At 35.3% G+C, this 70068-nt stretch overlaps 8 protein-coding genes across 14 annotated transcripts; 6 read left to right on the forward strand and 2 right to left on the reverse strand.

Moving 5' to 3' along the window:
- Nucleotides 12580-13804, forward strand: LOC109707000 (homeobox-leucine zipper protein HOX24-like). Its single transcript, XM_020228030.1, has 2 exons — nt 12580-13127; nt 13312-13804. The coding sequence occupies exons 1-2, from the start codon at nt 12753-12755 to the stop codon at nt 13672-13674; spliced, it is 738 nt and encodes a 245-aa protein (XP_020083619.1). The 5' UTR covers nt 12580-12752; the 3' UTR covers nt 13675-13804.
- On the forward strand, nt 17435-20419 carry LOC109707551 (uncharacterized membrane protein At1g16860-like). 3 transcript variants are annotated; one of them, XM_020228893.1, is made up of 5 exons: nt 17435-17969; nt 18465-18620; nt 19043-19254; nt 19358-19571; nt 20102-20419. In XM_020228893.1, exons 1-4 carry the CDS (start codon nt 17664-17666, stop codon nt 19557-19559), a joined length of 876 nt encoding a protein of 291 aa, XP_020084482.1. In that variant the 5' UTR covers nt 17435-17663; the 3' UTR covers nt 19560-19571; nt 20102-20419. The 3 variants fall into 3 exon arrangements, with proteins under 3 accessions (XP_020084482.1, XP_020084483.1, XP_020084484.1); XM_020228894.1 differs by lacking the exon at nt 20102-20419 and adding an exon at nt 19659-20095; XM_020228895.1 differs by lacking the exon at nt 18465-18620.
- On the reverse strand, nt 20725-27130 carry LOC109707549 (heat shock 70 kDa protein, mitochondrial). 2 transcript variants are annotated; one of them, XM_020228888.1, is made up of 6 exons: nt 27043-27130; nt 24358-24434; nt 23679-23757; nt 23022-23591; nt 22061-22681; nt 20725-21566 (listed from the first exon to the last, which is right to left on the reverse strand). In XM_020228888.1, exons 3-6 carry the CDS (start codon nt 23688-23690, stop codon nt 20961-20963), a joined length of 1809 nt encoding a protein of 602 aa, XP_020084477.1. In that variant the 5' UTR covers nt 23691-23757; nt 24358-24434; nt 27043-27130; the 3' UTR covers nt 20725-20960. The 2 variants fall into 2 exon arrangements, with proteins under 2 accessions (XP_020084477.1, XP_020084476.1); XM_020228887.1 differs by lacking the exon at nt 27043-27130 and adding an exon at nt 25344-25576.
- On the reverse strand, nt 26089-30824 carry LOC109707550 (embryogenesis-associated protein EMB8). Of its 3 annotated transcripts, none has more exons than XM_020228891.1 (10): nt 30354-30824; nt 29822-29950; nt 29128-29259; nt 28445-28587; nt 28248-28345; nt 28070-28164; nt 27855-27908; nt 27263-27581; nt 27043-27136; nt 26089-26554 (listed from the first exon to the last, which is right to left on the reverse strand). In XM_020228891.1, exons 1-8 carry the CDS (start codon nt 30744-30746, stop codon nt 27357-27359), a joined length of 1269 nt encoding a protein of 422 aa, XP_020084480.1. In that variant the 5' UTR covers nt 30747-30824; the 3' UTR covers nt 26089-26554; nt 27043-27136; nt 27263-27356. The 3 variants fall into 3 exon arrangements, with proteins under 3 accessions (XP_020084480.1, XP_020084481.1, XP_020084479.1); XM_020228892.1 differs by having other exon boundaries at nt 26089-26596; XM_020228890.1 differs by lacking the exon at nt 26089-26554 and having other exon boundaries at nt 26820-27136.
- Nucleotides 36615-43999, forward strand: LOC109707531 (ATP-dependent zinc metalloprotease FTSH 7, chloroplastic-like). Its single transcript, XM_020228852.1, has 13 exons — nt 36615-37834; nt 39140-39205; nt 39303-39437; nt 39548-39613; nt 39694-39879; nt 39982-40068; nt 40150-40263; nt 40374-40498; nt 40585-40693; nt 41680-41805; nt 41894-42217; nt 42293-42416; nt 43539-43999. The coding sequence occupies exons 1-13, from the start codon at nt 36890-36892 to the stop codon at nt 43658-43660; spliced, it is 2529 nt and encodes an 842-aa protein (XP_020084441.1). The 5' UTR covers nt 36615-36889; the 3' UTR covers nt 43661-43999.
- On the forward strand, nt 45583-53558 carry LOC109707901. Its single transcript, XM_020229431.1, is given in 20 exon segments — nt 45583-46125; nt 46635-46757; nt 47183-47252; nt 47907-48017; nt 48973-49056; nt 49810-49860; nt 50624-50653; nt 50745-50807; nt 50949-51014; nt 51174-51302; nt 52034-52069; nt 52418-52436; nt 52439-52483; nt 52486-52531; nt 52714-52823; nt 52826-52873; nt 52876-52895; nt 53144-53189; nt 53192-53215; nt 53218-53558. Coding segments are annotated over 20 exon segments (1533 nt in total). The 5' UTR covers nt 45583-45748; the 3' UTR covers nt 53253-53558.
- LOC109707242 (kinesin-like protein KIN-14E) lies at nt 54399-60734 on the forward strand. Of its 2 annotated transcripts, none has more exons than XM_020228384.1 (20): nt 54399-54797; nt 55328-55626; nt 55707-55878; nt 55964-56034; nt 56125-56305; nt 56393-56502; nt 56591-56690; nt 56767-56853; nt 56940-57116; nt 57275-57548; nt 58038-58199; nt 58287-58502; nt 58714-58751; nt 58828-58991; nt 59089-59214; nt 59296-59421; nt 59525-59596; nt 59691-59753; nt 59859-59921; nt 60009-60734. In XM_020228384.1, exons 1-20 carry the CDS (start codon nt 54569-54571, stop codon nt 60519-60521), a joined length of 3243 nt encoding a protein of 1080 aa, XP_020083973.1. In that variant the 5' UTR covers nt 54399-54568; the 3' UTR covers nt 60522-60734. The 2 variants fall into 2 exon arrangements, with proteins under 2 accessions (XP_020083973.1, XP_020083974.1); XM_020228385.1 differs by having other exon boundaries at nt 56393-56490.
- LOC109707827 lies at nt 64565-65240 on the forward strand. Its single transcript, XM_020229355.1, has 2 exons — nt 64565-64891; nt 64983-65240. The coding sequence occupies exons 1-2, from the start codon at nt 64565-64567 to the stop codon at nt 65238-65240; spliced, it is 585 nt and encodes a 194-aa protein (XP_020084944.1).

A 70068-nucleotide genomic window follows, 5' to 3' on the forward strand; every position in this document is an offset into this window, starting at 1 on the left:
AACTATCTAATCAAATAATTAATTTTCAAATTTTATTATAAAGTATGTTAGTATATTGTATTTATAAATTATTACATATTTTGAATAATTTGATTTGATGTGTCGGAATAAACAATTGTACAATAAAAAATAAATAAATTTAATAATTGCATGAAATTTAAAATAATAATTTTATTATTTTAAATTTACGCTAATTAAAAATTACTTTAACATAATTTTTGAAAATTTCATGAAGGAACGGAACAGAGACAGGGCGAGAAGGGCCCCCGCCCCGTTGTGAACTATTGTGTGTAAACAGGGACGAAACTAGGATTCAAACTTGAGAGGGGCCAAAATATATTTAAATAAAAACTTTAGTAATAAATAATAAACAAAATTTTTCCTAATTAAAAATTTTTTATTAAAAAATTATTAATTAAATAAATAATCTAAAAGTATTAACTTTATTTTTTTTTATTTTCATATGTTTAATTTCTAATTATTTTATTTATATTATTACATTAAAATAACTTAGAAATTTTACTAAATCTAACAGTAATTTCTATTTAGAATATTAGTACAATTCTTAATTTAGTCAAATAAAAGAGCTCACCTAAGATAAATAAAAATTTAAAAAATTATTAAATAAAATTTTTAAAGTAGAGAAATATATTACAAAAGACTCTCTAAACAGAAGCTTTTAATATATTTTCACCCATAAAAGAGTTACCGATTAAGAGAAAGAGAGAGCGAGTTATGTTGGCACCATACTATTAAGAAAATATTGAAAACTAGGAAGGCCAAAGCAATCCATGGTCCACAAAATAAAAAAAAACAATTGAGGACCATTAAGTAAATATTGAAAAGTTAAGGGAGGCCATGGCCACCTTGGGCCTCCACGTAGCTTCGTCCCTGTATAAATAAATAGAAAATTGTGCACGAGATATGGTGTGTGTGTTTTTTTTTTATTTTTTATTTTGCGTGCTTTTTTAAAACTTAGTCACAGCTCAGCAAACGGGAATAAAAAAAAACTGTTTGATGTGGAGAGGCGACGAACGATTGGAATAATTAAAGAGAAATAAAGGTAGTGCAGTCGATTTCAGTGGCTCATCAAAACTGCCCTTTGTTTTTTTTTTTTTTTTTTTTTTTTTTTTTTTTTTTTTTTTTTTTTTTTTTTTTTTTTTTTTTTGAGAGAGAGAGAGAGAGAGAGATAGGTAGCACGCATGCTACCCGCTTCGTTTATTTCATTTCAAAATAAACTTAGCTGGAAATATAAATCAACTAGGATTTGAACTCGGGTCTCGAATACCAATCACCAAACCCTTTGCCACTTACTTTATGAACGGTCGGTGGCTCATCAACTGTTGATGGAGAACCTTGGTGGCATCTATTGCTCCCAATTCTAGGGTTCATATTCCTATACATTTCCAGAATTAAACAAACTACTATTTCTTTAATCAGCATTTTTAACTGTTATTAGCATGTGACTGTCGCGTATCCTCTAGATTAAGAATAGTATGTATCACCGACCGTCCTTAGAGCAAATAACAAGGGGCTTGGTGGTTAATACCCGAAGTCCCAAGTTCGAATCCTAATTAATTCACATTTCCAGCTAAATTTATTTCTAAAGGAAATAAACGAAGCGGGTAGCGTGCTACCTTTTTCTCTCTTTCAAAAAAGAAGAAGAATAGTATGTATCTATTCTTAACTTATATGACAATCACGTACTATTGAAAGTTAGAAAATACAGAAAAGTTAGGGATTGATTGAAACAAGACGATTATAATGCAACTTTTGAATTGCTGATGATTGATAAATTACAATCAGGTCAAAATTCAAGCGGACGGTAATTTGCCTAAAACCATTTAGCTTATGCAAGTTATTTCGAATAGGATTATTCAAAGAAGTATTAACTGTTTTCTAATTAAAAACTACTTAAGTAGCTTCTCGCCTCAAAACAATTAAAAATATCAAATTTAAACTTCGGGTTAATTTCATATAGGTTCCTACAAATATAGTGGATGTTAGAAAAATTTAGTTAACCATAGATTAAAAATTAACGCTGGTTAATTTTTGATATTTTTATCCCTTTTATATTATACTATTATGATTTTTTGAGGGATATATTTATGATGATAAAATTGAAAATATAAAACGGTTCTTTAACAGTAACAAATCAGAAGAATATATTTGAAAATATCTGGGCTTTTGCAAGAATAATATATGAAAGTTGAATTTTATAAAAATATATTTATTATTTACTATATTTATAGGAATTTGTATTAAATTAACTCTTAAAACTTTTATGATTGAAGCCCATTAGGCAGTTCTGTAGTTTTTTCTACACTAAAAATGTTAAATACTTTTCGTACACAAACGTGACATAATGTTTATGAATGTTGACCTGCTGTATGCTCCTTTAATTTCTACTGTTCTTTTTGGCACGTTAAGATTAAATCTTACTGACAAATAAAAAGCATGTTTATTCGCGTGTAATTGAATTTTTAAGTCTAAAAATAACTTTCAGTTTGAAGTAAAGATTACATGAAAATTATTCTTTTGTCACTACTTTGTTTGATGAAAAGTTAATGACTTTAGAACTGTTTTTATTCCACATTCTATATTTGTTTTACGATAAATTTTTGACTTTAGAACCAAAGTTGTTCCACTTTCTAATGTTTGGTTGGGGAACAATGAGAGGATTAAGTCCTTGTTCCCCCACTTTATTCCCAAACGATATATTTGGTATCCGAGAACAGTAACTCTCGAGTTTCTAAAATAAGCTGGTATAAGGCTGAAACTCTTATTCCATCTTTTTTCTGAAACAAGCATGTTCCTGAGTGGGAACAAGATTAATTAAAATCTAAATTTAATTTTAATTACGGTATTAAATCATTAATTCATCTAATTAATATATTTAAATTATTATTTATTACTTAAATAATAAAAATAATTTACTAACTAATTAAAAAGTTAAATTATTTTTTTATATTTATTTAATTAATTAATATATTTTTATTATCTCATACAATATTCATAACTAATAAATTACTTATATTTTAATTATCTCATACAATATTGTGCTGGGACACAAAAAGTTAGGGACACAAAAAGTATTTTGACTTTTGATATTTTCAAATATACCCCTCTACCGTTACCAATATTTCTTATTTGCAGTTAAGTTAAGGGCAAAATTGGCATTTTAATTTTTTTAACTGTGTTAGATATTTAATTCACGTTTAACCCAAGTTAACTTAACAGGTGGTAACTGTAGAGCTATTTTGAAATAACGGAGGAAACATATGAAGGGTATATTGGAAAGAAAAAAAAAGGCAGAGGTAATGAGATATTTCCGAAGTTTTGAGTGATATATAGGCAATTATCCCTTTTACTTTATTCTTAGGAACAACCTAATTTTCATTCAAACATAAAATTTGTCTAATTTTTACCTATATCTGAACTTGCACCTATCTCTAGAATAAGCAGTTTTTACTTATACCCGAAACGCACACTATGGTATTGTTTGGTTTGGGGATAAGCAAAAAGTGGCTATTATAGGAATAGGTATAAATTGAGATATAAGCGGGGATTAGATAAATTTTCAATTGGATGAATATTGGCTTATTTCTGTGAATAAAAAAAATAGCGTTTAATTAGGTAAAATGGAATAAGGAAGATAGTAGGTTTTATAAATAAAAAATAATGATATTATCTTCTTATTATATTTAAATTTAAATTTTTTAAATTTAAATTTAAATTTTTAAATTTAAAATTTTAACTTTTAAATTTAAGATCAAATTTAAATTTAAAAATATCAAAATTTAAATTTCAAAAGTTTAATTTTCAAAAATTTAAAATATCCAAATTTAAATTTTAAAATTATAAACTTTAATTTTGAGATTACAAATTATAAATTTTAAAAATTTAAATTTAAATTTTTAAATTTTTAAAATAAGAATAACGATCGGAACAATTAATAAAAATAATTTATTATAATAAATTTATAAATTTTATTAAAATTCTACTTGAACTTAAATTTAATAAAAATAATTTATTATAATATTTAAATATAATTTATTATAAATTTCTTGTAATATTTAAATATAAATAATATGTATTAATATAGTACAATTAATAATTTTGTAATAAAAATAATGTATTATAATATATAACATATTATATTTATATAATTTAGTTTTAATTCAATTTATAATTTTAAGTATGTTTGAAATTAAGTATTGAAATAATACTATTCCATCAAAATTGTGGAATAGCAAATCTCTTGCTATTCCGAAATAACCGGTAATAGCAAGGTTTAACCGTAATAAAATATTCCGGTAAAATATCTTTCCGTTTGGTGGAACAGCATGAATAACTTTCGTTATCTCCGCTTGCCCCCGAACCAAACGGGGCTTATGCGTTTTGCAAAAAACGTGTCTTTAAAATACAAGATAATTAAAAAAACTGCAACAATTAATTGTTTGTTTTTTCTCTCTTTTTCTTCTGTAATTGACTTCGTCACGCATCAAGGCAGAATAAACTGTAGTGCCCTGAAAAAAATGAGTTAGGATCTAAGATAAGTTACAACAAACTAAAACATAAATAGAAATAGAAAAAAAAATATCGAGACCTATTAAATTTTAGCACTTTTGCAAATGCACGCCGAACTTTCAAGTTGGGCAAACAAATATAAATTTTATTGAATTGTTCAATAGGCACCTCTACTCTAGTGAACTTACTGATTGCACATAATTTTATAAGAGTTAAAAATAAATTTATTTTTAATTTTGATAATATAACATGAGGAAAATAAGTTTGAGAATCAATTCTTAAATTTTTTCCCACTTTTTTATATGTTAGGATGCGAAAAATAACTTCTTTTGTATTTTAAAACTTTGTAAAATTATATATAATATATAAGATCAAACCGATTAAATAATTCTATTCCTATAAAATTTTAGACTTAGATTTGCAAATGAGATAAAATTTTAACCATATAAATATTCACGGACGGGCGTTGGGGAGCTTGTTAATGGAGATTAGAGACTGGTGGGATCGTTTATATAGCTGAATTGCGTTGTTTTTCTTTTGTCTTTCCTTCTTTTGTTTATCTATTGGGTCCAGTGCTGGCTTTTTTTCTTTTTTCTTTTTTCTTTTTTTTTTTGTCCTTCGAGGTCCTGGTTGTCTCAATTTGTCGCTAAGTTTACTTTCTAGTTGAATGAAACTATAGTATGTTATTTTTTTCTCAAAAAAAGGAAAATCGCTCCATGCCATTCCACTTTCGGTGAAACTCATTCGCGGGAAATGCCGGACCGATCCGGAAATGGAGACTTGTTTGCATAGGGAGTTTGACAAAACTGGTCGGCCCCGAGGATTCCCTACCGACCACGGCGCACGACCACGACGCCGACGCCAACACGATCCGATCGACCACCTCACGGAGCGCCACGTGTCCCCACTTTGGGAAGGCCACGCGGGGTACAGCAAACAGCGGAGCCACGGCTCCCCACGGACACCCGTCGGCCGCCCATTGGGCCACGTCGACCCGCGATGGCACCATGTCGGACGAAATCAACGCCATTGGGTGGGCTCGTACACGTCACAGCCCCCCATCCTTAGCCCCGGGATAAGATAAAATAATGTGCTTATTTGTCAGCGTCCGTCACTGTTAGAGTCGCCACCCAACCGTGTCACGTGTCGGCCCGTGTCTCATGATGGGTTCCGCTGTACCCTCAGGCCTCTCTCAATCTAATCCATCTCACCACGCACGTTTCGGGCATATTTTTTTCTGTAACTCTTTGCGCAGAAATTTTGTACACCCTATTTTTCTGTACAAAAAATATAGTTGATTAGTTAGATTTATGATTTAAAATTCACTTTGACACCGAATTTAACTACACAGATTTTAAATTTTTTTTAGAGAGAAAAAGACTAAAAGCTATTCCTTTCGTCCATTTATTTGAAAAATAAATTCAGATAAAAATATAAAATAATTAATTAGATTTCGAAACTTTATTTATTAATTATTAAATCCTTAGCCATCTATTCTAAGTTATATTTTTTTGTTTGACTTCTAGCAATATGGAGTACCACTTAAAGATGGAGCACTACTGCAAGCATGTTATTTTATTTATTTATTTATTTGGTATCATCTTAATTATTATTTGCTCGGTTGCTTCGGCTTGTGGACTTGTTTTTTTTAAAAACAATATTTGAGAGGCTACTGGAAGGGAGAGGTAGACGTTTTGCGAAGGATAAAGATCTTAAGCATTTAGTTTATCTGGAACATGATTTTTGCATCTACAAGTTGACAGATCTGATTGGTTAGGAAGTTGTTGAAGTGCTTCAACAAACAATTATATTATAGTTCTAAAAGGAACAAATCCTAACGAGCTCTATTTGTGACAAACATGTCTTGTTATGTGGGCCACATACTAAAAAACACAAAATTTCTAGTTATACGTAGCTGTTTCTCGAGTTATTTTTAGTGCCCTCATATCTTATACTTTGGTCTACACTACACACACACACACACAAAAAAAATGATAGATAATAATTGTAACTTGTTTGTTCTTTTTATAATAAAATAATGTAAAAAATTTTAACTTTACACTAAAAATTCTAATTTGAAGTTTTCATTGGTATAGTTTATATGCCATGAGGAATCCATTGAATTAATCGACGCGCAAAAAGCCAAAATATTTTTCATTCTAATGCTTTGATTTTATACTTCTAATTATACTGCAAAAAGAAAAAAAAAAAAAAAAAAACACTCGCAAAGAAAATTTTAATATAATATTTTCTCTAACAACACAATTTAATTAAATAGTATTTTATCAAACAGTACAGATGCTGAAATTGGCCGCCCCTAATCCAGTTGAATTGCTGCAGTCATCAACTCATTAGTAAGCCAGCCTTAATATTTAGCTCATCTTCTTCTTAACTAAATTACCTGCTTACATAAATAACAAATATTAGTTCCTTTGGTAAGGTAAATTCTCAGCAAAAACTTAATTTTTTTTTGTTTTTGAAGGACAATTAACTTCTATATATTCTGCACATAAATCCCTACAACCCAAACCTCCCCAGACATAAAGCATATATGTATATTAATTTGATGCCGACGACATCTTTCCGAATTTAAACTAACATAGAAACTCAAAGTCTCAACCGCGTAGCTGAGATTCGAAAACCTGACTACTATGTCACTGGTGGTCTAGTAAGACATTTCTGCATTTTCTAAAAGAAAAATCCATAAGCAAATTTCCTTAAATTAATTAAACTGGGTACTTAATTTATAGCCAATATTGTACACTAGCAAAGCCAATAGTATAGTCATGTAAGGGCAGAAGAGATCTAGCAGCACAATTCAGTTAAGGGAATGTCTGCGTCTTGACGTATGTGGAGGTAGATAAGGCCGTTTTTGGCCATACATATTTACCTTTTTTGTGATGCCTTCGGGGTTAAGTAAAAGCTAGTTATTTTAGGGATAGGATTAAGTCCAGGGCTAAGATGGTGTTAGAGTAATTTTGTGTTTTGGTTGAAAATTGAATTTATTTCAGATATAAGCAAAACAATATTTGGTTAGAGTAAGTAGAGTAAAAAGGATAGTGGGTAGTTATAAATAGAAAAATAATGATATTGCCCCAATTATTATATTTGAATTTAAATTTAAAATTTACATAATTAAAAATAATAGTTTAAAATTTAAAATTTAAAATTCAAAATTAAAATATATTTTTTTAAATCTCAAATTTAAAAACTTAAAGTTACAAATATAAAATATTAAATTTAAAATTTAAATAATTAAAAATAATAATTTTAAAATTTGAATTTTTTAAAATAAATATTAATTTTAAAATTTAAAATTATAATTTTTAAATTTAAAATTTAAAAATTAAAATTTATATTTATATTTAAAAATAAAATAGGGGTGGGACTAACTTAATCCCATCCTTATTCCTGGGTTGGGGTGGGGTTAACTAACCCTAACCCCCAAAATTCTTGTTTGGGGTTAAAGGGGGGGGGGTAACCCCCTTATCGTCCCCCCTTTAACCCCGAACCAAACGGGGTGTTAAAAGCATTAGAAAATTCATNTTAAAAATATCAAATTTAAAATTTAAACTTTAAAATTTATAATTTTAAATTATAAATTTTAATTTTGAGATTATAAATTTTAAAAATTTAAATTTTAATTTAAAATAAAAATCTCTCTCTCTCTCTCTCTACCCGGCGGGGTGGGAACAGAACAAGCTTGTTCCCACCCATACCTAGTACAACCCGGTATGGGTGGGAACAAGTTGTTCCCACCCACCCAGATTTTTGTTTGGGTACAAGAGGGGGGATAACCCCCTTATCCCCTCCTTTAATCCCGAACCAAACGGGGTGTTAGGTATCGTTTGGTTCGGGGATAAGTAAAAAGTGGCTATTCCAGGGATAGGTATAAATTGAAATATAAGCAGTGATTAGATCAATTTTGCATTTGAATGAAAATTAGGTTATTCCTGAGAATAAAAAAAATAGCGTTTGGTTAGATTAGATGGAATAAGAAGTGTAGTGAGTTTTAATAAATAAAAAATAATGATATTATATACCTACCTATTATATTTGAATTTAAATTTTTAATTTTTAAATTTATTTTAAATTTTAAAATTTTAACTTTGATATTTCAAATTTTGAAATCTCAAATTTTAAAATCAAAATTTTAAATTTTAAATTTTAAATCTCAAACTTTAAATTTAAGATCAAATTTAAATTTAAAAAATATAAAATATCAAATTTTAAATTTCAAAATTTTAAAATATCAAAATTTAGAATTTAAAATTTAAAATTCTAAACTTTAATTTTGAGATTACAAATTATAAATTTTAAAAATTTAAATTTTAAATTTTTAAATTTTTAAATAAGAATAGGGATGGGAACAATTAATAAAAATAATTTATTATAATAAATTTATAAAGTTTTTTAAAATTCTACTTAAACTTAAATTTAATAAATATAATTTATTATAATATTTAAATATAAATAATATTTATTAATATAGTACAATTAATAAATTTATAATAAAAAAATATATTATAATATATAACATATTATATTTATATAATTTAGTGTTAATTTAATTTATAATTTTAATTAAGTTTGAAATTAAGCATTGGAATAGCAAATTTTTTGCTATTCCGGGATAACTGGGAATAGTAAGGTTTGACCGGAATAAAATATTCCGATAAAAAATCGCCCCGTTTGGCGGAACCCCGCTTATTCTCCTAATCGAACGATGCCTTAATCTCGTAGGCTTGATTACCATTCAAAATACTATAGCTAGGTTAACAGATTAGTGTTATCATTCTTTTTGTGGGTATCACATTCTTTTCTTTTTTAAGCTTTGACGTCCTCAGGCTAAAGCACACTCGCAAGTATCAAACGATATGAAGCTTATTTCGTCAGTCTCAACGGACTATATGGTAAATCTGTGACACATCGAAAATTTTATATTTATATGGATATAAAATTTTAGTTAGAAATACAAAAAATCATAAATTTTAAATTAAATTTAAAATATTTTAAATTAAATAATTTAATTTTAATGAATTATTATTGCTGGCAAATAGAACGGTTAGCAAATGCAGCAAACATAAGGAAAGCAAAGGAAAGGGAGAAGCGACAAGAAAGCCATGGAATGGACACGTAGGGCGTACGATATTCGCTGTGAGACCGCCACAGTGTCCGGGCAACTTAAGGCAACATCCGAGGGGCACGCTAACTGCCCGCACAAAGCGACAGAATCTCCCGCGCCACGTCCGCAGCGGCATGCAATCGAGAGCGAGCCGAGATGATGGTCGCAAACCCGTCCACGATTCCCCCTCCCATTGGTCCAAACGTTCCCATGGCGCACCCCACAATCCAAACCCAAATTTCTTACAACTCACCTACTGCCCAGAGCAAGTGACAAAAAATTTAATAATTAATATTCAAAATTTTAAATTTAAATTCTAATTACTTTATATTTTTAATTAAATTTATTTTTAAATAAAATAATAGAAACGAATAGCATATTATCTATCTCTCAAATAAAAAAAAATTTATATAACTTTGTGCCTAGTGTTTTCCTACGTATGCTTCTTCTGATTTTTGGGTGTGATTAACTTGTAGTAACGCTATTAATTAATTTGGCTAAGAATTAGCTGCGGAATTAATTTAGTATGTGGGCGAATCCTGCCCACGGAATTGTATCCAATTCCCACCCGATTTTAACTCCGCGAACGCACGCATTCTACACACACCTGTCCCTCGCCCATTGGACGCGTTACTTGCTTGCGCCTGGTTCATCGGTAAGCCATGCACCGTAGAATTTTTACCACGTGATTAAGTCAGTCGATCGTTTCTCGCCGCACCTAGTTCGCTGATACATCGTGGACCGTACGATTTATTTTAGGAATAATTTCATACTGTGCCCTTTCCTGTAAATATATCAAACAGCATATATATTCCTACTAAGATTAATTTTTCATATTTATTTTTACAAAAGTCCGGTGATATTCATATTTACCTTTCTGATTTGTTACCATTAGATTACTATTTAATTTTTAACAGAAGATAAGTAAAAATGATATTTTGCTCTCTCAAATATACCCCTCCAAACATCCCAACTATTAGAATTGTACAAAAATATTCTTCCAAAAATTTTCAACGGTCACATTCTTTCTTTATAAGTAAAATGTTATTTTTGTCATCACAAATATAAGAGTGGTAAAGAAAGCAATTTACCTTATTCGATTACTAATCAAGGTAAAGTATTTTATCTATAGTTAATTATATTTTTCTAACGGATCTAAAGACAATGGATATTTGAAAATGTTAGAATTTTTATAGAAATAAATATGAAAAGTTAAACTTTATATATAGAAATATATCTACTATTTGATATGTTTATAGAGAGTTGTATGAAATTATCCCTTTATTTTAAAAGGCCCATTTGGTTCACGATTTATAAAGTTTTGATAAATTTTTATTTTTTTACTAAAAATATTTAAATTACTATCCTTCAATTCAAATTGAGCCGTTGTAAAAAATATTAGTGAAAAAATATAATCATCGTACATTAATTAGATAATAGGAATACTACGTTATCATAAATTAGGAGATATTTTTATCTCCATACTTGATGAAAAGCTATAAATAGTTAATTAATAACAATATTTCAACTCAAGTGGCTTAATAATTAATACCAAGGTTGTCATTCTCAATATAAAATATAAAATATTTTTAAAATTATTACAAATCTGGAATCAAATGACCACTTATTTTAATTTTTATCATCCAATAAGTTAAGCGGCAACCCTTTCTTTTTCTGAAATTAAAATTTGTTTACACTAACTTTATGATAGTTTAACACATACATATGGTTATATTCTGTGATTACCGTTCATTATAATAAAAAAAAAAGAAAAATACTATTTATGCATCAAAAAACTGAGTGTAAGCTTTATACCTTTTAATCCAAAATTTTAACTATTTTTTTAAAAAACTTTTAATAATAAGACAAAAGTATAAGTTTTATGACGATTTTTATAGCATTGCTCAAAAATGGCATGTGAAATGAAAAACAAACTTAACTGAGAAACTAAAAAGCAACTTTTCATTTATGGTGCAACAAAATAGTAATTACAGTGCAACTTAATGTAATAAATAGATTATGTATACTAAATCAACACGCACTAAAGATCCACAAGGGGTGTTAGATAATTAACACAACTTAGTACAATAAATAATATTACATAGTAAGAAACTGAGCATTGATTGAAGAACAACAGGAGGTGTAGCCAAATTTTTTCCCCTTTTTAATCTTTCTTTTAATTTTTGGAGTTGCATCCTCATTGGTTCCTCACCCGAATACCGCTATTTGAGAATCTAGAAATTTGAACATCTAAATTTTGAAACGCACACGTGTGGTTCGATCTTCCCGACCCAAATAATAGTCTACAGTATTTTGACTTTACAATTTAAATTTGTCATTTATTTTTACCATGTTAATTAGTATGCTCCATGTAATTTTCGCAACTGTAAATTTATTATACTAAATAATTAACTTAAAATTTAACGTTAAAGTATTATCGACCGACTTTAATTAAATAAATTAAAATTTTAAATAGTAAAATTAAAATTTTGAACGATTAAATAGTCGACTCAAAATGAATTATAGTACAGATAATTTTTGTACACCTTTACCTTCTTTTATATAATATATTCGCAGATAACCCAAATTGCCCGAAAGCCCCTCTAGACGAGGAGGAATTCTACACTATCACACCTGCAGCACGTCACCAATAACAAGCCAACCACCTTTCTTATTTTCAAACAAAAATACAATAAAAATATTTTTTTATAATCATGATGGGACATATATATCTAAAAGAAGATTTTTAATTAATTTGTTATGCCACGTCACCAATATATCCGTTGTATTCTAAAATTTTTCCTAGACGAGCGTGGATGTATTGAAAATGCAAGAATAGAGAGATATCCGTGCACCGGGTGCGGGCAAAAGTTCGCTGCGCCTACCTGGGCAACTGAAGCTTCTAATACCCTCTGCAGCCGCATTTCATGCTCACACGCCCCCTTCATTTTCTCATACTAACCCCCCCAAATATAAAAGAGGAGAACTAGCTCAATTCTACAAAAGAAGAGGGTGGAGGTAAATTGGGATCCAAAAAAGAAAAAAAAAAAAAGAAAAAAAAGGAAAAGGAGAGAGAAAAGATCCGAAACAATTAATAATGGCTCATAGCGGGGAGTTGTTTCTAGGAGAGGCTGCAGGAGTTGCGGATCCCTTTGCGTCGATGAACGGCTTCGCGGGGAAGCGGGGGAGGCGAGGAGAGTCGACGAAAAAGAGGCGGTTCAGCGAGCAGCAGGTGCGGTCGCTGGAGACGACGTTCGAAGTGCAGGCGAAGCTGGAGCCGAAGAAGAAGGCGCAGCTGGCGCTGGATCTGGGGCTGCAGCCGCGCCAGGTCGCCATCTGGTTCCAGAACAAGCGCGCCCGCTGGAAGTCCAAGCAGCTCGAGCACGAATTCGCCGCATTGCGCGCCGACCACGACGCCCTCTTCGCCGCCGTCGAGGCCCTCCGCAGGGAGAAGCAGATCCTCCTCAGACAGGTAGCGGCCAAGGATCCTTCGACATTTCCTTGATCTCCAACCTCATGTCGAATTTTTAATTTGTTGTAACTTATGCGCTAAAATCTAACTTCCGTTCTAATTATGTCACTAACTTACTAATGATGTATTTACTCGTATTCTACCTCTAATATGTTACGTTTTTTTTCCCCTTTTGTTTGAACAGTTGCAGAAGTTGAAGGAATTGCTCGAGAAGCAAACAGAGGAGAACGAAAAGGATGGCGGATCCAGTAACGGTGGCAATCGAGCCATCGCGGCATCGAGAGAAGGGTCGGCGAACGAAAATGTATTGAACTCAGAGCATGGAGAGATAAAGCTGAGCTGTGTAGCGCAAGAAGAAGATGCAGGATTGTTGTATATGGGAGAGCCTGAGGTTAGTGGGTGCCTCACTTCAATAGGAGAACAACAACAACAACAGTGTGGTTTCAACTGCAGTAGCTCTCCTGAGAATTGTACTACTACTACTACTACTACTACCTCTGAGTGGTGGGAGTTTTGGCCTCTGACTGAATTAAACCCTGTAGCTTGAGAAGGGAGATGAGTTTGATGTTTGTAATTAAGGATGGAGTGTTCTTGCAGAATAGACCTAGTGGGGCTTTTTTATTTTTGAGATGAATCTTCGCGAAATTAAAAAAAAAAAAAAAAAAAAAAAGCAAAAAGGTAGCATAGTATTAAAATTATATGAAATAATCGCCATTCTCCCGTTCGGGTTAATAGAAAACAGGTTAAGAACCTGATAAGATTCGAACTCAGAATCTACTATTTTGATACTGTGGTAAAATTACGTACAAGAATTATTGTTATGCAAAAATTTAAGCTGACAGAAAGTAATATTTTAATGTTATATGTTCAACATGCTAGACTTTGAATTGGTAGCAACTCTCTTTACCTAAATTATGGGTTATTTTGTTTTTGCTATCTAATTTTTTAATTTATTTGATTTAAGTTAGTCAACAGTATTTTGATTTCGAAATTTAAATAAGTTGTTTATTTTCTAGAGATTTAATTAATACACTTCACATAATTCTCGCAACTATAAATTTATTAATGTAAGCAATTTGCTCAAATTTTGAAGTTAAAATATCGTTAACTAATTCAATTCATACAAATTAAAACGTTGGACGGCAAATTAAAATCTTAAAAGTTTGGATAAACAATCCAAAATAGTCCATAGATGAGAAATTCTAGTTGTACAGGGAATGTAAATCTTACATTTTCATCCTAGGGTTTATAAAATTTCAAATAATTTCAATAAAAAAAGAAATTTTGATGTGACAAATAAAAAATTAATAACCCTTGAATGGAGTGGTATAAAATATATACTCTAATTTGGGATGCATCGGTAGCATTGCTTTTTACATAAGTTATGTACATTTTTATCATTAATAAAAACAAAATATAGTTACACCTGATGTGCTAGAAACACAATTGGGCATCGGTGTTTGAACTATTGTTCTATCGAATCAATTCTGGTCGCATAGAGGGTACGAGTAGGTGAATGAAAGCAACACAGTTGTGGATTTATTGCATATTTTTCTCGCATGTTACTTCCAGTGATTAAGACGTAATAAGCTAACAAGCAATTCGCTATCAAGTGTTTGAAATTAAGGGCCAGAATCTTCTAGATTCATAAAATTACTCATTGTATTATAAGTATTGAGTGTAATTGGCCATGTCGCAATAACTATTTTTTATATCTAGACATGAATTCTCATGGTTAAATTCTATGTGGATGTACCCTCTTAATTTGAGAGCGGTGAGACCTTTTTTTTTTTTTTCTAAGTAAAATGTATCTTCTCCCTCACCTCCTTCAATTCATTCAGCTTTACCGACCATCCCAAAAGCAAGTAGCAAAGAATTTGGTGGTTTGCACCCGAGACCTAAGCTCGAATCCTAGTTGATTCACATTTTCAGCTAAGTTTATTTCTAAATGAAATAAAAGAAACAGATAGTGTGCTACCTATCTCCCTCACCTCCTTCAATTCATTCAGCTTTCTCTCTCTCTCTGCTTTTCTTTTTTTCCTCCCATCTAAAATGAGAAGAGAAATATTGTATTTATTAGACCAATTAGGAGATGATGAGGCACATTTATTATATAATTTAAAGAAAGGTTTGTAAAGGTTATGAAAAAAAAGGGAATCAAATTAATTAGATGGTGTGACATTATTGTATAATGCATGCAATTAAGCACGTGGAGATAATTCACTTATGAACATCCTATTTCTAACAATTTCTATGTGAAAATATATGGAACAAAATAAGGCAGCGAATGTTGGGGGTTGTGAGTAAATTAATTCAAGAACATATGCACTTAATTACATTTGCGCCTATAAGATTTATCATACATGCATGTATGTCCCTCTCCCCTCACCTTACTTATGCAACAGTTTTGGTGAAGAAGCGGAGGTTATCCCACAAGAGCGCTCGCCGATTCAAATTCCTTCTTAAAGATAATTTTTTTTAAAATTTTTCGCTCTAATCTTCCCTTTTATTTTGATTGATTGATCCATCTGCATCTCCTACTTTTGTTTCTTTTTTTAACTTGAATTGATTTGGGAGAGATCGATCACGTGATGATGCAATGCATAGCGAGATACTGAAGTTGGTGGAGGGGAAGGAGCCGCAGCAGCTCCCGCAGGGTGAGGACCTTCCAGGAATGGGGCAATTCTATTTCGTCTATTGAAAGAAAGATTTGAAATTAAGATGATTTGATTCGAGAAGTTTTTTAAGTTTTATAAGGTTTAGAAATTAAGATGATTCAATTTGGTGATTGAATTCAAAAAGTTTTGATTTTGATGGGTTTCTTTTCGTGTATCAGCGAACGACGATGCTAAGGAGAGCATTTTCGGTCGAAGCGCCACAAGAAACGGTCAGCTCTCGCTGTTCTTACTGTTTGATATTGACTCAATTGCATCAGCATGTTAAATATTAGTGTGGTTTGATGTTTTTATTGTCGTCATCGTCATCGCCATCACCCATCCTCAAATCTCTCTCTCCCACTAGGGTTTCAATCCTTCCCCATGGCCAACGTCGAAGCCCCCACGGCAGCGCCACCGCCTCTGCTGCCGTTCTTCGTGTTCCGATGGACGAGACCACCACAAAGAAATTTTGAGACATGCTGGATGATTTGTTAAATAGAAATTTTAATTTGTACAAATTTTGAGAGCGTAGCAGTTGGACTTGATGTTAGTTGAATTCCGGTTCGGTTGATATTAAATGAGAGCCTTAGGTTTAAAAGAGTTGGGATAAAAATATATTCTTTCGTCGCAAATTTGTATGTTACTCTACTCAAATGTGGTATAGTAATAAGATATTACTTAGCAAAACTAAAGAAGCACATCTTTAAATTTTAACTTTGTAACCAGCCCATTGGTGGATAGTTAGTAATTATTAGCCTAATAGAATAGGCCCAACATTTTGGCTTTTCGTGGTAGGCATAATTGACCTTTGTCCATGGGCTTAATTAAAGCCGAATTTAATTTTTAAATTAAACCAAGAGTACATGTTCATAGATGAGCTTTTTAGTTTTCTTGAGCAAATTGGATTGAATCTTAATATATGTGCAAGTTGGTTGGATTAATCAATTATATCTACTATAGACTTGTTGTCCAATGTAATCACTTAATTTTTTTTCTTAACTAAAAATAAGGGTTAAAAAAAAAAAATCTATAAAGAACACCTTCTAAAATATCCAGGGACGTAAATAAGTGGAACAAAAGCGAGCTAAGCCAAACTCAAAATCAATTTGTTCAGTGACAAATAAAACTTGCTTATTATTATTATTATTTTTTTAACATGCTATTCTTTGTTAGTTCTTAACTTTTGAATGCACATGCAATATGGTTTTTTAAATACCATGAGGATAAAGGCAAGCGAATTTCTGTATTTTAAATTTATTATTGTTCTCTTCATGAAACTGTAATTAATGTTTAATATTATATTAATGCGTGCTTATTTTCTAATTGCATGTCGGTTACTTAATCCTTCTTGAGCTCAAAAAAGAGTCCGCTCATTGAGTTTCTTTGTAGACACATTATTAATGTGATGTTTCTAGCTAATCAAATTGCTCTTCTATAATTTATCTATTTTATTATAACTATTTTTTAAAAATATTTTTATTTTATTTCTTTAAAAAAATTAATTTATTAAAATAATGCAGTGTAACTGTTACTTAGTATACTTCCTCACTCGCGTTAGCAAACCAACGCAACTTTTTCCTTCTTTTCCTTTTTCAAATATAAAAATAAAAATAATTAAACCTCAAAAAGGCATTTAATGAAGCCCATTCGAAACGTACGCCAAAAAGCAATCCCCGCTCCCCTCTCTCTCTCTCTCTCTCTCTCTCTCTCTCTCTTTTCTTAAACCCCAATCCAAAGCAACGACACCCAAATCCCCACATCCACCGCCCCACTTTTGCCCTAATCCCCTTCTCCACATGCCTCGCGCCTACGGCGGCGGCGGCGGCGGCGGCGCAGGCGCCGTGAACGACCTCTCCGCCTCCGCCGCCCGCGGCGGTGGATGCAGATGCGGCGGCGGCGGCGGCGGCGGCGCGGAGGAGGCGGGGGTGGGGTGCCCGTGGCGGTGCCCTGCGTCCTCGTCCCGCTCCTCCTCGCGGGGCTCGGCGTCGCCGTGTTCATCCTCGCCGTCGTCCACAACGCGCTCTTCCTCGCCGTGCTCCTCCTCGTCTCCGCCCTCGCCTTCGCCTTCTTCCGCTGGAACGCCGCCGCCTCCCGATCCAATCGCGCCCTCGTCCTCTTCCTCGATCGCTTCCCCGCCTCCGATCTCCGATCCGCCGCCGATGGCCAGATCGTTAAGATCACCGGGGTGCGTTCGATTTCTCTGTTCTTCAGCTAATTTCGCAATTTATTGTTCTAACTAGGTTGATTTCTTTTTATATCTCGAATCTTTTCGATTAGAGGTAGAATGGATGATCAACTACTACCGCGCTTGAATCGGGACATGCATTGTTATAATTGAATGTTTTTCATGGTTTTTTCAATGAACTAACAATGCCTTTAACGTGTGTAAGTGGAGCTCAGAGCGCATAACTCATCGTTTGATCTCTATCTCTTGCCCATTGAATTTCAGATATGAAGATCAGTTTGATCTATTGACGCTTCTCTGTAATCAAATTATGGAATTATTGATAAGCGCTTATAATTTTCTCAACTAGCTAGATTGATGAATGATCTGAGCTTGATCTTGGCCTATCTTGCCTATTTTTTCTTTTAAATTTGATTAAAATGTACATAAATGAACAAATCGTAGAAGTTTGCAATCTATTTAAGAACTATCCTCTCTCATCTTCATTAAATGCAGTTTGCTTCGTGTGGTGATGTTCCTCTGGTTTCTTCGTATGAGAAGGTTGGAAGATGTGTGTATACATCCACGCTTTTCTATAAATATAGCGGATGTTTACCGATGCTAGCAAATTCCAAAATCCGATGCCTCCGGTGGGATTTAGCATCTGTAGAGGTAATCAAGCATCTTAACTTTTTGAGAGAATAGAGGCTAAGATATCTAACTGATTGAGCCCGATATATATTGCTCCTAAATGTTTTAGCTTGATTTTTTTGCTTTTTATCATCCAGTTCAACTTATATGTGGAGCAAGTATGCAAACTGTGGTTCTGGTTATTGTACAATGAACATGCATTGCTATGAACACCCCATGTTGATGTATGGATATTGAACTTAATCACACATTCACTCTACTATGAATATATGCATAGTTTTTATGCAAGAACATTGCTCAGTATATGCCGCTCTTTGGAGTTTAACATTGACTTCTGAGTCCATGTTTAAACTTATGTTCTAGTTTCCTCGTGCCTCTCAACTAGAACTATTTTCTTTGCGCTGTTCTGCTTATTCTGTAACCTTTATTTGTACCGTTCGCAGAGGTTAGCTTTGGACTTTTACATAACAGATGCCAAATCAGGTATGAGAGCTTTGGTCAAAGCTGGCCACAACTCGAAAGTGATTCCCCTGATTGATGAAAACGTTCTTGTTAACACTACACATAGAAACAGAGAAGTATCTTCGACATTAAGCAAATGGCTAGAAGAAAGAAACCTTTCTCCTGAAGCTCACATGATTCGTCTTGAGGAAGGGTACTTTTCAACTATTAAGAACTTCTTTGTCAAGCAGTTGTATTACCAACTATTATTGAAGTGTCCAGCATTTGTTGTACTGTTATTTTTATGATACTGATAGGTATATAAAAGAGGGAAGGTCCTTGACCGTGATGGGCATACTGAGTATAAAGAGTGGTGTTCTAATGATCATTCCACCAGCTGAACCTATTTCTACAGGATGCCTATTGAAGAATTTTCTCCTCCCTGTCGATTTTGACGGACTGCTTTTGAAAATTTCTGACCCAAATAACTTCATGCCTGGCCTTGACGCTTCCAATTAGCAGACAATTCAGGTGAGTTATTACTGGACAAAATCTCTACTTGTTTTGATACGTTGATAACATTAACACTTCTAAGTTTATGATTGTTTCTTGGAAAAGCTTTTTATGCAGTTCCTTCCATCAGTTTCGTTCCTAGTTGGCATCCAGAATTGGGGGGGTCTGGGTACCCACCATTCTGATTTTAGAGTATGGCTTGTTTTTTTTTTTGTTTTTTCCCTTCAATAATTGATGGGGTTCACTTGATGAACTGAGTTTCCTCTAAGATGTTGACTAATCATTTGTTCCCACAAAGTGCTGAAGTTATAGGAAATAGCACTTATAAAGGTAGGTCTAAGAAAATATTGAGACATTCAGAAATGATAGCTTATAGTTTACTGTAGAATCCTGATATCCAGATCTCGAAAGAGTGGACTAACTAAGATCCACAGATAGGGACACAAGCCCCAAATTTATGGGCTCGCTCTTGACCTCAATGGTATCTTATCACAGACCACTGGTGCTTTAGCTCTCGGTCCCTGAGATTATATTACTCTATTCTGCAGGTTTAGGGTTCACTAACTTTATTAAAGGGTGGTGCTATTGCAACCTGTGCAGCTACTCCGACGAGTGAACAAAGAATTGAGCTTGTTCGAGGAGGCCAGCGAACACATTTTGAACTTTTTGTACAGTAAGACCTGACATTACATCTTTTTGTCCTTGACATTGCTTCACCTTTGAGGGAAAATTTACAAATTGATCCCCACTAGAGCTTTTCAGCTGTATCTTTTGTTCAGCTGTATTCTTGTTAAGGAGAAACTGAATATCATGTACAGAACCTCTTGTCATTTGCTACAGCTATTCTTCGTTTGAGAACTCTTTCACCGCAACTGTGGTCCTTTTTAACCTCTTGTCATTTGCTACAGCTATTCTTCGTTTGAGAACTCTTTCACCGCAACTGTGGTCCTTTTTTTTGCCGCCTTAGAATGTACAATATAATGTGGTTCCAAGTTGAACTCAAAAACCTGTTGAAATTATTGCTTTTTCCGCATTTGGGTGGCTCCCTTCTAAGATCAAAGCTTCAGCCCAGAATGCAGTTTTCTCAGAATTTAAAAAAATAACCATTCGATAGTGATTTAGCTCTGTAGGATTTATGTTCTATGAAATCAAAAAGAAAATCAAACCAATATTGCCATGTAGAATCACACTCTTCAGAGATTTTGGATACCTTGCAGTCCTATTTACAAATAACACTGTGGACCTCATTCACAGATAAAAACCTCATTCACAGATAAAAGTGCCAATCTAACAGCTTGCTTTGTACCAAATCCAGCTAGCACAAAAGAAAAACCCAGAATACTATATTAAACTTCTTCATCTTACTTTTTAGGAATCAAAATCTATTATTACCCTTCGGTTAACTCTCTACTTCTTGACCTCCTCGTATTCCGCCTCAGGAGTCTCATCACTGCCACTGCCCTTCGAACCACCACCGGTCATATGCTGTCCGATCTTCGAGACCGCCTTATTCGCGGCATCAATCTTCGCTTTAATCTTCTCGACATCATCTCCCGACATCTCTTTGCGCAGATCGGCAATCGCATTCTCGATCTCCGAGACAACGTCAGAAGGAATCTTATCTCTGTATTCGCTCAAACTCTTCTCTATACTGTAAACAGTAGAATCTGCAGTGTTCCTCACATCGATAAGCGCTTTTCTCTCCTGATCTTTCTGGGCATGAAGCTCGGCCTCCTTGACCATCTTCTGAATCTCTTCCTCCGAGAGCCCGCCGGAGGACCGGATTGTAATTTGCTGCTCCTTCCCTGTTGCTTTATCTTTAGCAGATACTGTCACTATGCCGTTGGCATCGATATCAAATGTGACTTCGATCTGCGGCATGCCTCTAGGAGTTGGTGGAATACCCACCAGCTCAAACTCGCCGAGGAGCTTGTTGTCTGCAGCCATTTCGCGCTCGCCTTGTAGAACGCGGATACCAACCTGGGTCTGGTTGTCGGCTGCGGTGGAGAATACCTGAATATGGACGGAAACCAAAACATGAGAGATTCATACAAAGACTTTGAATAGCATAAATCACAATGTAGAACCTCAAACCTTCTAGCATGCAGTCTTGGTTTTATCCTCAAAACTCGTTTTGCCCTCTAGAGAAGGCTAATCTTAAATTGTTACAATTGAATCCATAGTGTCTGCAGTTAATAGCAATCGTATCCTTTCGGTTAAATTCCCTCCATCAATTTGATGAAATATCCACATAATCATTATTATCCAATCTACACGTTAGTGACATTTGGACTTATTATATGCGTTGTAATTAAATTTTACGGTATAATTTAACAAAAAGGCAAGATTGCAAAACCTAATTGTAAAAAAATGAAAGGCAAAGTATCAAACTGAAAACTCCTAAAGATGCTTGGGTCCCCTGATGAAATATATCATTGCGAATAATGCCTTACTGATTTTGAATTCCCAAACATAAATAGAGCCCAAACGAAAGAACATGGATTCACCTGACTTTTCTTAGTTGGGATGGTCGTGTTCCTGTTGATCAGCCGCGTAAAGACACCACCAAGAGTCTCAATGCCGAGCGAAAGTGGAGTGATGTCTAAAAGCAGAAGCTCCTTCACATCTCCACGGAGGATGCCGCCTTGAATTGCCGCGCCCATTGCAACAGCTTCATCTGGATTCACACCTTTGCTCGGTGTCTTCCCGAAAAGCTCTGCGACCACCTCTTGCACCTTCGGAACCCTCGTCATTCCACCTACGAGAAGAACCTCATCTATGTCCTTCGTAGATACGTTTGCATCCTTCAAGCAGTTCTTACACGGCTCTCTCGTTCTCTCGATCAAGTGGTTTATTAAAGACTCAAACTTCGATCTTGTTAGCGCGATATGCATATGCTTCGCGCCTGACGCATCGGCTGTTATGAATGGAAGATTGATCTCTGTCTGGGTTGTCGATGAAAGCTCGATCTTCGCTTTCTCAGCTGCTTCTCTAAGCCTTTGTAGGGCTAGCCTGTCCTTTGAAAGATCGATGCCTTCGGTTCGTTTAAATTCATTCACCAAGTATTCTACGAGAACATTGTCGAAATCTTCTCCACCTAAGAAAGTGTCACCATTTGTTGCTTTGACCTGGGAAATTAACAGATAACAGCTGCCAACTATTAGCTACCCAAATGATACAAAAGATATTCTTAAGAACCTGAATTCTCACATATTACCTTCAAAAGAGCAAGTTTTTGCAGTAACCCGCTTTCTTAATTTACAGAGTCATCCACTTTATGAGAGGGTAAGTTGGTTTTTGTCTTACAAATTCTTTAAGGTGGGCATTTGTAAGTATAAGGGTATAGACATGAGAGATTGAATTTTCATAGGACATAAATAAACATTCATATTTGTCGACAAAATATATGTCGAAATGTCGAGTAGATAAATTTACGGTGTGTATATATACGGAAAAGCAATGACTCACCTCAAACACACCGTTCGAAATTTCCAGGATGGAGATATCGAAGGTTCCTCCTCCAAGATCGAAAACCGCAATTAAACCCTCCTTGTTATTCGTCCCATAAGACAAAGCCGCTGCAGTGGGTTCGTTTATAATCCTCTGAACATCAAGCCCGGCAATCCGGCCCGCATCTTTTGTAGCCTGCCTTTGCGCATCGTTAAAATAAGCCGGAACGGTAATCACTGCTTTCGAAACAGATTTTCCGAGATAGGAGTCCGCAGTTTCTTTCATCTTCGTCAGAACGAATGCACCGACCTGGCTTGGGGAGAACTGCTTCCCATCCGTTGTTTCGACCCACGCATCTCCATTTGGGGCCTTCACAATTTTGTAAGGTACCATCTTCATCTCCTTTTGAACTAAGGGATCATCAAAACGGCGCCCGATTAACCTTTTGGTCCCGAAAAATGTATTTGCGGGGTTGGTGACCGCTTGGCGTTTAGCTGGAGTTCCTACTAGCAGCTCTCCCTTTGGCGTAAAGGCGACCACTGAGGGAGTAGTCCTCGACCCTTCCGAGTTCTCGATGACTTTAGGATTCTAGAAACATAATATCAGCAGCGAACAAATGAATGAGGTTTTCGACAAAAATGTCGAGAGTGATTAAAGCCACGAAGAGAGTTTAACCTTTCCCTCCATAACAGCCACACATGAGTTTGTTGTTCCCAAATCGATTCCGATTATGTCATTTGCAGCAGGTTTTGTGCTGAGTTAAAGAAAACCAAAAAAAAAAAAAAAAAAAAAAAAAAAAAAAAAAAAAAAAAAAAAAAAAAAAAAAAAAAAAAAAAAAAAAAAAAAAAAAAAAAAAAAAAAAAAAAAAAAAAAAAAAAAAAAAAAAAAAAAAAAAAAAAAAAAAAAAAAAAAAAAAAAAAAAAAAAAAAAAAAAAAAAAAAAAAAAAAAAAAAAAAAAAAAAAAAAAAAAAAAAAAAAAAAAAAAAAAAAAAAAAAAAAAAAAAAAAAAAAAAAAAAAAAAAAAAAAAAAAAAAAAAAAAAAAAAAAAAAAAAAAAAAAAAAAAAAAAAAAAAAAAAAAAAAAAAAAAAAAAAAAAAAAAAAAAAAAAAAAAAAAAAAAAAAAAAAAAAAAAAAAAAAAAAAAAAAAAAAAAAAAAAAAAAAAAAAAAAAAAAAAAAAAAAAAAAAAAAAAAAAAAAAAAAAAAAAAAAAAAAAAAAAAAAAAAAAAAAAAAAAAAAAAAAAAAAAAAAAAAAAAAAAAAAAAAAAAAAAAAAAAAAAAAAACCAAATGAAAGGTGGTTAACAATATAACATCTGTAAATGTCCATCACACAGATTTGAGGCAAAAAACGTTACCTGAATGGCCTAGCAAAACTTGCGAATTTATGACCAAGATTCGAAGCAAGCCATGTTGATTTTATGTTGCCAGAGAACTGCACAAGATATATAAGCATAAGAATAAGGTGTTATCTCTTCAATAAATGGTATAATATTTACCAAACATGGACTATAATAAAACCAAACAATACAAATACAATAAATCAAGAAATGCCACAGCCATATGGAAACACTGCAAGAATAATGACCAGTACAGTTCTGGGTAAATCAATTGATCATGTCCAAAAACACATATATTTTCTTTTTTGTCCTCATTTACCAATCAATGTATTACAGAATATATAGATAAAATATTTTACCGACCGTCCCTAGCACAAGTGACCAAACACTTGGTGGTTGGTATTCGAGATTCCTAAATTCCTAACTAAGTTTATTTTTAAAAAGAAAAAATAAAAAATAAACACAGTGAATAATATACTATCTTTTTCTAAAAAAATATTATTAAAACAACTGTTGTTCCTAAGTTCCTAACTAAGTTTTTTTTTTCTCTCAAAAATAAAAAAATAAATAAATTATATATAAAACATTAAAGCTACCGGATAATGATGTCTTTAATTTAATAGTTTCGTTTAGCATTCCCCTTATGATTGGATTCGAAACATTTTGATAGAATTCTCTTTTTAATGCTTACATTCAACATTTTTCTCGTGCCTGAACTCGCGAATGTAAACATGATTTAAATGAGAAAAAATTAGTAGTATTAAAGATCTTGTGATTCGAACTCAGAACTTGTGAAACAAACATTATTCTCTGAAAAAAATTTAAACTTCTACAGGAAACAGAGAGAATTATAAGAAATGGTAACGACAACAAATTAAGAGAGTAAGATGTATGATCAACCACCACTTCCAATAAACCAGAGATATATATAGCCTTACAAAAACTAATTAATCAAAAGGGAAAAGAACGGAGAAAGAAGATGAGAGGGAACGATTAAAGCATACGGATGCGAGAGGGGAGGAGAGCTCTCTCCGCCGCATGGCTCTGAGAACAACCGAGGTGGCCATCTCTTTTTCCCTCCCTCCCTCTCTTAGAATGCGAGAGCTTTCTCTTCTTTTTTTTTCTTCTTTTTTTAAAAAAAATTTTTGGGGTGGTGTTGTGCGTTCGTGTCGTTTTTGCTAGAGCGCGGTGGGGAGGGAAAAAGGCGCCGCTCCAAGGCTTTGGAAGAGCGTGGACTGCTCGCGAGAGCGGGTAGAGAGAGAGAGAGAGAGAGAGAGAGAGAGAGAGAGAGAGAGAGCCACGTGTCAGTTTCGGAGTTTTAGGAATCGGGTCGGGTTCAGATTTAAACTGAACAGGCCCCAAGAGCACTGAGCACCCTGTTTTGCACGTAGTTTAACAAATTACGTCGTGGGCCTCGTGGCTTGGGGCTATGGCTCAGTTTAGATTTAGATGCATGAAAATCGTTTTTTAGACTCTCCTTTTGTAATTTATGACCCTGTATAACTGTATAAATATCTTGATAGGTATATCTCCCAGAGTTATTAAAGAAACTTTAACATTTGACAAATGGATGTAATCAAATATCGTAAAATGAAATACCATATTTAGCCTTTTAAGTTGTTTTTCTCAAATAAAATAATTATCTCGTAGATAAAAAAAAAAAAATCAATAATTTTTAAGGAGCAAAAAATTAAAAACTTTTCTTGCAATCATACTAAAAGAATTTTTATAACGAATAAGTTATCCGACTTTCAAACTAGTAAATTGCACTACAAGTTTTATTTCAATCCATACTTTTGCACTACTAGTCACTGAAATTGCACCCTCCCACCCTTCTGGGATGCCAACTTCTACAAGCACAATGCAAAGGGTAGAAACTTCTGGGGCAAAGTCGAAAAAATGGCACAAAATTGGATGCTTCGCATAAGAAGAGCATAAGGTATTTTTTCAAGATCATCCATAGACCATAGCAATAACATAAGTGCATATGAGAAAATACATTTCCATACCAGGCTTAAGCATGAGCAAGAACCGAAGTAGTCGCTCGCCCAAACCTAATATAAAAAAGAGTGAACGACCAGAACCCCTGAATCAATTGCTCATCGGTAGATGTGAGTATCTTAATTTGAAACTGTTAAAAAGCACTGAGGAGCTTCATTTTCTGAAGTTGACAAGATTTTCCAGAATTTGAACAAAGTCAAAGAGAAGCTGATATCTGCCAAATACGAATAGATCCAACTTGAATCAAATTGAATGTCTGCGCAAGGTACGATTGAAACCTTTTGTAGTGTCATATACGAACCATCAACATCCGAAAACACACTTAACGGAATACGAATAGATCCAACTTATACATGCTGAAAAGTTTAACTGCACATACTTTAAGCTGCTTTGGAACATGTTGTAGCCACCAAAAGTAGGGAGTAGCAAACATGAGGCAAATTAATACTTGAGATGAAATTATAGCTAACATCAGTAGCTCGAGATCAATAAGATGAAAATCTTGCTGATGACAATTTTGTATTGAATCCGAGTAATTAATGATGGTTGTGGAATATCATTTCAAATAATACAACTTCATAGCATATTTTCTAAAGGCCCAGGAAATCAGAGAGTAATAGATTGGCTAACAAATGAGGGCTGACAAAGATAAAAGAAAAGGAAATTGAGAAAGTATGGACAGAAAAAATGGATATTTCTAACCTGACGATCTTTTACTTTAGCATAGCCAGAGGCACTTGAACAACACAAGAAATTCTATTTTCCGACCTCTTCTTTGGACACCCTTGTCAAGAACCTGAGACATCCCAGAAGGGGGCAAAAGAGGAAGAATGAGTTTCGTATTCAACTTCATATTGTTTGCTTCAAATTCCGCAATTAGGAGCAGGGTAATCAAAATGAAAAGGGCCATAAAGTACTTTACCTCTGGAGGTAAATCCTCTTGGCGAGAAAACAGTGTGTTATCACACAACAAAAGTCGATGCAATGGCAAGACTTGCAATAGTTTCATGGAAATCTTAACTTCGTATATGAACAGTGACAGAACTCGATGATTTTCTAGCACCATTTAGCTCATCCCAGTAGCTGTTTTGGGTGCTTGTGGCTCTTTCTTTGTGCAGATACTCCAGAAATTCCATTACCACAGGGTCAGTCCAAGGAGCGCCAAATGGAGCTTCATCACCTGCTACCCACCCAAGATGCCCACCTTGTGGAGTAACTATAAGGAGACAGTTTGGATTCTCCTAGAATAGAAGGGGAGAAGATTAGTTTGTTAATTTCACGCTAAGTTAGATATATGAACACTGTAAATAATTTGTAACAGACATAAATTCATAGTAAAGGAATGATATGACAAAATAAGCAGAAAGGGACAGTAAAAGTTGTATATAAGTAAGCAATTATGAACGGATGTGTGTGACATAAACAAGCTAAAGGCCTTAGCATAGAATCCAGTTTATGTGTACATGAGTTAATAAGTGAGCAGGAAAAATAGTCTCTATACCAAAAGAAAATACCTTGATTTCTTCACGAGGAATTCCCCTTGATGGTGCAATTGGATCAGTAGCAGCCTGAATAGTGTAAGAACAGAAAATATAGCAATCATGCCAAAATTAAGGAACTTCTCCAAATGCGAGTAGTAATGTTTTAAACTTGTAATAGTCTCTATCAATATTTTAATACTTCTCCAAATGTAAGGTAGTGAAGCAGTGTTTGGAGTTTTCAAAATAACCTGTATGCACAATAAAGGTGTTCTAACATGCTCGATGGAACTTGAACTGCTTGAGTTTGAGTAATACTCATCCACCGACCTAAAACCAAATGAAACTGCAGATACGCAAGTTTTCATTAGTGGAAATAACTGGACAAATTAAAATGAAAGAACAAAACAGTAGTGATTTTATATTCACCACGTGTTAACCCTTCGTCAAAATCTCTGACAGATTTGGCACTCGCTGCCATCGGTATATTGTATTCACCTTCAAGACCTTCAAACAGAAGTGCATGTCTGAAGATTCACAGAAATGGAATTTAACTATATATTAACTGCCGGGCTTCTCTAACCATCATTCCAAGATCAAAGAAAAAGAGGCAAAATATGGTTTACTTTTTAAATATATTTCGCAGAGCTCTAGCAAGAGCTCTATCATATATATTATTGAAGCCTTTATGGAAGTCTTCATCTGCAATTACCAAATTGAAGGGGTTACATAAGGACACTGCTCCAGAAAGAGGACAGCTATGAGATTCCTGCAAACAGAGAAATTAGGTGAAACATCTACAAGAAAATAATAGCATAAAAATGAGTCCTTGTAGCAAGAAAGAAGGAAGATAAGATTAAGGGAATATAATATTAGCAGGATATTGCAGAAACACAACTAGCGTGGTTATGACAACCGTGCATCCTTTTACTTTAAATGCCCCAAGCTTCAGCAGAAGGCCTAAAGCTCATGAAGTCAATCTCAATCTCAAGCTCGCCCCATCCATTTACGTGTTAATTTCTCATGGTGCTGATGATGGTCTTGCTTAGTGGTCTAGTTTATATCCATCAATCATACATCTCCCCATATTATTACTTCCTAGCAATTTATTTTCTGATCAGCAGTTAATTAGTCACTTTTTAATTTAGTGTACTAAACGTGATAAGAATGCTCTTTCTTCATAAAGTAGATAAGATAAGAACAATTAAGACAACTGCAGAAACAAGCTTGAAAAGCATATAACAAGACAAAGCAACATATATTTCACACATCATATTCACCACTGAAAACATAAAAGATTAAAACTCACCTGACCAAGGTAGCGAACAAGAATATTTGCTCCAAGGGACCAGCCAACAGCATATATATTTGATTTTGGATAACGCTTTGCTACATGATCAACAATTTGTGAAAGATCTTTCGTGAAAGAAGCTGAATAGAACTGCATATAACCAGAGAAATTCCGATCACAAATTTTAACCCCTTGCCTTTAGGTGACTGACTGTACCCGTAAAGACAGTCTATTCAGCCTAAACAATCGAATATATGTTTCGTGCTTCCAACCAATAGATGAGACCAAAGCTTACAACATTTTTACCAGTGAGTTACTTTCAAGGTGTTAATAACTTGAATGCTGATCTTACATGCAAAGTATAAAATGAATAAATAAAGAACAGGTTCCAAAGTGAGCTTACTTTCAAAGTGTCAATAACTTGAATGCTGATCTTACATGCAAAGTATAAAATGAATAAATAAAGAATAGGCTCCAAAGTGCTCATGTTGATGATCGTGCTTACAGGAACCTTCACCGTGGCAAACAAAATCAGAATTTCGAAACATTTTAAGTCTGACATGGAACGTTTTGCCATGCACACAAGGTATTAGAGAGCATAAAAGTTAAAGGCGTAGAAGAAACACAAGAACACTAGTGCTTTGTCTATTCTTTTTAAAAATTAAGTGCAAAAGCAAAGGTGGTACATTTTTCAAAGTCATATTGCCAATACCTGTGGGGTTGTCACAGGACTATCGGCACAACCGCGGCTGTTGAATACCACGACGCGCCATCCTTTATTTCTAGCTCGTACAAGCATATGCCTCACATATGTATCATCACTCCCTCCTGTTAGACCAGGCTGCAAATAACAACAACAGTTGCCACGATCAGCACAACAAGCGTTATGCGACTGTGCATAGACTACGTAGAATGGCAGAAGAACGAAATTGACATAAGCAGCAAAATTTCAGTGAAAAAGCGCAATACAGGAAGGACGAATGGAATGGAAATGACAGGCAATACTCAATGACTATTGCTCTGATTCATGGTCACCCAAAACATCGATCTAACCGAAAACAGTTAAGAAATAGTCTTAACACTCTGTTCACATGCATAATGAACCGTGGACCTCACAGAACAAAGAGAAATATACTACGGAAACATTCGTAACACTCATCACACAGTACTAGAAGGATCTAGCCGTTGCATCAAATCAAAACTGAGGTGAGAATTTAAAAGAAGGATCAGAAACGGGACCTGACCAGGAGAATGAGCACGGGGGAATCGAAGGGGAGCCGGCGATCGTCGCCGGAGACCCAATCGAGGGCGACGGCGCCGTCGTCGCTCGTCCTGAGGCACTCGCGGCGGAGGGCGACGTCGGGGGCGGAGCGGAAGAACGCGGCGAAGATCGTCTCCACATGGCGATTCCACGCTATGAGGGGGAAGGGTTTGTAGGGCTTCTTCAAGCTCGCGAAGCTGGAGAGGAGGGCGCGGCGCGCGCCCACGATCTCGAGGTTCGAGAGAGAGGGTTCCTGGGGATCGTCTCCATTGTGTTTGGGCGACGAGGAGGAGAAGGAGCGAGCCATGGCGGGGACGAAGGAGCGGAGAGGAGGAAAGGAGCGGGACGGAGAGAAGGAGAAGGGAGAGGCCGCCATTAATGGAGGTGGGAGGATTGGGTGTTGAGCGTGGGGGAGAGAGGATTTGGGACGGAATCGGGCAAGCCAATGGGGTGCGCGGTCGATGCTTTTGGCACGTGAGAGAGGACACGCGAGACTTAGTGGAAGTATTTGGTGGATTCGGTCCACCACGTCATCCGCGGGCCGGCCCAGATTAGTGAAAAATGAAGTGATACACGCGCGGTATTGATCAATGTAATTTGTTCAACTGATTTCACTCATTTTGTTGGATATAGTTATAAATACAGTATAGATTGTATAGTTAATAATATTTACAGTTAAAAATATATTAATTATAATTATATATTATTTATTCGGTTATATATAAGTGTAACTACTATAATTAAATTTGTTCTGTTTGATAATATGAAGTAGGGTTATTTACATACACGTCCCTGCAAACATAGTAAATAGCAGAAATATTCCTGTAAAACAGAAACTCCATAAGTTATTCCTGCAAAAGTCTAAAGTTATGCAGATATGTCCCTGCCGTTAAAGACTGTTAGAAAATTTTCGTTAACCATAGTTAATTATAATGTGAATTTACGGTTCTACCCTTCTTCTTCTTCCTCTTCTTCTTCCCTCTTTTTCGTCGCCGGCGAGGGCGGCGGCGGTAGCGCCGGCGGCGGCGGTAGCGCCGGCGGCGACGATGGCGGTGACGGCGAACCCTCTCTTTTTCTTTTCCGCCTTCTTCCTCTCCCTCTTCCCTTTTCTCCCTTCTTCTTCCTCTCCCTCTTCCTCTTCCCTCTTCTTTATCGCCCGCGAGAGAGAAGATGCGACGGCGGCGGCAAACCCTCTCCCTCTCCCTCTTCTTCTTCCTCTCCCTCTTTCTTTTCCTCTTCCTCTTCCTCTTTCTCTTCCCTCTTCTTCGTCGCCGGCGAGGGAGGAGATGCGACGGCGGCACGCGGCGACGAACCCTTTCCCTCTTCATCTTTCTCTTCCCTCTTCCTCTCCTTCTTCCTCTTTCCTTTTTTTCTTCCTCTCATTCTTTCTCTTCCCTCTTCTTCGTCGTCGGCGAGCTCGACCCGCGTCGTCGCCGCCATCCTCTCCGGCGGCCCGAAGAGGAAGAGGAAGAGGAAGAGAAAGAGAAGGGAAAGATGATACTATTGGAGGGATATATTTGTGAGGGCAAAATGGTTATTTCATAAGAAAATTATTAAAAAATAAATAGTTCTCTAACAGATGTTAATCAGAGGGACATATCTCCATAAATTAGGACTTTTGCAGGGACAACTTATGGAGTTTCCGTTTTGCAGGAATATTTCCGTAATTTACTATGTTTGTAGGAACGTGTATGCAAATAACCCGAAGAAGTAAGTAGTATTCTATCATTTCTAATATAGTGGTAAAATTATTTTTATTGGACATAAAATAACTATTAATTCTGTAAGGTAAAAATGAAAGAAATCTTACAAAGGTACTTTTGGTTCTTAATTTGGAAAATATTTCAAAAAAAAAAAGTTTTTTAAGCTGAATAAGTATTTTTCATATTTCATAAAAAAACATTATTTTATGTTTTGAATTTTTTATTCAAAATAAAAATTATATTTCCATTGAGAACTCTTATTCTGAAAAATAAATTATCACACTTTTTTTAAAAAAACAAAACACCTCCAAGGACATTGTAGAGAAAAGTCTTTTGTATGGATGTTAACCGACGTGGAAGTACGAAATAAGGTTTTTGCGCGTGCACTCCTAACTAGTGTTCTTTTGTAAAGTTCTTTTCTAAATTTCAAATTCTATTAGTAAATTCTAAAATTTTAAAGATATTTTAAAAAATTTTAAAAAATTAATTAGAATATTTTGGCCGATCAGAGATATACGGGATATTTTTAAATTTTGAAGAATTAAAAATTATCCCAAAATATAATTAAATACCATTTTAATAGAAAAATTATAACATTATGTTTGGCCGAATTCTTTATTATTTTGTACGACACAATCCATACAAATATATATTTATATAAATATATAATCTGATGGTTTTTTAGCGCTTACGTGTCGGGCTCTCCTTAATTTCACCCCTCCGTCTCTCTCTTTTCTAACTATATCTTTGTCTTTTCACCTCTTCAAGAAGCTTTTTCACTTTCCAATATGTAATAATTATTCTCACATTTCCAAGAGGTTTTTTCATCTTTCCAAATATAATAATTCATCTCTCATTCCCAATGAGCCTTTTCACTTTCCCAAGAGATTTCTTTATCTTCCCAAGATGTAATAATTCTTATCACTTTCTCAATAGGCCTTTTCACCTTTCTAAAGGTAATATTTCTTCTCACCTTTCCAATAAGGGCCTGTTTGGATACACAGTAAAATATCTTCACGGAATTTATAAACTGTGGTTTCGGTCTAGATAAAATAGAGAATCTTGCAACTCTAAAAAATTCCACGGATTCAATTTTTAAACTGTATTGGTAGATTGTACATTTCACAGAATTTTTCTAAAATTTTAGATTAAAAGATTAAATTTAAAATTTCAAAAATATTTAAATTTAAAATTTCATATGTGAAAGTGTGAATTTTGAATTTGAATTTTTAAAGTTTTAAATGTCAGAATTTGATTACAGTTTATAATTTAAAGATTAAATTAAATTTTTTTAATGTTTTAAATTTTTAAGTTTAATTTTAAAATAAAAATTTAATATTATATTTTGAATTTGAAATTTAGAAATTTTAAATTTAAAATAAATTTAAATTTAAAGTTTAGTTAAAAATAAATTAAAATTTAAAGTTAAATTGAAATTTGAACTATGAGATCTTTGAGATTTGAATTAAATTTTAAAATTTGAAATTTGAATTTAATTTTAAATTTATAATTTAAAGTTAAATTTAAAATTTAAAGTTTTGAAATTTAAAATTAAAATTTAATTAATTAATTTAATTATATTTGAAATTTTTATTTAAATAGAAATTTAAATTTTAAAATTTAAAAAAATTAATTTAAAATTTTAAAGTTAAAATTTGAAATTTGAAATTTAATTTGCAATTTGAAATTGAAATTTAATTTGAATTGAAATTGGAATTTAAATTTGAATATTTGAAATTTGAATTTAATTTGAATTTGAATATTGAATTTAATATTGATTTCGAATTTGAAATTTCAATTTTGAAATTTGAAATTAAATAGTTGAAATTTAATTTGAATTTAGACATTTGAAATTTGAAATTTTGAAATTTGAAATTTGTAAAATTTAAATTTGAATTTAAATTAAATTTAATTTAAAATTTAAATTTAAATTTTAAATTTTAAAATTTAAAATTTAAAATGTGATATTTCAAATTTCAAATTTTAAATTTTAAATTTTAAATCTATGTTGAAATTTAAAATCTATGTTGAAATTTAAAATTTTATGTTAAAATTTAAAAGTTAGAACTTGATGCATTTTTTTGAATAAGGGAGCTCAAGAATGGTAGAATTTTTTTCCTTTGGTTAGAGTGGATTATACTTTTACTCCATTTTTTGGAGTATAGTTTAACTATACTCCAAAAATTATGTTACTTTTTTTCCTCCCAAACGCTTCATAGGATATTTTTCCTACCGCCGTAGCATAGTTTAACTATGCTATGTTTTCAGGAGTATCCAAACGGGGCCTAAGCCTTTTTACCTTCCCAAGAAATAATAATTTTTCTCTTTGTATAACTCTCTCTTATGCAATGACATTCTACATTTTCTTATATGCAATAATTCTATACCACACACAATAATTACTGAGTTTTTAGAGTTTGGAGAAAGCCATTTCAAAAGCTTTGCTGAAGTTCTCCTCCTCATTCTCCTTAAGTTAGTTGCCGTGCTCCTTTAAGTTCCGATCGATTTAAAGTGTTGGTCATGGCTAGCCCAATCTACAACCACAACACTGCGATTCTATCCTACGGTCGATTTATTTTTTAAAAAATTAATATCTTTCCACATATTTCACTTGGTTTTTTTTTTCAGTTCATGACAAAATGTTCAACAAAAATGCTTCAGAATATTATCCATTTTTTTTTTATCTATATTTTTGATTCAAACAATTAATTATTTTTTAGATGTATAAATATCTAATTGTTAGTATATTTATTTTATATTGATTTGTATAAAAAAAGATTTATGGAGGATAAGAGTTGAACTACCTCATACTTACCTTTGCATTTATTATCCAAATGTTGATGAAATGCAAATTTTTATTTAATTTAGAGATCCTTTCCGCTATAATATTTAACTACCATGTAATTGATTATTAATGTGTAGTTTATAAAAAAATTTCAATAAAATATAGTTATTTAATTTTATAGCGATTTTTTTTTTTAGTGTAAACTTTTAATATTGAATTGATAAATGTTATGATATTGAGGAGAAAAATATTAATATTTTTTTTCTAAATGGAACATGCATTAAATTTTTAATTTTTAATTTTTAATTTTTAATTTTTTAATTTTTTAATATTATAATTATTACTTAATTAAAATCTTTATTTTTAATCCGCAAGGAAGGCGCGGTTTCTACTACTTAAAGTAAAATTATTGTGAGACATATTTTTTATATGTCATATAACTGCTATACAAATGTTTTCTTTCTTCATTTAGGTCATTTTAAATATAATTCGAGTTTAATATGTTGGAGATTAAAGTGGCTAATGAATCAAACGCGAAGTAAGTGTGAACGCTAATTTTAAGCTCAGCATGCCGAAGGGTATTAGAGGTTGCGTCATCTTCCCCCGCCTCGAGCTTATGATAAGTTGGAAAAGCATAGCTATGACTTGATTCGCACTTGAATGATTGAAGCGTCACATTCGGAGCTTGTTGATCCCCAGTCAACTTGTGTTTTACTAAAAGCGAAGATCTAGCTTCATTTAATTATCTATAATTTATTTTTGCAAAACTCAGAAAAGTTAAATACATCAAATCTAATTCTAATTTAGTGTTGGTTTAGTAACTTAGGGTTTTGGGTTTAAAAAGTTTTATTATAAATAGAATCCTAAAATTATAACTCCCATTTAAAATTTTTTAATCGTTATAAATTTACAAAAATTTAAATTGCCTTTTTGCATTTTCGTTTTGAACCAAAAAATTCAAAATTGTAGAAATAGATATAATGTGGCAATGTATATAATATTATATATAAATAATATATATATATATATATATAAATTTGTATAAAAATATATAAATATAATAAAGTATATGTGATTTCTGAACTCACTGTTGAGCTCTTAATATCGAATGGATCTTAAACTCTAATTTGTATTTTGGCGTGAAAAAATAGAGAATACCCGAGCTGAAAAATTCTAGAATCAATGTTCTGAACTCTATTTAACGAACGATTTGATTTTGAGCCCATTTTAAGTCGAATATAAATTAATTTGCGAACATTGAGCTAGATTGCCGGCCATAGTTCCAAGCCCAACCTTGAGACCTTTTACCTGAACTAGAACAAGTTTGGGTTACATGCCTTACATAGCTCTGGTCAAGTTGAAAGGCTTGTTAATACATAACTAATTTACATAAATTTATGTAAAAAATATTTTTCACTGCTGTTTACTTGATATGAAGTTAATTTTGAAACTATAGTTATTCTCTTTTTTTAAACTTATTTTATAAAAAAATTTCACATCTGCACGGAAGAAGATGAAAAAGGTTATAGCAGTTAACTTTTTATGCCTCTTTCATAATCAACTTTGTGATCACTAATTGAATATGAAATCAATTATGATAATTTAAAAAAATAAAATTAGATATAAATTTTATTTATATATTTATTATTATGGATATGAATCTAAAACAATTTGGGCCCTCGGCTTCGTGGAAACAAACAATATCTCCGTACCGAAATAAATTAAGAAGCAACGCCAAACACTCACGGCGCTGGGAAGCTGGAAACGTTTCCGCCACTCGTTTAGATCATCGCCGAATCCTGCGTGTCTGAGCAGCGAATACGAGCGCAGGATAACTTCCCACACTCGAACACACCAGAACCCGACCAACGCTGTCAGCACAATTTTTAACTCTCCTACCCTCCCCTCTCTGCCCTGCTGCTCAGCTATCATCTCTCCCCCATCTCTTCTTCCTCTCAGACAGACATATTTCCTTATCCCGACATATCCAAATACACCGAACGGCTATTTAGGGTTTGGTCTAAGCCAAGAATGACCGCGGCGGTGGAATCCCTCCAATCCCTCACCCCGCGCGACATCCCCGCCCACCATTCCCGCTCCCTCTCCGACTCTTCTTCTTCTCCTTCCAAGAAGAAGCAGTCGATCCTCTTCCCCTTCCGCTTCTCCGCGAAGCCGCACTCTTTCTCCTCCTCCTCCTCCTCCTCCTCCTCCTCGCTCCCCTTCCGCCGAAACCCTAGCCGCCCCCGATTCAGTTCGTGGGACGGCCCCATTTTGTTCAATCCGAAGTGGTCTCCTTCCACCGAGATCCGCGCGAAGGGCTCTCGCGAGCAGGGGAGCGAGAGCCCTCCTCCCGGGGATAACCCCACCGACGCCGCGTCGCCGAAGAGCGGCCAAGGGATCAACAAGCCCGCCGCGGCGTCGCCGAAGCCCCCGCCGTCGCCTTCCTCGCCTTCCCCGTCGGCTCCGCCGCGCCGCGATAATCGCCTGAAGGGCGGGTTGTGGCGCCGCGGCGGCGGCGGGGGCGGCGGCGGGCGATGGCAGTGGCACCCGATAATTCCGGCGCAGGAGATGGGCGTCCTTCTTCTGCAGCTCGGGATCGTCATCTTCACCGTGCGGATGCTCCGCCCCGGGGTTCCGCTCCCTGGGTCGGAGCCGAAGCCGCCGACTACGTATATAAGCGTGCCGTTCAGCGATTTCTTGAGCAAGGTTAACAGTGATCAGGTGCAGAAGGTGGAGGTGGACGGGGTGCATATAATGTTTCGGTTGAGGTCGGAGCCCGGAGCTTCGGAGGTGGAGGCGAGACGGCCGGAGCCGGAGGAGGAGGATTTGATTAGGAATGCCGCACCAACGAAGAGAATTGTGTATACTACGACTCGCCCGGCGGATATTAAGACGCCGTACGAGAAGATGATTGATAATCAGGTTGAGTTTGGATCGCCGGACAAGCGCTCCGGCGGTTTCATGAACTCCGCCTTGGTAAGACTTCTTGGTTCATATGTGTTGTTGATTTATGCATTGTGCTCCAAGAATTTTGTGGAAATGGCATCTAGATTGTACATTCGACACACTGTTTTGTTACGTATGCCAAGCGCCGAAATCTATTAGAAAGATTTCTGAGGTTCTATGAAGCTACTAAATGCGGGGAATTTCTTTTGTTATTTTAATTCATGTAACCTTGCATACACGTTTTTTTGAAAAAAAAAAAAAAATCTAGTTTTCAATGTTTGATATGATGTGAAGAGAATAGGAACTTTAATGAATAATACGGGAATTCCTCTTGGCCGAGCAGTTTCAGATTAATGATCTTCTCTAATACTTTCTTTTTGTAGTTGCTTTAAAATTAGGAAAGTAATGTACCTCAACATGTTGGATTTTCTTTTATGTAATGATGAAAACAATGCAGTATGATGCATGTTTATTTGGTATTAGTTTCACTTTTCTGTAGCAAATAATCCTGTGAGAAGTACTATCGACGGCAATAGCAATTACATACGGTAGGATGAATAAATCGCCATGCTAGTCTACTACTCTTGACACTAGTATCCCCCTTAAAACTAGAGTTCGTATGAAGGATTTTTGTCTCTATCCCTGGAGTGGAAATCCTTTAACCGAACATTGCATTAAAAAAAGAGAAGTTTGTTGTTTGGACAAAAAGCGAGAAATCTTTAGTTATTATATAGTTGATTTGCGTATAGTTGGAATTGATTGCGTATCTTGTCGTGCCTTATGCTGACCTAACTCATATTGGTCCAGACTCCAAAAACGTCGCATGAAAATAGTAAACGACATACGGAGATTTTATGTTTGGGTACCTTTAATTAATGAGTATATCACATGGCTTGTCTTGATTGGCATACCTCCATGACAAAGTAGAACCACAGTGATGGTATAGTGCGTGTCAAACTGACACAATTATACTTTCGATATATGCGAGTTTGTGTTGATCCCGCAGTGGTACAATGTAATGCTGGCCTGTATGTTTTTAGTTCCTTTGGAGGCTTGACAATACCATCCATGCCTCTAATGGGATCATATGAATATTTTTATAAAGTTGAAAAGCACGCAAACATTTATGAATGATAGGAAATGCGGAATGTCCATATTACTGTAAATAGATTTAAAACGTGTAATAGAAATACTGAAATGGATTTTTGATGCCCAAACATATTAAATATTTAAATATTTGGATAGCATTTTGTAGCTGTATAAGGATTTTCATGTTGTATTGCCACTTCTGGAATTTCCTACACTGTATCTCACCTTTGGCTTATTTGTTTATAGATTGCCCTTTTTTATATTGCTTTACTTGCTGGGGTTCTGCAACGGTTCCCAATAAGTTTTTCTCAGGTTTGGACAGATCTGCTCCCCCTGTGTTCACTACTTAAGGTTGTACTTGCTCTCACAAATATGGTTTCTCAAAACTGTGGCATTTCTGCATTGCCAGAATACAGCAGGCCAGCTGAGGAACCGAAAGAGTTCGAGCTCTGGCGGAGCAAAGGTATTAGAGCAAGCTGATGTTGTCACGTTTGCTGATGTGGCCGGTGTAGACGAGGCTAAAGAAGAGTTGGAAGAAATTGTGGTATGTGAGATTATTGTATTATACCAAATTCTTTATCTTTTTACCTTTGTTAACATTTTGATTGAGATCGGAGGACTAAAATGTCAACTAATTGTATCCCTTTTTCTCAGGAGTTCCTTAAGAATCCAGAAAAATATATCCGGCTTGGTGCTCGACCTCCTCGAGGAGTCTTGCTGGTGAGATCAGCAACAGATATCTAATATAACTTCATTACATTCCAACTTTGATAGCGACTGTATTCTTATTTGTTATGCAGGTGGGTCTTCCTGGGACAGGTAAAACACTTCTTGCAAAAGCTGTAGCTGGGGAAGCTGAAGTTCCCTTCATTAGTTGTTCAGCTAGTGAATTTGTAGAATTGTATGTGGGTATGGGTGCTTCTCGAGTACGAGATCTATTTGCAAGGGCAAAAAAGGAGGCACCATCTATCATATTTATTGATGAGGTGAACTACATTCAACAATGAGCAGCTATGTAACTGTTGATTATCAATTTCTCTGCATTATTATGTTTGCTCATCTTCCTTTTCTTCCCCTTTTCGATGCAGATTGATGCTGTGGCAAAAAGCCGTGATGGTCGATTCCGAATCGTCAGCAATGATGAGCGAGAACAAACTCTCAACCAATTGCTAACTGTGAGCAGATCGAAAAGTTTTTTCTTGATTTTCAATCCTCCTCTAGTATCATTGTGTATTATACTTTCCATTCTTGTCCAGGAAATGGATGGATTTGACAGCAACTCTGCGGTTATTGTTCTGGGAGCAACTAATCGTGCAGATGTGCTGGACCCCGCACTTCGCCGTCCAGGGAGGTTTGATCGTGTTGTTATGGTTGGTGTTTTTGCTTTTCACTAGTGAGAAGTAATGAATGAGATTGGCCTATTTCTGACAAATACACTTGTTCTGTTGTGGCATAATGAAATTCACTGCTGGTATTTTAGGTTGAGACTCCTGACAGGCTTGGAAGAGAAGCTATTCTAAAAGTTCACGCAAGCAAAAAGGAGCTTCCTCTTGGGGGAGATGTAGATCTACATGATATTGCATCCATGACAACTGGTTTTACTGGGTAAGAAATCTAGCTCATTTTCCTTTGCCTTGAACAATTTCATTATCCATGTATTTGACTGGTTGACTTGATTAAACCTAACGCAGAGCAGACCTTGCGAATTTGGTAAATGAAGCTGCTTTGCTGGCCGGGAGGTCAAATAAAGAAGTTGTTGAGAAGATTGACTTCATCCTTGCTGTTGAACGCTCCATAGCGGTATGTTTTCAACATATAGTATTTATCTTCAGAATTCAGATGCTTCCTCTGCTGTATCTGCTCTGTTGGCTGATTGGCTCATAGTATGTATATGGCATCTTCTGTTCCCATATGCATGCTTTATGCATAGAAGAAACTTAAATGGCAATCACATATTTGGTGAATGCAGATTCATTTATTTATACATGAAGAGATATCTATATGCACGTGAAGTGTCCACTGTTTTCTGCACTTCAAAATGTTTTTTTTTTCCCCTTGGTCATCAATACAACTAAACTATGTTTACCATTTTCTTTACTTGGTACACACTAACCAGTGTTATCCTCACTTTGTTTGTGTTACACACTAAGACAACATATAAGTCTACTTATTTTCTCTCGTTTTATACATCATTGGCTGCTTATTAGATTTTAAGAATATCCAATCCTGTATGAATATGCTGAAAATTTCTATCTGATTTTCCCCCTAGTGTAGAATAAATTTCTGATGTGGCCGGATTTATAAGAAAAGACAAAAGGAAGGAACGTAGTGTATAGCTACCAAATGCTTGTTGCTAGGATGTTGAACTTATGTATCTTGGAAGGTTGCACATATGCCTGCGCATATGCTGGTAGATTGACTTTTTCCAAGGTTTTGACTCAAACTTTGCAAATAACAGTTAATTTTTTCCTCCTTTTCAGTGAAAAGCTTAGTATCTAAGTTTGAAGGCAAAAAACTAAAGTCGACATTGTAGCCTAACAGGTTGTTATTTTCTAATTGACAGTAGTTTGCTTTTTTTTTTTCTGGCCTTTGCTTCCAGATTCTTGACATTATGCACAAAATGAACAGAATTTATTTTTGTTCTTAAGCTAGTTTCATCCAAAAAGGCCTATTTGCAATATGTTTTCTTCCACTGAAATCTTTCTTTAAGATGACGTGTAGTGGATGCCTCAACATTAATATGTTCATGATTCTTTTCTTGTTTCTGAAAAGGCTAACAATTTTAGGGTATAGAGAAGAAACATGCAAAGTTGCAAGGGAGTGAGAAAGCTGTGGTTGCACGACATGAAGCTGGTCATGCAGTTGTTGGGACTGCTGTTGCAAATCTGCTTCCCTGGCAACCACGTGTGGAGGTTAGAAAAAAAAAACATTTTTTAATCGTAAACAATATATGTATGTAGCATTCATATACTTAGTTTTACGTACCTTTTCTTTTTACAGAAATTGAGTATCTTGCCGAGGTCAGGAGGTGCATTGGGTTTTACCTACACGCCTCCCACCACAGAGGACAGATACTTACTATTTATTGACGAATTGCGTGGCCGTTTAGTCACTCTTATGGGTGGACGTGCTGCAGAAGAAGTTGCTTATTCAGGCCGAGTGTCGACTGGAGCATTGGATGACATAAAACGGGCCACAGATATGGCTTACAAAGCTGTGGCAGAATATGGCCTTAGTCAGACGATTGGCCCAATATCACTGGCGACATTATCAGGTGGTGGGCTAGATGAGCCTGGAGGAGTATCTCCTTGGGGAAGGGATCAGGTTCCTTTTTTCCTCCGTCCTTTCTATTCTTGCTGTTGAATGATTTTGATATTGTTACTAAAATAAAATATACAGGGCCCTTTAGTGGATCTTGTTCAAAGAGAGGTAAAACAGTTGTTGCAATCTGCACTCGAAGTAGCTCTTTCTGTAGTTCGTGCCAATCCTACAGTTTTGGAAGGGCTTGGAGCATACTTAGAAGGTATGTACATGGCTTGCGAAGTTCCATTGTTGCATACATGATCATTTCATGATTACCAGCGTTGCAACCATCCGAATTATGCTTACCTTTGTTGATACATGCGATAGTTGTATCTTATTTCTTGGCAATGGCATATTGTCATGCATTGATGCACAGAGGTTGTCAACTCCTTAACCAAAATGTATGCATAATGTGATATTGAATGCGATTTTGTTAGAAATGTGAGCTCAATTATTTGTTTTCATCTGAATTTTTGTTCATTGAAGGGTATTATTCATACGAGTAGATATGTTTATTCATATTAAGTTGGGGAGTTTCACGCCTTTATGCTTTTTGGAGAGGTATACACTCATCTTATTAGATATGTAAGAGGTGGAGGTTGATACTAAATCGTAGTATTTTTCAGCGAAAGTCAGAGAGTAAACAATGTAAAGAATTTTGTTGTTTGAATTCCTTTTTCCTCAGACAACGCATAGCAAATGCCTGCTTCTTCTAGCACGCAGCACAGTTGTACATTGCTTTCTCTCCTTATCTCTTGATTCTACTTGTGACATTCAGCACTTCATTCACTTCCCAGATGGTGTTTGAATTCTCAAATTCTGCATTTTTTTTAATTACCATTTGTGAAGCTTCATCTTTCAACAGTGGCCAAATTTGATTGCTTCCACACAGTTCTGAACATCGATTCGTGAAATCTATGCAGAATTTGAGCATGCTTCTTAGTTCTACGTACCACTGTATCATGTTCATAACACACTTCTGTATGACTATTGGTGCTTCATTTTTTTTCCTATATAATGGAGTTGCTGGAACTTTGAATTCATCCACCAAGAAAACTTTTTGTATGCTCTCTTTTATGTTGTTGTTACATGTCTGCTGATCTTATACTAAGATGCATCCTTTCCTTTTGGTTTGACACTTTTTGCGATTGTCAACTGCTAACTCGCTGGAAACAAATATAGAACCTAAACCATGAAAGATGATAATTGCCACAGTTGAGACAGTACAGTTTGAATAGCATCTGAATGGCTTTCATATAACTATAGTTACTTGTGGTGACATAACAATGCTTGTACTTAACTGTACTGCCATTTTTGTTGTTAATTATCACTAATTGTGCAGAAAAAGAAAAAGTGGAGGGCGAGGAGCTGAAAGAGTGGTTAAAGTTAGTCGTAGCCCCTGCAGAACTCGCATTTTTCATTAGAGGCAAGAACACAAATCTTCAACTGGAAGCTGGTTCCTAGGATAAGCCACCATCAATAGTGCAAATACTTTGATAGGACTTTCTTGAATATTTCCAAATGTGCATTGTAAGGTAGCCCAACAGTCATATTATATCCAAATTTAGGTTAACTTATCTGTATATAATTATGTTTCTTAATTATATAGAGGATTTTAACTATAGTCGTACCATAATTGCATTCAGTTATGCAGTTGTAGTTTTTTCTTCTCCCACCCCCTGTGACTGCTTATTCTTTATGACGGGCTATATGCTGTGTTGATGGATGGGATGTTGATGTTTAATAATACTATTACTTTGACAATGCCTGTTGTTCGGAAATAAAAGGCTAAATTGCGGAAAATTTTATTGTTCTTTTTATATCTCCATCAACTTTTTTAAATATATGGAATATCTCTCTGAATTTTTGTGTCAGCTAGAGATTTTATGTACAGTGCCTTTTACTTTGACAATGTATGTTTATGATGGAACTTCTAGTAAGCTATTTCTTAGTAGTGCCTTTTACTTGAGTCGGGCATTTAGTAGTGCTACGGCCACTTTTCAAAAATAAAGGGTAGTGAAATATAGACGATAGGAACTGTATTTTAAGAAATTTATTCGCAGGGTGAAAATCCCACACACCGCACAAAAGAAAAAAAATATTTAAGCATGCATTCTACTTAACATCGAGTTTAAGAGTTGGTATATTTTACTCTTTGTAAACTGTTTCATTATGTAAATTTTTACTGTCAAATTGTATTCATGGTAATATGGTATTGACATTTTAGGCGAACTTTTATGTTGGCCCTATTCTTTTTAAGTAAACTTAACGGTTTCCAAATTTCTATAGATACTTGAGAGTTATTACTGGCGGAAAAATAACTTCGGTGCTAGGCAAGCGTTCTTGAACTAATAATGTATGTACTAAAAAGTGAATTAGATTACACCATTTTGACAAAAGATTATGGTCCTATTGTTATATTGCACTAATTTTATATAATTTATAATTTTTTTAAAAAAATACTAAATTTGTTTTAAAAGAATTAAAAAATAAAATAAAAAATTGGTAACAATTTCGAGGACTACGAGCGCAATTAAGCAAAGCCAATTTTACTTCTATCCAGTTAAGGAAAAAATCTAGAATGCAACGGGTTACTGATTACTCCCTCGAACACGAAGCACATTTGGATCTACGTCTTGGTTTAACCTCAGTTTCACTATTATTTATTCCGCTAATATATTATCGCAGCGCGAAGCTCCAAACGTCCTGCGACTCCCCTACCTTTTTCTCGCATCTTAATTCTCTCGAAAGGGAGATCGATCGAGCGTCGGAGGAAGGAGAGGCTTCCTCTCCCTCCCCCCGAAGATCGTGAAGCCCTAACCGTTCTCTNTTTGTATATAATTTAACGAAATATTAACGAAAAAGCTTCCGAAAAGATAAAAATAAAACCACAGGGGGCAAATTGATACGTTTTAAACTACAGGGTAGTAAAGTGAGAATGCATGAAACCACAGGGTGGGTTTTTGAAGTTTTCCCGGAACTTGGTTTCCAAATTTCTATAGATACTTGAGATTTATTACTGGCGGAAAAATAACTTCGGTGCTAGGCAAGCGTTCTTCAACCAATGTATGTACAAAAAAGTGAATTAGATTACACCATTTGACAAAAGATTATGGTCCTATTGTTATATTGCACTAATTTTATATAATTTATAATTTTTTTTTAAAAAATACTAAATTTGTTTTAAAAGAATAAAAAATTGAGAACAATTTCGAGGACTACGAGCGCAATTAAGCAAAGCCAATTTTACTTCTATCCAGTTGAGAAAAAATTCTAGAATGCAACGGGTATAGCGTTAGCATTACTGATTACTCCCTCGAACACGAAGTACCTTTGGATCTACGTCTTGGTTTAACCTCAGTTTCACTATTATTTACTCCGCTAATATATTATCACAGCGCGAAGCTCCCAAACGTCCTGCGACTCCCCTACCTTTTTCTCGCAACTTAATTCTCTCGAAAGGGAGATCGATCGAGCGTCGGAGGAAGGAGAGGCTTCCTCTCCCTCCCCCCGAAGATCGTGAAGCCCTAACCGTTCTCTTCGATCGCTTCCATGGAGGAGACGGATCCCAGGAGCGGGGATCCATTGGAGCTCCCCAACGGGTCCTCGCCGGAGCCCCTCGCCGCGGAGCCCGCGGCGGCGTCGCACACGGAGAGCGCCGCGCCATTGCCGGAGCACGAAGCCACGGAGAGCGAGATCGAGCCCGCCAAGGAGCCGAAAGAGGGAGAGATCGCGCAGGAGCAAGCTGAGGACGAATCGAAGCCATCGGCGGCGGATGCTGAAGCAAAAGCGGAAGAGGCTCCGAGTGGCGAGGGGAGTAGGGCGGTTACGATGAGGGAGCTTCTGAATGAGCTTAAAGAGGAGAAGGGGGGAGAGGGGATGGAGAGATCTGGATCCGCGGAAGGAGGTGCCCGGGGATCCTCGTACAAGTTGGTGCTCCTCTAATTTCTCTTTGGAATTTGTTGTGCTTAAATATGTAAATGTTTATGATCTCATTGAGGAAATGCGTTTAATTATATAGATCTTTGTAAATTCATCCATGAATCACGGGAGGAGTATCAATTATGAGGTTGTAAGAATTAATTTGGCTCGTTAGGACTTAGGAGACTAACATTGTACACCCTTTGCTGGTAAAATTTTTTTTCTATCCATGTCGACATTGTTCTACTTACGATGTTTGAGTTAGGTATTGAATACATATCCATGTAAACTGTATCCATTGGTCTTATCTCTTTTCCACCAGCATCCCCTCAAAGTTTGATCTATTTTTATCATCTAATATTAATATATGCATAACTGCATCACCCGTGCATCACCCTTTAATTACCTCCGGAAAATCCTTATAAAGCATCAAACTGAACTTATTTATTTTCCTCATTATAGAGCAAAAGAAATGAACCTTTTGGTTTGTAACTCGCTCCTGCTTAACTCATTTCAGCCAAGACGGCACGCAACTTAACTCATCCCAGAATGATGTTGCCATGGAGTTAATAAACAGTGTTACTGGAGTGGATGAGGAAGGTCGTTCTCGCCAAAGAATCCTTTCTTTTGCTGCTAAAAGGTATCTCTTGTCAGTATCTGATATTTTATACCGAATTTTACTTGCTACTGTTAGCAGCCTAAATTTAGGTTTGTTGCTGTTGTTATTATTGTAATGGTTTTAGCAATGATTAATGTTGCACACTATATCCTTTTGGTGGGGTGTTTACTGACCTGCACACTTAATTGTTGTGGGCTCATAGTACAACATATTTCACGTCAGAACATCTGTCATCGAACCTTCTACTTGCAATTCATTACTACTTGTTAATTTAGAGTAAGTTCCTTTCATATATACCTAAGATTGCCAATTAGTTCCTCTTAAATTTTCTCACCATCAGATTCTATTTACAATATCTTCAATTACTCTGTTTATAGGTTACATATGCTTTTGTTAATTTGGCTGTTTTAGTTGATGCTTGAAGATGCTACTTTTTTGTTTTCTAGGTATGTTAGTGCGATAGAGAGAAATCCAGAGGATCCTGACGCGTACTATAACTGGGCCTTAGTTCTCCAGGTAACATTCTGGTTGCTTGAATCGTCTAATTAAAGTTCTACTGGTCGGTGTATTCATGCTTATGACATGTGGATAAATTTTGGAAGTAAAATGCATGAGTTATCCATAAAATTTTCTTTAATTATTACAGATTCAGTTTATCAATTTAAAGCATAATATGTGGTGAGAGAGAGCAAAGGAGCAAAGGAGCTAGGGGTTCATTTGAAAGCAGGGAACTCAGAGTGCCCAGATTTTGCTAGTTTTTATGTTTATTTGAAGTCAGCTGTTTGACTGAGTTGCAGTTGGGTTGTTAGGTCGAAAAAATACCAAGAATCTTTGATAATTAGTTACATAGAATCAGATAATATAACAAAGATTTTATATTCCTATCATGTATCAGTGCTCTACGTGAGAAACAGCAGGGCACGCTGAATTTTTGAAATGCTGTTTTGATTGAGTTGCAGTTGGGTTGTTAGGTCGAAAAAATACCAAGAATCTTTGATAATTAGGTACATAGAATTAGATAATATAACAAAGATTTTATGTTCCTATCATGTATTGGTGCTCTACGTGAGAAACAGCAGGGCACGCTTTAAGAGATTTTGAATTGCTGTTTGAAAGATGCCTTGAAGAACTAAAGTGTGATCTCACCTTTTCTTCTGTATATTGATGCAGGAGAGTGCAGACAATGTTGATCCAAACTCGAGTTCATCTAAAGATGCCTTACTTGAGGAGGCTTGCAAAAAATATGCTGAAGCTACACGGCTTTGTCCAACCCTTTATGATGTGAGCTTCTCAATTTTTTAAATATAATGCTCCTTCCGTATATCTGTTTGTCATTTGTCTTTACTAGCATCTTGAGTCTTCAACTGCAGATGAAAGTTAGCTGTCTTTCAATAGTAGTTTTAGAGTCCTATTTCAAGAGAATACTTTATGAGCTTTCTTTGTTTAGTCAGTCATAAACAGCTAAAAATTGCCAAGATAGCAAAAACTTTTTAAGTAAAAAATCTTATTTTTCATAGAACATCTGGGAATTGTAAAATATTTCTTAGCTTGAGGACATTTCTAACAAACAAATGTTGTCGTGTAATGCAAGAAAGTTCCTCCTTGATTTTCTGCTATGCATGTTAAAAAGTTCATGTTTCAGCATAATGTTCAAGGTATTAACACCAGCAGTCTCTACCTTTTAGTGTAGTACCAGCGGTAGTCCAGCCTTTCAATTGTTAAATTGGATCCTTAGCCTTTGTATCTCATACAACCTTATCCTTTCGGACAAAGCCCACCATAAAGAATTTTCCACATGATCGTTCTCTACCTCTCATATAAACGATTTCTGAAATTTTGAAATGACAATTACATTGGCATTTCTGTCTGGCTTAATGGAGGTTCCAATGAAAAGGATAATATTGCTAAGGTATGTAAAGGTTATGAACCCAATTTTCACATTTATAGGGGCAAACAAACTGCAAAGTCCAGGAAGGTTGGGAGACCCCTGGTGCAATTCACTGTAACTTTTTACTTTCTAGTTGATGCAATAAGTAACAGTAGCAGTGTAGCACTCCTTGTTTTTGTTTCCTATCACTCTATTGCTAATGGTATGCCAATTAAATCTAGCTGTGCTACAAATATGAGAAGTAATTTGTCCAGTGCATCTCTTAATTTCCTCTATCCCTCTAGGTTTTCTGTAACTTTGGCTAGCAGCCAAAATTTTCATGCCTCTTCATTTTGTTCTTGTATGTAGGCATATTATAACTGGGCAATTGCAATTGCTGATCGGGCGAAAATGCGTGGTCGCACCAAAGAGGCTGAAGAACTATGGAAGCAGGTGGAAATATAAATTATTTAACTATATTTTCTATCTTTCTAATGTTAATGTTTTGACTAAACTCTGAAATATATATATATATATATATATATATATATATATATAGATAGAGAGAGAGAGAGAGAGAGAGAGAGAGAGAGAGAGAGAGAGAGAGTAGGACTGAAATACTATCAGTAGTAAACGGCTCAGTTTACCACTGATTTGTTTTGGATCATAGAGTTTCCAAATTGATGATCCGCACTGCTGGACATGATCTAAACTTTTTAAACTATCTAGAAATCAAATATCATGCTTTTTCGATATTGTTCCCTTGTCCATCAAGTGGACATATAAAATGAAGGGCTGAAAATGAATATCCTTCGAAAAGTGATGATACATTTTTTGTATTCATAATCTAATGTCTAGATCTTGTTTTAAATAGTTTAAAGAATTTTCTAACAAATATTCAGCTAATTTGGACTCTTCTATACCGTTAAATGATCAAACGCACCTTATGGCCATTAAAATTACAAATTCTGTCACCCTTTGATCGTTCGATTAGTGATGCCGAAAAGTTATGAAATTTGATTTCTATGTAGTTTAAAAGGTCTAGATCATATTCAACAGTATTGATCGTCGATTTGGAAATTCTATCATCGAAAATAAATCAGTAGTAAACTGAGCTGTTCACTACCAATAGTATTCCCGTCCTACCTTATATTTGTTTCAAGTCCAAGTCTTTATTTCTAACATATTCTCAATGTTTTTTCGCAGGCAATAAAAAATTATGAGAAGGCTGTTCAGCTTAATTGGAACAGCCCTCAGGTCTGCTCTATGTAACATCTTATGTTATTCAATATTGTTCCTAGGTTGATTTTTTACAATATAAGTTTGTTTTTCTTTTCTTAATTTAAAAAAAAAAAGATTTGTGGAGAGGGGGGCTGGCAGAGGGGTCTTTCCTCTTCTTACAACTTGAGGGAAAATGATGTGTTGGAGGTGAATAAAGGCTAACTTTGTTGGGTTTGTGAGTCGAGCTGATTGACAACAACAAGAAGTTTGAGATGTGTCATTACGTTGAACATTGTTTATATGCTGACTATTGTTTTTGTACAAAATCATCATAAATCTAACAATGAATCCATGAGAACAGACAGTAGACTTTAAAACAGTTTAAAAAAAAAAAAAAAAAGAAAAGGTGAAAGGACGTTAATAAAAATCTTATATTTGAGTAACTGATTGCACCAATAGTTGGAGGGCCATTATTAGCGCGGTGGGGGGGGGGCGGGCGGGGGGGGTGGGGGGGCGGCGGGGCGAGGATCAGGTGGAATCGGGCCATCCTCGGAGGGGTTTTGTCACGTTTCCAATTTGATTGGTCTAGTTTGTGCGATCATTTGGTAGTTTCTTTAGAGTTACATAGATGATTTGGAGCACCTAACTCTTCTTTATGCCAAGTGATCGTTTATGTGGACATATCATCTGTCTTGTAAAAGCTGTTTATATTCGACATATTGATAGTATTTCACTCCAGAAATATGATTTCTATTTAGCACTAACGAGACCTCTCTTCTTTTCTTCTTCTTTTCTTTAGGCTCTTAACAACTGGGGGCTTGGTCTACAGGTATATTGGGACTTTTTGAAATTGACTGGCTTTAAATATCTTCTCACCATATTTCTTAAATTAATCTTCAACTAAGGATCTTCTGATGCAGGAACTCAGTGCAATCGTTCCTCTTCGGGAAAAACATACGATTATAAAAACAGCTATAAGTAAGGTAGAGTTACAATCAGCTGACGTAATAAAAAAGAGAAAATTTCCTTTTTATGATATATTTACTAAATTTTTTTTCTTTTATGTGTCATTTTTAATGTCTTTTTTGTATGACAAATGACATTCCAATGTATGATATCTGCAGTTCCGTGCTGCGATCCAACTGCAGTTTGATTTCCATCGAGCAATATACAATCTTGGGACAGTTCTGGTTCGTCTTCACTCTTCATATCTCCTCTTATGTCTATGCATTGTTTTCTTGCCTTCTACGAAATTATGCACTTCTTTTGACATACTTCTGCAATAAAATAATTTTTTGAGGTTATTTTAGAATTATTTCATGATCACAGTTCCTTATGTTATATTACAGTATGGCTTAGCAGAGGACACTTTGAGATCTGGGAGACAGGTCAATGGAAAGGATGTCTCTCCTAATGAACTTTATAGTCAATCAGCTATTTATGTTGCAGCTGCTCATGCTTTGAAACCAAACTACTCGGTAGCATACTTCTTATTTTATCTCTTTCTTGGCAAAATCATTTGTTTCTTTATACCTGGTCATATTCTTTGTTGTTAAGCAAATATAATGGAAATACTAGTCCTGAGCCTCATTTGCTGATAGATATAAACAGAGGTTGTTCTTGATGAACATCTAGTCCCACTCTCATCAGAGGGGAGCAAGATTGTGGATTACATGTCCTTATCAATGTAACATGAGCTGTTAAATTATAACACGAGCTGTATATGTATCTTTGTTTCACTGAACATGATTAAATTAGAGAATTAAGGTGTAAGAGTGGATAGCATTGTTGGATGTGCAAGAGTTCATCATCCAATAGTTCTTCTTTCATACTTTTTTTCCTTCAATCTGATGAGTTTTTTTAGTTTTTCTCAATTAATTAAAGAAAGTTTAGCTGCACTTTCTTCTTGTAATTATAATACTGTAATTTTAGTTTTTAATTCATGTAATATTTGCTACTTGTTGATGCAATTATTCTTTTCTTCTTTCATACTAAAGGAATTATTAATTTATACAAATTTAAATTTATTGTTATTCTCTTTTCTAGTTTGTGTCTATAATCTTGCCATTTTGCTGGTGCTATCTCATTAATGTTTAGGCTGACGAAACACCAGATATGAAAATATGTTGAGAATAAGCTATCATTTTTTTTTGAAATTTTAAAGTTGAGTATGTCTTTGTTAATGACACATTTCTTTGCTTTTGTGCAGGTTTATCGTAGTGCATTGAGATTAGTCCGTTCTATGGTTAGTTTCCTGTCTACTTATTTTTTCCTTTCTGGATATGTTTTTATTCTCAGCTATCATCTGCAAAGGCATAGTTTAATTATTTGATCCTTCGAAATTGCATCCATTGCACAAGCGAAATGAGATGCCATATTATGCCTAATAGCATTCATAAACCCTGAAAATTACTCCACATCTTAAATGTTAGTTATCCATGCATTGGTTCACAATCATCTTCTTGTCGGTTTGAACTTGGCGATATCTGTTATTATCTCCGGGAGTGATTATACAGTTAATCAAATGCTTTGTTGCAATTTGGTTCGTGAAAATTTTTCTTCATTATGGTTTTTTTTTCCTTCCCTTTTACAGTTACCATTGCCATATCTTAAGTTGGATATTGATCACCTCCAGCAAATAACACAATCGCACCACATAAGATTGGGAAAGATCGCAGTTTGTTTTTAATCACGAGGACTTCAGCAGGTGAGTTTGCTGAGCATATCATATTTAATAACTAGAATGCTTTTGGCCGAAATTTATTGGCAATAAAACTATTAATAACTGTGCTGTTAGTACAATTATCTACCATGGCTATGCAATACTATGGAATTTATCTGCTATGCTATTTTCTCTTTGCATCGTGATTCTGTCTTTCACTTTTTCAGGTTACTGGGTCTGAGAGACATTTTTCAGAAAGTCCTTCTAACAGGTTGCACAGGTCTACAAGTGTTGATAAAAACCCTAATCAAAGTCGATGTCGCGGACATTGTTTCTGTATCGCATGTGCTGACCTAACACTCCCCAGGGCAGGCCTGTGCATGGATACCATCATGGACCAGTTTTCTTGGTAACACATTTAGAAAATTGCCAGCATTCAATTGTTTGCGTTTCACAGTCCAAAACCAACGCACTTTTCAATCGAGCCATCTTTACAATGAACAAGATATTCCCACTGCTAACGTATTTTTGCTCACTAGTTTCTGTGTAGCTTATCTTTTTTGAATTAACCTAAGCTTAAACATCCTCTTTCTCTTCTGAGGGAAAATTTGTTAAGTTAAACCTCCTTTTCCCCTGCTGTTTCTATTTTAAAAACAGGTTGCTGACACGTTGGAGTCGCTTGATGGTTGGCTAGATGCTATTCGCCTGTTTACACCATCTTCGCGAGAGGGAGAGTGATGTTCTGGCGGGTGTTATAACTGGTTAATGATCTCCTGAATCGCTTTAAATAGTCATTTAGTCATGGATCTTCTGGAATATACGCTTGTGGATGCTTCATTTGTAGTTTTCCTGTGATGGTGTGCTTGTGACTCCTTGTATAGAGCATCTATGCACATGATGAAGCTTGGTTTATACAGGATAGGTCGCAGAAACAACGATATCATTTTGATAGCAATATTTAAGTTTCTGTACTGTACAACATTTTGATTAGAGCTTCTATTCGTTAAACAAGCAAATTTCTGAAGACGGGAACCTTTTTCTTAAAAGAATATATCCTGATCTTTTGCGTTTGTGATCTGTCCTTTGATTGCTATCTTCTTTGTTCTGCAACTTTTTTGTTCTACAATTTTTCTCACATTCGTGCTCATGCGTGGGCATAATATCTGCAGAGATTTAAGTTCCTCAAAAAAAAAAAAAAGAAAAAAAGTGGTGCACACCAAGACTCAGGGCCAACGCCACGATTCAATCAACCTTTAGTGGTTAGTAAATGCATGGGAACTTCCTAAAGAGGACGTTTTTGAAACTTGCGTTCTTTTTTTTTTTTTTTTTGGTTGGAGAAAGGTAGTTTGTTTCATTTATTTTTAAAAAAATAAATGTCACAAATGTGAAGTAATTAGATTTTAAATTTAGAATCTCGAATTTCAAATTCTTAGTTAACTGTGCTGGTTATCCTTCAAAATTAGTTTTGAAATATGCTGTATATTAACTTTTGATTGTTCTGATTCTATTTGTTTTGTTAATGGAATTGAAAATTCAGTGAAATTACTGGCTCTCAGTTATCAGCTGCTAATGATCAAGTAAATTCACAATTTCATCCACTAAAAAAAAGTACTCAGAACAGTTGAATTTAACATGATTATTTTGATTTAATAAATTCTCTTATGTAATTGATGAAATAACATAAAGTGAAGGTTAGAAGAATCAAAAGGAGATATAAACGAAATATTGAATGTTTTGGTGGTAAATAAATAATTTCCAAATTTACCTGTTCCACATGCATGTGATAGGAATCAAGGATTCCATTTTTGGGTCCATGAATATACGGTCGAGATGGCCTCCCACTTTAGGCATGCGCATTTTTTAATTAAAGGCACAAGCCCTGCAACGGTCGATTCGTCCCAACGGTCATCTTGCTTCAAATTTGAACCGTTTTCGAACCAAAGCGAGGTAACAAAGGAAAACACAAGCAGCGAACGAATCCTTCTCCCTCCGTCCTCGTCACCTCCGTTACTTGAGATCTCTCTCTCGGCAACAATTTCTTCCAGAATTTTTTTTCTAAGAAAAAAAGAAATTTGGGATCCCATGGAAGAGAACCAAAAGAGCAACACAGAAACCTTAACCCTAGATCCTTCGTTCTCCTCTTCTGCTAGGGTATGGACGAAGGATTTGGAGACGGCCTCTTCTTCTCCCTCGCATGGAGAAGGAGAAAAGGAGATGGGTTTTTCCGCGCACGATTCCATTGATTCGATGATCTTGGTTTCTGGGCCGAGGCTAATCCCTTCGGGAACTGCGGAAATGGATTGTCGCCGCGGTGAGTTTCTTCTTTTGCTCCGCTTCTTTCATTTCATTTCTTATTTGAGTTCAATTTTGAATGAGATTGTAGTAACTGGTAGTTAGGTGATCATTGCTTGTTCTTTATCTTTTTGGGGTTTTTCCCCCAAATTTTAAATGGGTTTTTTAGCTACCGTTGTTTTCTTTTTAATGTTGTAGGGTTTTAATAGCTGAAGCTAAGCCATGAAACTCTAGATTGGGTAGTGAGTTTTTTTTGGATATCTCTTTTTGAACCCAAAGATGAATGCTTCTTTATAAAAATGCTAGTTTTACTGAAGATTTTCAGATGAATAGATGTATATAATTTTCTTCTTTGACCCTATCTACCTATCTAAGAAGTTATTTTGATGATTCATTTACTCTTTTTGTGGATTAGCTTGTGTGTGCCCCTTCTTCTTTGATCAGCTTACATTACACAAAATTCATAGGACAGATTATTTATAAATTGATTTCTTTCTCAAATGATTCATGGAATTTCTGGTTCTCCTTGAAACATTCTCTCTGAATCAGAAGATCTTGTAATGTTTGTCAATGCGGGAGGCTGCACCGTACAAGGCCAAGATCCCCGCTCGAACATCATGGCTGATTCTTGTTTTCAAGGAGGGGATGTCATAGAAACCGATGAGACGATTGTAGAAGGTGGCGATTACCCATCTCTTTATCAATCGGCAAGGTACGGAGATTTCTGCTACAAGTTTGAAGGTCTCGCTCCTGGAGACTACTTCTTGGATCTCCACTTCTCCGAGATCGTCAACACAAATGGGCCGAAGGGAATTAGGGCATTCAACGTTTTCGTGCAAGAAGAGAAGGCAAGAATTGCAAACCAAAGTTTGAAACATGTGTTCAGTTTACTTTTTTTTTTCCCTAAAATTTTTAGGGATTTTTGCAGATAGTTTCTGAGCTAGATATCTTTGCAATTGTTGGAGCTAATAAGCCACTTCGGCTAGTTGATGTGAGAGTTACTGTGGTGGAAAATGGGGTCATAGTAGTAAGCTTCAAAGGAGTCAGAGGGACTCCCACTGTTTGTGGAATCTGTATTCGGAAAGCACCAATATTATCTGGTTAGTGTTATACTGCAAATCTATATAAGCGAGCGTTTTTGTGTTATAGATTTGATTAAATGTAGCTATTATTGACTTAATGCAGCACCACTGGTTAAAGCTGAGCATGTAGTGTGTAACAAATGTGCTACGGAGATTGAAGTATCCCCAACTCAGGTTAGGAAATAAATACAAGAATTAGAGCATATTAGATTTTATTAGGGAAACTTAGTGTGTGGGTTAGGTGACTTATTGTTCATGTTGCAGAATAGAGCTCGAAGCAAGTTCATCGCAAAGTATGAGAAGAAAATTCATGAGCTAACCAGCGAATGCAAATTAAAGACAGACGAGTGCTATACTGCTTGGTCGTCCGTAACAGCGACAAATGAGGAGCTAGAGAGGCTCAAAATGGAATATCACAACACAATTATCCAAGCTGAAAGTCTTGGTAATAAATTGAATTTTGTCTTCGAATGCTTTTGTTTCGTGTATAGGCTGTTTTTATTTGTTTACTTGATTACTATTTTGCTATTAGAACGAACTGTCGAAACACAGACGGACAAATTGAGAGATGTCTTTGAAAGGTATGAGCACGACAAGAAGCTATGGATTTCTGCTATATCCAATTTGGAAGTAAGAATCAAGGTAACATTTCAGATTCATCATATTTAAAGGAATTAAGGTGGATACTTTCCCGTTAATTCCTAAAATGGAGTTTTTTGGGATACTTCAGGCTATGAAAAAAGAGCAGTCCCAACTTTCTTTAGATGCGCATGAATGTGCAAACTCAATTCCAGATATGAATAAGATGATCTTTGCAGTTCAGTCCTTAGGTATGTTTCAAATCACTTGCATTAAGATCATGTGAAAATCTATGCCCTGTGAGCATTTTATGCATCATCTTTGCAGTTGCTCAGTGCGAAGATCTGAAATTTAAATACAACGAAGAGATGGCCAGGAGGAAGAAGCTATATAATCAGGTCCAGGAGACAAAAGGTCTCTCTCTCTCTCTCTCTCCCCCTCTCTCTCCAACCCACCCACCCACCCCCTTCTTCCAGTATTATAAGCGAAGTGTCTTGCAGGGAATATTAGAGTGTTCTGTCGTTGTCGGCCACTAAGTAAGGAAGAGACTTCAGCAGGTTACAAAGCAGTAGTAGATTTTGATGGGGCCAGGGATGGTGATATTGGGATCATTACTGGTGGATCTACCAAGAAAACCTTCAGGTTCGACAGAGTGTACACACCCAAAGACGATCAAGGCAAGTGTTAATCAAGTAATCAAAATTAATGTCTTTGTTGTTAATATATGACTTAAATTAGCAACAAAATTTATAGTGCTTGTTTTGATGGAGCCAATTTCTTAGCTTCATATATTTACTGAAGCTGGATAAAGCTAAACATTTGTTACCATGAACAGCTGGTGTTTATGCGGATGCATCGCCATTGGTCACGTCAGTCTTAGATGGCTACAATGTGTGCATATTTGCCTATGGGCAGACCGGTACTGGAAAGACGTTCACAATGGAAGGCACGGAGAAAAATAGAGGAGTGAACTACAGAACTCTGGAGGAGTTGTTTCAGATTGCTAGAGAGAGGAAGGAGACTGTTACCTACGACATCTGTGTCAGTGTTCTCGAGGTTTACAATGAACAAATAAGGGACTTGTTGGCAACATCCCCATCGTCAAAGAAGTAAAATACTTCTCACCAACAGAAATTTGTCTTTGGATTTTTTGTGTATATATGCCTCAAGATGCACTTCTATGTTTATACTCATCAACATTAACAAATAGCATCTGTATGCTAAGGCATAACCCCCATACCCTGACTTAGAGAAACTTGTGAAATGACAAGTACAACACTATTTCAATCTGCATCAGTACCCTTTATGTGTTTGCGAATGCTATGGTACCCGTTGGATTTTGGGGTATTGATGGAAAAGATGACGGTGATCTTGTCATTTCGTGGTTTTGGTTACAGTTATTTGGGGTTCAATATTTCAAGTAAACATTGTTCGTGCGATACTTACCGCGGAGCGTATGCACAAAACCAATATGTTCTAGGGGCAATAATAACGTAATACACATAGTTTGAGGATATATATCTGCAAAATACGTCTTTGTTTTGTCAGAAATTTGGATATGAACTGTAGATTTGAATATTTAGTTTTTCTACATGTAGGTTGGAAATAAAACAGGCCGCTGAAGGATTTCATCATGTGCCCGGTATAGTACAAGCCAAGGTTGAGAGCATAAAGGAGGTATGGGACGTGCTACAAGCAGGAAGTAATGCGAGAGCTGTTGGGTCGAATAACATAAATGAGCATAGCAGTCGATCTCACTGGTTAGTGGATTAAACTTACGGATGCTATTGGGTTTCGGTGAAAGTGGTCTACTTTGGTCATGCAGATTGTTTCTTTCATTTATTCAGCATGCTATGCATAATGGTGAAGGCGAAGAATTTGATGAACGGGGAGTGCACAAAAAGCAAGCTTTGGCTTGTAGATCTGGCCGGAAGTGAGAGGCTTGCGAAGACCGAAGTGCAAGGAGAGAGGCTTAAGGAAGCTCAGAACATCAATAAATCCCTTTCAGCCCTTGGCGATGTCATTTCTGCTCTTGCAAACAAAAGCAGCCATGTTCCCTACAGGTTTGAAATTCAGCGAAGTTGCCTGTTGTATAGCTTATCTTCTTAGTTGACTGAAGAATAATCTTGTAAAACCAGCCATCTTGTATAACTTGATCCAAATTTATTTCCCCCTGAAAAAAAAAGAAAGTAGATCAAGTTGCAAAATCAACAAATTAGTTTCCTTTTTTTTTTTCCCAAATGGCCATTAATAAAAGCTACATTGGTTTTTCAGGAATTCCAAGTTGACACATTTGCTGCAAGATTCGCTAGGTATACTTGGAGTGCTTCACAGAATTTGCTATGTTTCACAGCTATAATTCTCATAATTTGCATTCATGTTGTACAGGTGGTGACTCTAAAGCACTAATGTTCGTTCAAATCAGCCCCTCAGAAAATGACGTAGGTGAGACACTGAGTTCCTTGAACTTTTCAAGCCGAGTCCGTGGTATTGAGTTAGGTCCCGCAAAGAAGCAGGTTGACACAGGAGAACTTCAAAAGATGAAGCAAATGGTTAGCATGAATATACCTGGGAAAAAAATTTTCTTCCTGAACTCATAAACTTGTTTATCTTAGCTTCGCTAAGTATTTTTGTTTTCTTCTCTTGAAGCTTGATAAAGCAAAGCAGGACACTAGAACTAAGGATGAGACCATGAGGAAACTAGAGGAGAACTGTCAAAACTTAGAGAGCAAAATCAGAGGGAAAGAGCAGAATTATAAAAATCTGCTTGAGAAGGTATTTGTTTTTACTTTTGAAAACATCTACATCATTTATTGTTTTTAGTTGTCCAGTCCCTTATTGTTCTTTTAATAGTAGAACAAAGAGCTTGAGAACCAACTACAGTCGAAGATGGAGTTCCAGAGCTTTTCTGAGAAGCAACAGTGCCAGCTCTCAGAGAAATTGAAGGGCAAGGAAGAAATGTGCATCACCCTTGAGAAAAAGGTAACAACATCTGTTAATTTGCTATATTCTCTTCTTCAAGTAGATCTTAATAAGTTGGAATTACATTGAAAAAAAAAAAAATTAACACTTCTCTATTTCACAGGTGAAAGACTTGGAATATCGGTTAAAAGAGCAGCAAAACTCCAATGCTGAGAGGTCCATTCTCCAACAAAAGGTTTTCTAGAACAACCAAGACTTGTTTTCATGTTTTTATTGTGATTATTGCAAGAATAATCTGATGGTCCCTCTTTGATGATTGTCCTACTTAGATTGTTGAACTGGAATGCAAATTGAAAGAGCAAATACACTCTCAATCAGTTGCAGAACTAAAGGTTATTACTTCTTTCCTTTGTTTTTCGGAACGCGCCAACATGTGCTGTCTCCTCCTGCACTGAGTAAGCTACTAATAACGCATGCTTATCGAAAACCATATGCAGATTAAGGAACTTGAATACAAACTCAAGGAGAAACAGCAACGGGAGTCAATTCTCGAGCTAAAGGTAGTTCTACTACTCCAGTGTGTTTTTCTTCTTTTCTAAGCAATAAAACGACAGCTGAATATATTGATATACATTGAATTTTCGCAGGTTATGGAGCTTGAAAGTAAACTACAAGGTGGGAGAGAGCAATCTAATAATGCTAAGATTCTATTCGACTATACTAACGAATCGTCAAGAACTACAACAACACCAATGGAAGGAAAATCATTCTCGAGAGAAGAATCGGCAAATGAAAGCGACCATCAAATTCTAAGAAGCTCAAACTCGATCAACAAGCCAATAACCTCGAAGGAATCAATCTTGCTCAGAGGAGCACAGACTCTTCATGAGATGAAGAGGAGGAGAGAATCAAGAAGTTCGTTATACGGAGAACACGAGAACAGTATCGTGGTGTCGTCAGCGGTAGCAGAGAAGAAGAAGGTTTTACAAAGCCATTCGATTAGGGTCAGGAGAATAGAACCGTCAAAGGCTCTCGGGAGGCTTACTAGGACTTCAAAGGTGGTTACAACCAACAAGATGTTTCCTCATAGCAGAATCAGCAAAGAGCCTCAGGGGGGTGGAGTCAAGGAGAAAGAAAAAATCAGAGGCTGGGCCAGGTAGCTTCTAACAACTGCAACTTCTGTTGCCATTTGTGATATAGCTTACGTGATATATAGCTCACTTTCTCCGGTGATTTCGATTTGAAATTTGATATTTTAGCTTATACTGCATGTTGATGTACCAAAACAAAAGCATATGGCATGATGCAGAGAATGTACTAATCTTGTTCTTTGATGTGTGCGTGTGTGTGTATAGTGATCTTCTTACCAATTATGACTCAGATTGCGTTAATTCGTCGATAAGAGAATATCTGTAAGATTAGTTGTGACATCCCACTTTTCAGGAGCATCCATCCTATTGTAACGCCCTACTTTACAGGAGGTCATCCATCCTAAAACTACTCTAATTCTAACATACTTAAGTTTCTTAATCTTTTGAATCTAATCACTGTCGAAAATATTATAGCCGGATTAAAATGTTTAGTTATATTATATTATATATACATGACAATGTCAATTCCGGAGACCTCACATCAGTGCTTTAATTTCGTTCTTTGGATTGATCTTATCAACAAATACATTTCGTCCATAAAAAGTTTTATAAAAATGTACGGAGACTAGTCGCCTTTTTGAAATGATCTACTCAACTTGAAACCCCTTTGACTGAGACCCTTCAACCGTAGGCATTTTTGAGATCTCCTCTACTTCAAACTTTTGACTCATACTCCTTTAACTCCAAGTCCTTCGAAATTAAGTAATTTTAGGTAAAATTAAGTGCAGAAAATTTATTAAATTCATCAATTATTTCATCGGGCTTAACAATTTTAATAATTATTTAGCAAATAAAACTGAAATAATTAATGACTGATGGTCAATAGAACCATAAATTGTAAAAAAAAAATTAACTGAAATAACTTACATAATTCAATTTAAGTCACAGCTGAAAAAAAATACAATTTTATGTAAAAATTCGGTTGTATTCTCAGCTTACTTGTGCAGGAATTAGTATTGATTTAGTAATGCGGTGTTTAGATGCATTATTTTTAAGGGATAATCGCCTTATACCCTTCAAAATCTCTGAAATATCTTATTTATTATTATTTTTTTAATTTCAAATATACTCTTTATATTTTTTTTTATTATTTAAAAATACTCATGCTGTTAGTGTTTGTTAAGTCATCTCGGACTCAATCCGAGTTAAATTTTTACCATAACTACAAAATATTAAAAATGCTTATTTTATCCCTTACTTAAGGGCAAATAAAAAAAGTTGGTAACGATAGAAGCGTACATTTGAAAAAGCAAAAAATCAAAATACTTTTTTTGTCCTTAACTTAAAGCAAATAAAAAAAATAGTGATAATAGAAGGATATATTTAAAAGGCAAAATGATAATTTTTTATAGATAATGACTGTTTCTAATAGTTCACTAACACAGAATTTAACTCTAGTATATTTGAAAGACTTTGAAATTTTAAAAAGATATTTTTAATATTAGCTTTTTAAGAAGGATAAATAAAGAAATAAAATTTTTTTGAAGAATATATAAGCAAATACTTCTATTTTATTCACCATTTTCAAAATACTCTCAAATTCTCTCTTTTTATGCTNGACTTTGAAAGTTTAAAAAGATATTTTTAATATTAGCTTTTCAAGAAGGATAAATAAGAAATAAGAAATTTTTGAAGAATATATAAGCAAATGCTCCTATTTTTATTCACCAAGTTCAAAATACTCTCAAATTTTCTCTTTTTATGCTATAAAAATTACGATGACAACCACCACTGAGAAAAAAAATGTAAGTACGTACTTCTCTATGAACAGTTGTTCTGTAATATTATATAGCATTATAAAAAAAAAAAGCAGGTTAAAAATGCTTTAAATATTTTGAAACTTTAAAAGAGAAAAGGACTTCTAACCATTATATTACCAAACAAATAACTGAACAAGGCGTTAGTAGCTTTAGAAGTAGCCCGTGTTCTTCTAGAATATATTGACACAATTTATAGTCTCCATGCACGATGCATCAGCAACTTTAGACCTTTCTGCCTGTCCCAGACCCCGGTAGGTGTGGTCCTGCCCGTTGGACAGACAGGCGGACCGGCCACCACTGTCTCAAAGTAACCGAGAACTTTCTGCACTTGGTTGTTTACTGTATCCGATGCTTTATTTTATATATTTTTTTCCACTAACTTAGATTTTCAAATTCAGAAAAAGTTCACTCGAGAGAAAAAAAAAAAAATAGAATGTATCAGTTATAATACTGACGTGGTATTCTTAATCAATAAAATTATTTTTCTTGAATTCACTTGTTCCGTTATGATTAATAGAAAAATATTGTTATTGTATTTTTTTTTTAAGAAGAGAGATATAATTGCTTGTTACAGATAGATTTCCTCCACTCGAGGGATGTTGTTTTATTTTTTTTAGAGATAGGTAGTACGGTATCCGCTTCGTTTATTTCATTTAGAAATAAACTTAGCTGGAAATGTGAATCGATTAGGATTTGAACTTGGGATCTTGAATTTCAACCATCAAATTCTTTGCCACTTGCTCTAGGGACGGTTAGTGACGGATGTTGTTGAAAGAGGTGAATTACACGTCAAGCAGATCACACTAATTTAATTAAAATATTTTAATTAAAATATAATTTTAACAATTTTATCCAAAAATAGAAAATACGTGTGTATATATTAATCGTTTTAATTTTTGAAAAGCTTCCTAATTTGTCATATGTTAATATTACCCCTATCTAAAAGCTGTATTCTTTCTCTCTAAATTTTATTTTTTTCAAAGAGTTTTAGTAATGAAATTTTTAGATAAAAATATAATTAATATATGACAACGAATCGAAAATTTTACAACAAAATTTTATTAAAAAGCTCTTGCTCAAATTTTATTTCCCACGCGCATGGGTTCAGACTCTAATTTGGGTTTTGTTTTTTTTTTTTAAAAGGAATTTTCAACTACTTTTTTTGTCCATCACCATCACCATGACTAGTCATTCACTAGCTTCATTCGTCTTCTGCCACGTGTCGAAATGCTTCTAGAAACTATAAGCTCCGCCACCGTGGTGCAGCCGCCTATTTGTAAGACGACTGAAAAAAGTATATTAAATCACATTTACATCATATCATTAATTATATATTTTTATTTTTATGAAATATAATAATAATTTTTATTAATTATGATGGAACTTATTAATTTTTTTAAAAAAAATTATTTATTTGAAATATCATCTATTNTTTACCACATGACAGATTGTTCTTCACTCTTATCATCATTTGATCCTTTTCATTTTCTTTATCAAACTTTCAATTAATACATTTAATTAATATATATCTAAACGTTATCATTACCAAACTTTCAAGTTGTCCACCCTTTCTTTTTAAACTTTCAATTAATACATTTAATTAATATATCTAAACGTTACCATTATCAAACCTTCAATGTTAAGTTGTCCTTCACCACATACGCCCCTTCCCTTTTCAAAACTTTTAATTAATATATTTAATTAATACATCTAAACATTTTTAGTACCAAATTCTTCCTCCATATTTTTCATATTTAATTAATTAATCAATTCTCTTTCTCATCTTTTCTTATATACTGTTGCCTCCCTCTCTCCCTTCCTTACTAGTGCACGCCCATGTCTCCCCTCCACTGAAGGGATCGTCGTCATTCTCACTACCACCATCGCCGGAGAAGTTGTCGTCGGTTCCATCCTTGGAATCAATAGTGAAGGACCTTTCGTAATTGTGGCAAGTGAGGAATACAAAAAAATATTTAATATTATCTTATTATTAATTATTTTTATAATTTTTATCCATTGCAAAGCGCGGATTTCTCCGTTGGGGTCAATAATATTGTAGAAGAAGAGAATAAAACTAAAAAAGGATGGACAAAAAGAAAAGAAAAATAAAAATGAAAACAAAACAGCTGTCGCTCTCTACTCCGCCCACCCGTTGCGAGCTCTTCTCCTTCTCTCCCTCTCTCGTCCGCTCCCTTTTTATACAATCCCTTTTTATATAGCAAACCCCACCCCTAACTCTAATGCTATAGCAAGAGAGAGAGAGAGAGGGAGAGAGATCAACGCGCGCACACGATGTGCCCGTCGACGACAACGAACGGCGATTACTATCGCCTCAACATTCGCGGGTTCTTCCTCCGCCTCTCCTACGCCGACGCTCGGAGGCCGCTCCCCGAGACCCTAACCCTACTCTACTCGCCGAGCATCGACGGGCGTGGCGCTCCGCCGCGTGCGCGCGGGGGAGCCCGGGTTGCTGTTCGCCAGCACGGACCGGCTCTCGACGGGGGACGGGGCGCGGTTCGAGGCCTACGCGGGGAAGGTCAAGGTGGCGGATGGGGTCTTCCGGCGAGACGGCGGCGAGCGGTGGAGGCTGGAGTGGCGCTCCCCGGCGGCGGCGGAGGTGTGGGCTGTGGAGGAGAGCGGCGCGGCGAAGAGGGAGAGGAGGCGGAGGCGGGGTCTAGGGTTAGGGTTAGGGTTAGGGTTTCGTTCGAAGTTGGAGGAGATACCGGAGGAGGAATCGGACGGCTGCGATTGCTGCGGCGGCGGGGGAGAGGAGAAGGAGGGAGGTGATTGGGAGGTGGTGGTGGGATCGGGATCGGACGGTGGGGATGAGGCGGCGGTGGTGGAGACGGTGAGGTGGGCGGTGGATGTGGGGATCTGGGTGGCCTGCTTGGGGATCGGGTTGTTGGTCTCGCGAGCTCCGTTGTGGAGGTGGAAAAAGCTGATCTTAGCCGCGAAGCCCAAGTTTTGATTTTTCATTTTTTTTCGTTTAAGCTGTTAAAATAGCAAAAAAGAAAAAAAAAAGAAAAAAAAAGAGTATATATAGAACTTCTCTCAACTGACACATTTTGGATTCCAACGTTTTAAAATTTAATTTTTACTATTTAATTTTTAAATTTATTAACTTTTTAACTTCAAATTTGATCGTGCTGTTTATTCTTACGAGTTTAGTTAGAATATTTTATATAGTTAACATAATTACAAATTCAAAATAATTAGATAAAATTTTGTATTTAAAAAATTATTAAATTATTTAAATTAAATAAATTTAAATTTTAAATAGTAAATTTTAAAATTTAAAACGTTGGATAGTCTGACCAAAATGATGAATTTTAATGAAAGAATTATACCAAAAATGCCCACTTAAAGGAGCTCATAATTTTCACACAAGTACTATACGTATGCACTAGCCGTTATGGTACGAATATATATATAATATTAATTCGTTATATATTGATGATGAGATTTTATTAATTACGAGCCTATTTCAATAGATTTATTGAAGTGATTGATTTGGAGCCTCCGAAAGATCTTTCTGAAGAGATTGAATTCGAGTCCTCAAGTGTTCTTTCGACTTTCTTTTCATTTCCAGCTCAGCACTCGTTGAATCGGATTGGCGACTTAGTCATTTAGGGGCGTTTGGATTAACAAATCTGTAAATCCAACGTAAGTCAAGTGTAGTGGTATTTGAGTTTTTTGGAAATGTAATTATTTTTTTGTTGTTTATTTTGACGTAACTCGTATAATTTAAAAGTTAAATTCAATTATTTCTTCTGTTTGTTTTGATGTAACTTGGTGCTGGTAAAATTAGTTTTTTTAGTTCTATTGTTTGTTTTGATGTAAGTAAGTGGATTTCATTATCTCCTAAATACAGTAGTAAATTTATAACTATAAAATTTAACCTATTATATAATTAAATTTTTTATTATTATTTAAAGGTAATCCTAATTTATTATAAATAAAGTAATTCTAATCTATTATAAAGGAAGTAGAATTTAGGTTTTATTGTTTAATAATTTTTTTAGAAAATGTTGAGTGTGGTGGAAGTCGAGTTCGGCACTTTAGAGGAGAAAGTCGATAGTAGGTGAAATGGAGCCCTAACGTAACTTGAGTTACATTATATTTTTCACTTACACCAAAATAAATAACAGAAGTGATGGAACTTGAGTTCCATCATTCTACTTACANGCCAACTATTCTCCACAAAAGAGCAAATTGCCGCATTTCTATAGGTTTAGTTAACTTAAAAACAATCTTTTAAGAAATTTGATAAATTTTGTTCTAGATATGAGAACTAGAACTAATATTCTGAGGATAGTAGTAAAAAAATTTTTATAAGTAAAAGTCAGTAAGTAAAAAGACAAGTGAACTAACTATTTTCTTATTATAGCTTTCACGCACTTTAAACTAAAGATCTATCTAATTTACCAAATCTAGTATAAATTGCCTCGGCTAGCAGTTAAACCTTCGAGATAGTAGCATTTGTTTATCCGTCATTTTGCCGAGCAAATGATGACTATCATAAGATCGAGTTGAGATATATATATATATATATATATATATATATATATATATATATATATATATATCTTAATACGATGATATGATAGTTATCATGGTTCGGGAACCATGATAACTCAAAAGCTGGCAACCTACTTTTCTATACGCCAATCCTACTATCACCAGGGGCCAATTTAACTATCACCAGGGGATCGGAGGCAAACCAAGCCCCAATTTTTTTTCATCGATAAGGTCCCTATCTCAATTCAAGTCCCAATTTCACCCCAATTTCAAAAAAACACAAAGCAACCCCCAACCTCAATCAGATCTTATTATTTTTTATCACAAACCAACCTCATCCACCCTATTCTTCTATTACTAACTATTTCTTCCTATTACTAACCAACCTCATCCACACTATTCTTTCTATCATCCAATAATACTTACCTTTTTTCACAAACCAACCTCAAACCACCCCAATCCACCCCAATCGATTGGGTCCTATTAAATAAACTCCACCCCAATCCACCCCAATCGATTGGGGTGGATAAAAAACCCCACAAACCCCGATTTTACCCCCAATTCCCCAATAAGGTGGGAAATTGGGGGTTGGTTTGTTCCCGGATCCCAACTCACCCACCAACCAAATTATCATATTAGATTGCCCACCTTTACTAGTTTACCATCTAGATTGCCATCTTTTGAGTTATCATGGTTCCCGAACCATGATAACTATCATATCATCAGCCTGAGATATATATATATATATATATATATATATATATATAACTCAGGTCGATACCACGAACATTTTCGTGGTTCGTGAACCACGAACATTCAAAAAATGGCAATCTAGATGAGGAGCCTAGTAAAAGTTGTTAATCTAATATAATAAGTTGGTTGGTGGGCGAGTTGGGATCCCCCGGGTGTAGTAGGATTGGCATATAGAGAATTAGGTTAACGATTTTTAGATGTTTGTGGTTATTGAACCATGAAAATTTTCGTATCCTCGAGTTAATATATATATATATATATCTCTCAACTCGATCTTATGAGAGCTATCATTTGCCCCGCAAAATGATAGCTCAACAAAAGCTACTATCTCGAAGGTTTAACTGCTAGCCGAGGCTTAAAATTACAAATTTTGAAACTTTTTGATCATTAGGCAAATGATGTCGAAAAGATTTGAAATTTGATTTCTAAACACTTCAAGTGGTATAGATCATGTTCAACGGAGCCGATCGTCAATTTGGAAGCTCTATCATCGAAAACAAATAGATAGTAAAACGGCTCATTTACTACTGATAGTATTCTAGCAAAACTCTATATATATATAGCCAATTTGCATAAAAAATCCACTTATTTTGGACTATTGCAAAACCGGGTCACCTTATACCTTTTTCTCTCTTCTCTTTTTTTCTCTCGTTCTTTTTTTTCTCTTCTAGAGACCGGGAGAGACAGAGCGGACTCTCGCCCACACACCCCCACTTTCCTCGCCTCCGACCTCGCTGAGGCCGTGCCGCGACACTTTTTTTTTTTCTTTTCGACTCTCCTCCACTGTCTCCGATGACGATGCCTCTCTTGCCCTCCTCCGCCATTCTCGTCCTCTTTCTCTCCCTCCTCCTATGCCGTCTCCGTCGACGATGCATCTTCGCCGGCGCCAACTCCGGCGCCGATACCGTGGAGGTCACTGCGGCGCTGTAGCCGCGAAGCAGGGGGTCGTCAGCGGCATCGTCACCGGCGCCATGGCCGTTGGCAGAGAGGGGTGACCAAAAAAATTATAAAAGAAGCAAGAAAAAAAATAAAGATAAAAAATTATAAAAAAAAAGGACGAAGATGAAATTGCATCGTTAACTGAAAAAAAAATTATAAGTTACATTACTTAAAATATAAATTGCAGCTTTAAGATGAAAATTATACTCTTTAAACAAAAATTACACTTTTTGGGAGATATTTACACTGTTTCTCCTCTTATTGCACTCTTTCAGATGTAAACTACATCCATTAAGATGAAAGTTACACTCTTTAAACGAAAGTTGCATTATTTCTCCTCTTGTTGCACTATTTCTCCTCTTATTACATTATTTTTTTATCTTAAACTGCACCCCTTTAAGAGATATTTATACTATTTCTTCTCTTGTTGCACTATTTCTCATCTTATTGCACTATTTCTCCTACTGTTATACTGTTTTTATCTTAAACTGCACCCTTTAAGAGGAGAAACAGTGTAACAAGAGGAGAAATAATGCAACAAGAGAAGAAATAGTGCAACAAGAGAAAAAATAATGCAATAAGAGGAGAAACAGTATAAATATCTCTTAAATGGGTGCAGTATAAGATAAAAAATAGTGTAATAAGAAAAAAATGGTGTAACAAGAGAAGAAACAATGCAACTTTTGTTTAAAGAGTGTAATTTTTATCTTAGTGGTGCAGTTTACATCTGAAAGAGTGCAATAAGATGAGAAACAGTGTAAATATCTTCTAAAGAGTGTAATTTTCATCTTAAAGCTGCAGTTTACATATTAAGTAGTGCAACTTATAATTTTTTTTGCAGTTAACGATACAATTTCATCTTCATCCTTCTTTTTCTATAATTTTTTTTTCTTTATTTTTTTTTTCTTGTTTTTTTTATAATTTTTTTTTGTCACCCCTTTCCACGGCACCGGCGACGATGCCGCTAAAGACCCCCCGCTCCGAGGCTGCAGCGCCGCAGTGACCTCCACGGCGTCGGCGCCAGCGAAGATGTATCGTCGTCAGAGGCGGCAGAGGAAGAGGGAGAGGGAGAGGACGAGAAGGGCAGAGAAGGGCAAGAGAGACGTCGTCGTCAGAGACAGTGGAGGAGAGTCGAAGAGGAAAAAAAAAAGAAAGAGTCGCGGCTCGGCCTCGGCAGGGTCGGAGGGGAGGAAGGTGCGGGAGTGTGCAGGTGAGGGAAAGGATGCGTCGGCATATTGTCGGCGTCGGAGAAAATGCGTCGTCGTCGGAGGCGGCAGAGGAGGAAGGAGAGGGAGAGGACGAGAAGGGCGGGGAAGGCGAGAGAGGCGTCGTCGTCGGAAACGGTGGAGGAGAGTCGGAGAGAAAAAAAAAAAAGTCGTGGTGCGGCCTCGGCAGGGTCAGAGACGATGAAGGTGCGGGGGTGTGCGGGCGAGGGTAAAGATGCGCCGGACAAGCCGCCTCCTCCGCCTTCGCCGCTCTCTCGGAAGAGAAAGAAAAAAAGAACGAGAGAAAAAAAAAGAGGAGAGAGAAAAAGGTATAAGGGTATTTTGGTTAGTTTGCTGAAAAAGCGAACCGAATCTGCAAAA

This window comes from Ananas comosus, linkage group 3 (genome assembly GCF_001540865.1).
Source record: "Ananas comosus cultivar F153 linkage group 3, ASM154086v1, whole genome shotgun sequence".
Lineage (NCBI taxonomy): Eukaryota > Viridiplantae > Streptophyta > Magnoliopsida > Poales > Bromeliaceae > Ananas > Ananas comosus.

Coding starts and splice junctions, on each gene's coding strand:
- LOC109707827 (XM_020229355.1), top strand. CDS start 64,565: ATGTGCCCGTCGACGACAACGAACGGCGATTACTATCGCCTCAACATT. Junction 64,892..64,982: donor TCCCCGGCGGCGGCGGAGGT/GTGGGCTGTGGA, acceptor TTTCGTTCGAAG/TTGGAGGAGATACCGGAGGA.
- LOC109707242 (XM_020228384.1), top strand. CDS start 54,569: ATGGAAGAGAACCAAAAGAGCAACACAGAAACCTTAACCCTAGATCCT. Junction 58,992..59,088: donor TTCAAAAGATGAAGCAAATG/GTTAGCATGAAT, acceptor CTTCTCTTGAAG/CTTGATAAAGCAAAGCAGGA. Junction 59,754..59,858: donor AATCAGTTGCAGAACTAAAG/GTTATTACTTCT, acceptor AACCATATGCAG/ATTAAGGAACTTGAATACAA.
- LOC109707531 (XM_020228852.1), top strand. CDS start 36,890: ATGACCGCGGCGGTGGAATCCCTCCAATCCCTCACCCCGCGCGACATC. Junction 40,499..40,584: donor ATGACAACTGGTTTTACTGG/GTAAGAAATCTA, acceptor AACCTAACGCAG/AGCAGACCTTGCGAATTTGG. Junction 42,417..43,538: donor GCTTGGAGCATACTTAGAAG/GTATGTACATGG, acceptor CTAATTGTGCAG/AAAAAGAAAAAGTGGAGGGC.
- LOC109707549 (XM_020228887.1), bottom strand. CDS start 25,406: ATGGCCACCTCGGTTGTTCTCAGAGCCATGCGGCGGAGAGAGCTCTCC. Junction 23,758..24,357: donor AGTTTTGCTAGGCCATTCAG/GTAACGTTTTTT, acceptor TCTTTAACTCAG/CACAAAACCTGCTGCAAATG. Junction 23,592..23,678: donor TGGCTGTTATGGAGGGAAAG/GTTAAACTCTCT, acceptor TTATGTTTCTAG/AATCCTAAAGTCATCGAGAA.
- LOC109707000 (XM_020228030.1), top strand. CDS start 12,753: ATGGCTCATAGCGGGGAGTTGTTTCTAGGAGAGGCTGCAGGAGTTGCG. Junction 13,128..13,311: donor AGCAGATCCTCCTCAGACAG/GTAGCGGCCAAG, acceptor TTGTTTGAACAG/TTGCAGAAGTTGAAGGAATT.
- LOC109707551 (XM_020228893.1), top strand. CDS start 17,664: ATGCAGATGCGGCGGCGGCGGCGGCGGCGGCGCGGAGGAGGCGGGGGT. Junction 17,970..18,464: donor AGATCGTTAAGATCACCGGG/GTGCGTTCGATT, acceptor CATTAAATGCAG/TTTGCTTCGTGTGGTGATGT. Junction 18,621..19,042: donor GGGATTTAGCATCTGTAGAG/GTAATCAAGCAT, acceptor TACCGTTCGCAG/AGGTTAGCTTTGGACTTTTA.
- LOC109707550 (XM_020228891.1), bottom strand. CDS start 30,746: ATGGCGGCCTCTCCCTTCTCCTTCTCTCCGTCCCGCTCCTTTCCTCCT. Junction 29,260..29,821: donor GTCCTGTGACAACCCCACAG/GTATTGGCAATA, acceptor GGTTATATGCAG/TTCTATTCAGCTTCTTTCAC. Junction 28,346..28,444: donor CTGCGAAATATATTTAAAAA/GTAAACCATATT, acceptor GTGAATCTTCAG/ACATGCACTTCTGTTTGAAG.